The sequence below is a fragment of the Lycium barbarum genome, chromosome 9, assembly GCF_019175385.1.
Source record: "Lycium barbarum isolate Lr01 chromosome 9, ASM1917538v2, whole genome shotgun sequence".
NCBI lineage: Eukaryota > Viridiplantae > Streptophyta > Magnoliopsida > Solanales > Solanaceae > Lycium > Lycium barbarum.
Genome location: NC_083345.1, coordinates 62,213,445 through 62,285,533, shown reverse-complemented (window position 1 = coordinate 62,285,533; position 72,089 = coordinate 62,213,445). Strand labels below are relative to the sequence as shown.

Below are 72,089 nucleotides of genomic sequence, written 5' to 3'. Positions count from 1 at the left end.
AAACTATCCATAATATTCACAAAATAATAGTTCAGAAGTTTTTGGAGAAGTTCGGACCAAAACAGAAGTATTTTAAAAATCGTACCGGAAGTATCGGGCCTTGTGGGCCCACCTCGGACCAACCCGAGGCTACATACGTAAATTACTGATGATTGACCTTATGAGGTCACCCATACTCATTCGGAAGTGTTCCGACTCCGTTTGGGGAAGTTTTGTGCAAAATCTCACTTTAAGGACAATTTGTAAGAAAATAGGTTCAATTGAACTGAAGGAATTAGAGCGGTTTTCCGTCTCGAATTCCGGGGAACGGAGTCGGACCTAAGGCTCGCGGCCGAGCCTACCACATCCAGAACATGCCTAGGAACGTAGAGAAGTGCTTCACATACCTCGATGGCGCCTTATGCTCGCTCGGCGTCAATCCAAATTTCGTCCAAAATCTGGAAATGGTCAAGTTTACCATTTGGTTAGTTTCATTCTTTCAATACCCCAAGCTTACACATACTTGCCTACCGAAATTTCGGCAGCATTTCCTCTGTATATACGACATCCCCAAAAGTTAAAACACAGCCAACAACCAACACAACAACCCAGAGAATGATATCAAAACAACAACAAACATCAAGACATACATTAAGGCATCATTAGCCAGCTTCCAACATAACGAAACATTTTTCGTTTCAAACTTACATTTCCAAACCAAACTTATTATTTTCGCATCTATTATCCATCAAGATCATTATAGCATACGTCGGAGGCATATCATACCATTTCCACACACTATACACACGATATACAAACATACAAACTTTCCATTAAAGCCACTACTTATCCAATTTTTCCAACCTTCCACATACAAGTTCATCAACACATTTTTACATTCCAAATTCATTATCCTTAATCATATTTTCAAGAAATCACGATAACGCGACATACTTTCCGACGACAACTTAATCAACAATTTCTTCGTTTTAGCTTAACCATTATCCTTCCGTCTACTTCATAAGGCCATAACAACACAATTAACATGCTAACAAAATTTAACTCACCTTCCAACATCAACACACACACACGGCCACACCCCAAAATTCTCAATTTTCCTTAATTCATTCAACTTTCATTTCTAATACAATCCCCACCATCCTACAACTAACTTACACAAGAATTCAAGCCATTAAAAGCATGCAATACATATATATGCATTCGGCCATCACCCAAGTTGTTCAACACACAAAATTTCCATGTTTTTCCTTCATTCACACATACTACAACATACATACATCATTTTTAACACAACAAAAGCATGAAATCCTTACCTTTCTTCAAGTTCTTCACTTGGGGTTGAAGTTGTTTTCTTGCCACAATCTTTATATCAACTTGAAGAGCACCTTGTGCTTAGTACAAATCTCACAAGAGATGAATTTTTGAACCAAGGAATGGGCTCCAATTTTTTTCTTTCTTTTCTTCCTTTCTTTCTCTCCCACCCGAAACCTCTCTCTCTTTTTTTTTCTTGTTCTTTCTTTATGTTTCTTGAATGTTCTTGATAATTATCCCACTATAATATACCACATAATTAAATTGTGGGCTTGGGCTATTTTTAACCCACTATGGCCGGTTGGGCCTTCCCAAATGGGCCTTGTCTTATTATTATTTTTGAGCCCAAAATTGTTGGTTACATATTGATCCATAAGGCAAATTTCCAAAATTCCGATTTTGCCCTTGGCCACCTTTCGTAATTCTATACCATTGACTTCATAACTCACACATTCACACCAAGTAGTGTCCAATTGTGGCCTTATTCATCACAAGTCCATTTATCTTGAATTTTTCGAATAAACAAAAATGTCGGATGTAACAACCACGTCGGAGCTCAGATGTTATATCCCGCATTTTGTACATTCGGATAATTCAAGACAATTGCAAGAAGTTAAGGACAAGGCTATATTTTGATCTTGTTTAATACACAAGTTGTTTATGAAAATTTTTGAAGTGGAAATATTAAGAAAGGCTAGGGGCAAAAAGGGAAATTCGCAAGATGGCTCATAGAAAATATGGAGGAAGGCTAAGGGCAAATTTGGATTTAGGAAAATAAATTTTCATGAATTACAAAATAAAAAAAAGTGGGCTTGAATTAATGGGCCATTTGGCCGTCCAAAATGAAGTGGGCCAAGGCCCACATGGAAGTAAAATAAATAAGTCAAAAGATGACTTATGGATCACATTTATCATCTTTTATACTTGGAAATTTCAAGAAACTTGGAGAGAAAAGAGAAGGAGGCCATTCGGCCAAAGGAAAGAAAAATTGAAGCCCTCAAATATTGATCAAAAAAATTATTTTCTTCTAGCATTCCTACTAATTTGAAGGCCCTCTTTAACGTGAGATAATTGTTGGAGCAAGTAGACCACTCTTTGTTGCAAGTTCATAACCCTAGCCAAGTGAGAAGTTAAGGGGAAAAGGTAAGAATTAATCTTCTTTTTATATGTTATGGATGGTTGTGTATGTTGTGGTATGTAGAAATGGATAAAATTCATGAAAATATGGTTGTATGTTGTGGTCGTGTGTATGTGTTGCTTGGCCGTGTGTGTTGTGTAGAAATAGGGGACCAATTTTACTTAGTATTTTGGTTGTTGTTGTTATGAATTCTATGATAGAAACGAGAGTCAAATGATTCAAGTTGAAGTTGAAATTGTTGTGGGCTGTTTTAGAAGCCAATGTGATTTGAATGTAGCTTCTTGTATTTATGGAAAAAAATGTTGTTAGTGTGTGAATTGTTGGTGTAGTTCATGAATTTGAAAGAAGGAAATGTGTTGTTATTGTTCTTGTTGCAATTGGAAGGTTTCGGGTGGAGTGAAGTATTGGTTGGATTGTTTTGAATATTATGCGGATTGTTTGAAGTGTTCTTGAATATTGTTTGAATGGTTTCGGATTAGTACTTGAATATGTGAGCAATTATGAAGTGAACATAAATGAAACGCCGTCGAAGTTTGTAGAAAGAAGTTGCTAACGTTGGAATGCGTTTTGAATTAATTGTTAACATTGTTAGAATGACTGTTGGTATTGTTGTTGATAATTTGGCCGAGTTGAATTCTCGGATTTGTTGTTGATGATTTGGCCGAGTTGGATTCTCGGGGTTAGTTGTATTTACAGGGGAAATGCTGCCGAAATTTCTGTAAATAAAGTGTTGGTTAAAGATTGAACTTCTAAGTATCTATAGCTAATGTTTGGTATACATTAATATTGTTGTAGATCTTGCGAAGCCCTTACTTAAGTTCGGGTTAGCGTAGGAAGCGGGAAAGGTATGTAAGGCTTACCCATTCTTTCTTTTGGCATGAACCTTACGAAACGAGCAGATGACGTATATGTATGATTTCAAAGAAACTCCTATTCTTAGAGCCACTAGGATGGCTAATATTCTTGACTTCCATAAGCTATTTCATATGGTTTTGATGCGTATCTATGATGTCCAAAGATCTATTTGATATGTTTCCAAATGGCATTCGAGAGATAATTGATATGACTAATGTCTTGATTTTCAAATGCTAGCACGTTTGATTATTCCATTGAGTCTTTGATATATTTTGATACGTACATATGGTTCCAAAAGCTCTATTTGATTTGATCCATAACGATATTCGAAAGGTACCTAACATGATTGTTGCTTTGATTTTCCAAAAATGGCTTCTGAAATGTTCGTAGAAGGTTCTGTACTAAAACGTCCATAACTTTTTCATACTAACTCGGATTGATTCGAAACGTGTTTATGATCCTCAAGTGTCGATTTGCGTACCTATCTATCGAGTCTTGATTTATATGCATATAGTTTTTTACTACTCTGCTCGTGCACGCCTCATAGTCTTTCACCGAGTCCCGGGTCGGGTTTGTTATCGTGCGCATTTCACTGCATTGTTCACCGAGTCCCTCATTAGAGGGTCGGGTACGGTATATGTATATGATGACATGATGAGATGATGCTATGTCACGGCGGCCAGGAGGGCATATGATGATTTGATTCACCGAGTCCCTCACTAGAGGGCCGGGTACGGTACGTATATATGTATATGCATGATGATATGATAGCATATTGATATGATGACATGACTTTATTCACCGAGTCCCTCACTAGAGGGTCGGGTACGGTATATATGTGATATATGATGTTGGCATGCATGACTCTATTCACCGAGTCCCTCACTAGAGGGTCGGGTAGGGTATACGTATACATATGTTCATGATGACGTGATGACAAGATTTTATTCACTGAGTCCCATAATGGGCCGGGTACGCTATGTGGTATTGGTAAGTTTGATTTTGTCTCATACTGTTCAGGTACAGCGGTTTCTTTATTATCATACCTGACTCCTGGAATCTCTACTTCAGTTATGATCTTTTCAGTTGCATTTCATGCCTTACATACTCAGTACATATTCCATACTGACCCCCTTTCTTCGGGGGCTGCGTTTCATGCCCGCAGGTACAGACGTTCACGTGAGTGACTCGACAGCTTAGGCTATCCATTCTGCTGCTTTGGAGTGCTCCCCTGTCCTAGAGCCTACATTTTGGTACAGACTCTTCCGTTGTATATATGTATGTATATATTCAGGGGTACGGCGGGGCCCTGTCCCGTCATATGATTCTGTTGTCTTGTTAGAGGCCTGTAGACATGTATGTGGGTCATGGGTTGTTATGGTTCAGTTATTTCTGTGTGGCTTGCGTCTAAGCGGTTCTATTTGCTATGACAGCCTTAACGGCTTGTATGTATGTGTAAGTATGTATATGTTTTGGGCGATATGTTTTACGACAGCCTTGGTGGCTTCTGTATGATATGTTTGTTATATGTGACCGCTTAAGACGACATCTGATCTTTGTATCAGTATAAGTCAGTGTACGCCGAATCTAGGTTTGCCATTTGTATACCGATTCTGGTAAGTGAGTACGTCTGGGTGTCCAGCTCGGGCACTAGTTGCGGCCCACGGGGTTGGGTCATGACATCGGAGCTCCGACGACGCACCAAACAACCCCACTGCCCACGCACCACCAGTCACCCTCGTTTTTCTCTCCCTTCGTTCTCCATCCCCCCACTGCCCATCGCAACCACCATAACCACACCACTACCACAGCGCCACCACCGGTGAACCAAGAACAACCAAACAGCCACAACCAACGCACAAACCCATCCCCTTTCCTCTCTTCCCCACTGCACCCTGTCGTCTCCTTCTGCTTCACCGCAGCTGCGCCGTCGCGTCACCACCGGCGCCGACGAGCTGGCCCACTTCCGGCGAACAACCATTTGGCTCTTTTTTTTGTGCTTGGTTTGAGGTCGTTGCTGCTCTAATATTCCTCTGTATGTGTTTTATCATCGTTATTGTAACATTGGTGTTTGTATATGTTGATTGGCTGTGTTTGTTATCTGTTTTCGGGCAATCATTTTTTTTACTTTCTAACTTCTTGATGTTCATTGTTTTTGCTTCATTCTCACTGCACTACTGCTCCTCTGCTTCACGATTTTAGATGGTATTTTTGTTTACATTATTTTAATAGTCTCATGTTGGTTTTGTGCCCGGAAAATACTACTCCGGTGGCCATTGGTATTGTGTTTAATCTTTCTCGGCCGACTAGCTACGAGCTCAGTGCCCGGGAATGTTTTTGACATTGTTATTCCTTTTATCGCTTTCTGTTAAAATCATTTGGGCGAATACTAAACCCAAATGGCCGATGAAGAAATTTCCGCCGATTTCCAAGGCCTCCCATGTACAAAAGACGGGGTTTTTTTTGTTTTTAAGTTTATTCATTAATTCATTCGATAGTTATTTATTCTCTTACTAACACCTTTACTAAGTGTTTATACAGGTATCCGGAGATACATCCCGAAGACGATACTCGGAAGGAACCCGAAGACTTCATCGAATCACTGTTTGTATTTACTTTCCGCATTTTTTTTATAACTGTACAAAACATAAACTCATAGTATAGTGGAAACTTTATTTTTGAAATGACGGGTATATATATTTATTTACTTGTCGCCTTATTTGTTAAACTTAAAATTGTCATTCGCTTTAGGCAAGACTTAGGTCGTCAATACTTTCATAACTAGATTAAATTGACCTGGTATAAATGCTTTGTTAAATAGATTCACACTTTTGACGATTAGGCAAAAATACTAGTCCATCCTTTATTTTATATTCTTTATACACTCTTAATACAACTTACATTTTATATTGTTTCGTTTGTTCCTTATTCTTTTGATAGGATATTCATTAAACAAACACTCTTTTTAACTAAACGGTAGAAACAAGTCAAATAAACTTTACTTTTCTGAATAATTTCGTTATATAAAATCTTTACACCAATGAATATTCGTAAATTATTTTTACATTCTTTATGCACTAATATACCTAGTTATACAATTCTTTATACATTTTAGGTTTGACGTACAGTCTTTTACACTTGAAATATGTTCTTTATATGTTTAATATACATACATTCTTTTAATATACATAGACGCACATTCTTTATATCCTTGATATATTTATTTTTACATAGTCTTACATTTTTTTTTCTTAATATAGTTATACATTATTTACACTAACATATATACACTCTTTGTACTAAAAAATATACTTTTATACTTACGAGGTACATTCTCTTTATACTCTTTTATATATTCTTTTTTACTATACATTCTTCATGAATACTTGATATAAAATACATTGTGTATATACTTAGTATATTATCACCTAGTGTAGTTTTTAATGAAATCACAATATTTTTAAAACAGGTAATAATAATGATAAACAGATAGATGATCCCCCTCCAGTGTTCAGTTAAACTGAATTTAAGGACTGTCTTCGGACAGGCTCTGAGAGATGCTTAATATCTTCCTCTGGGGGTAAATAAAACCCTTATCTAGAATCTCAGAGATTTCGTGGACTAAAATGGAGTAGACACACAAATACATATAGGTTTCCTGATTTTCCTAAAAAATAAGGTGGCGACTCTAACCCTTTTAAAACTAGTTAGAAGAACCGTAAAGGTGCAAACTATATTGGACCCGTTCAAAATAGGGCGTAACAATAGGTTTGGCATATTAATTGTGGAAAGTTCATGGTTGAGTTGAGTTTCTTGGACGACGTGAGGTATGTTAAGGCTATCCCTTCTTTCTTTTTGGCATGAATTACATAAACGAGCGAACGATGAACATACATGGCTCCAATGAATTCTAGTTCTCAGCGGTACTTGGCATGACAGTTGTCTTTGATTCTCAAGTGTTGGTTCATTCTAATTATTCTATTGAGTCTCAGGTGATGATTTAGTTTGTATATGGTTGCTCCTGATATTCTAATCGTGCATAACGTTATTACATCATTTCACCGAGTGGTATGAAAAATTGATAAAAGAGTATTAAATGAGCGAGACCAGCAGTAGAGTAAGCGGTGCTTGGTAATTGCTTCGGGTACCCGTCGCGGCCCCTAGCTGGGTCGTGACAGAAGCGACGGGTACCCGGAGCAATTACTGAGCACCGCTTACTCTACTGCTGGTCTCGCTCATTTAATACTCTTTTATCAATTTTACATACCAATTGTAGGAAAATCATAGTTAATCAAAATATAAATACTTTATATACATTTGCCCCTTGGTCACCAAAATAATACACATACATATGAAAACACCTTGTGAGACCATCTAACCCACACTGCGTATCTACGAGCCTCTACTAACATAATGAATACATGGACGGAACAAGACTCCGTCATGCCCAAAATATGCATATATGAATGTACATCAAAAGAATAGTCATAAGCACCTCCGAACAATGGAGTGCTATCTATCAGCTGACAGCTACTGAGGACCTGGGCCAAGCTCTCCTCCCTGTCTACCTGTGGGCATGAACACAGCGTCCGAAGAAAGGACGTCAGTACGAATATTGTACCGAGTATGAGAGGCGTACATAATGAAAGGAAACATCAGTAATATGGGAATAACATCAACATGAGACATATGGATCTGACTGATAATCATAAATGAAGTACTGCATGCTATCTTACTCATACTCATCATCATAACATGTATGCATCATATGCAAGCTGCTCGTCCATGTCGGAACGGTGTGATAATCAATAATATTAGCCCGCGTCCAGGCCTCCCGCGTCCGGGGTACCATCTCATGCCACCCACTAGTGGTGTCTGCCCACGCCCGTAGGTCGTGGCGTATCCGTATCGCCGCCCGCCGAAGCGGTGTCTGCCCGGCCAACTAGGCCCGGTGTGAAATGCTCATGACATGCTCAATGTAAATGCTCATAGTAATATGCTTATCATAAAATACTTATCTTATCATAATGCATATATAAGACTCATGATCAACTTTACTCTATCGGGGTGACGTAAGGTCGTGATCCCCCGATTACATTATGGAACCATCATGGACATTCCGCCTCACCTTGAAAGGACTAGTACATAAGGTGAGTATAGGCAAGGAATAACATCATCATCATTCGAGTGTCATCATATCGCATAACTTATCTCATATAGACATTCATAGGCATAAGCTTTTAACGTCTTAGAATGCAAGAACTCATGAAAGGAATAGGGATTCAAGTTAAAGGATTCATGCCATTAGAAAGAAGGACTAGCCTCACATACCTTGGTCGTTTAGCTAAGATATCGCTCACTTGTTCTCCGTCGATATCACGTCGTTACCTTCATAAGAGAGTTCATATCAACATTAGTAACTGACTATAAGAACGCGTCGCTAATTCTAGGAGAAGTCGGACAACGCTTCCTTCGCTCATACTACTTTTATCACGTTCTATATCAACTCCCAATATTCATAATATTATTCGCAATATCATAATCGACAATCATCATTTACGTGCGTTTGGCAAAATCCACCATTTTCCTCCAATTTTCCCATATTTCTCCTTATAACTCATCTTTGTGTTTTCACGCGTTTAATACTTGTTCCATGATATAAACATCATTATAACGTATTCATAATCACAACTCTTCAACTTTCATGATCCAATTCCACTATCATTCAATTATGTTACTATTCACTCAGTAATGACCCATTTCTATGTTCTTCTACATTTCAAGTGTCTAAGCTTCCCAATACTTCAAACTACATGGAATAGTCATAAGACTTACCTTGGAGGATGGTTGAACAATCCTTAAGTTGAAATACTTCACTTCGCCAAAACCCCAGTCCCACCTTCTTGGGAATTTCTCCACTTAGATGACCCTTTATTGAGTTCTTACCCTTGATTCCATGAAATTAGTGTTGTTGGTATTGATATTCCCTTTAATTCTCTTGAATTCTTGTGGAGGAATTATTTGGAGAGTTCTAGAATGTCTCTTGAGGTGTATGGATGAAAATGAAGTGAAATGAGGTTTAAGTCCCTTTTAAAAATCACAAAATCTGATTTTTAATGAATTCTTGTCGAGGTGAACAGTGGTCGTAAACCACCATATACGGACCGTATTTTGATTTACGGTCCGTCCACTGTGGTCGTTTTTAAGCATTCCAAAAACAGAAAGTTTGGCTGGTGGACATGGCAGTTTACGACCTGGTTTACGGTCCGTAAACCAGTTTACGGGCCATAAACTGGGTCGTATTTAACCATATTCAACATTTACAGAAAGTTGAGATTTTGACCAGCTGGAGGACGACTGCACTATACGGTCCGTAAATCACTTTACGGGTCGTATAGTGCCATATACGACCACTGTGCTGAAAACTTTTCCGCGACTTTCTTATTTCCAAAAATTCTTAATTAGCCATTCCCGACTTAATAAAACATCATTCACTCAATTTTTCATCATTCCACTCATCATACAAGTACGGCGAAATTTCCGAGGTGTAACAACCGAGTCCCGGGCCGGGTACGTATTCGTGCACAGTTTCATTGCATTGTTCACCGAGACCCTCACTAGAGGGCCGGGTACGGTATATTTATGATTATTTTACCGAGTCCCTCACTAGAGGGTCGGGTACGGTATATATATGATTACTTCACCGAGTCCCTCACTAGAGGGCCGGGTACGGTATATATTTATATTTCACCGAGTCCCTTACTAAAGGGCCGGGTATGGTATATATTTACATTTCTAGTCATTGACTTTAGGGCTACTTACATGGTTATTCTCTGCCTTCGAGGCTATTCATATTACAGGTGGTTTCTCATACTTTCATTATGGCTTATATCTCATACTTTATGATTACTGCTGCCTTACATGCTCGGTACATTGTTCGTACTAACGTCCCTTTGCCTGGGGGCGCTGTGTTCATGCCACACAGTCCCAGATTGTTTTGCAAGTAAAAGTATTCAGCTAGGATGGTTGGCTATCAGCTGGGATTGGCAAACTCCATTTTCTTCCTAGAGCAGTGCCGAGTCATTATGGTTATCATATGTGTGTACGATTATGTCGGGGCCCTGGCCCGACTAATATGATTCAGGTGTTTACTCTTAGAGACTTTGCAGACAGTGTCATGTGGTTAGTATGTTGAGATGTCATGTGTTGAGTAAAGCGACCATGTAGGCCGATATGTCAGTTTGACTTACTCGGTTTTTGATTAATTGAGTATCGTTCGCAAATTTCTATAGTTTGACGGAAAGTGCTTTATTATATTTCCAAATTTTTTTTATATGTCCAGTTTCATTATGTGAATGCCAGAGGGTTCACTCAGCTCTAAGTAAGAGTTGGGTGCCCATCATGCCCTATCGGAATTAGGGTGTGACAATCACAGGGCCCCGTCATACCCGTATATATACATCAAAAATGGCATACCAAAATGGACAGCAGCTCCGAACCAAGTGGAGCGCACCAACTATTACTAGATAGAGATCCTACTAAGCTGGACCGTCCGTTTGTCTACCTGAACCTACGGGCATGAACGCAGCCCCCCAAGCAATAGGGGAGTCAATACGAATAATGTACCGAGTATGTAAGGCAATAAAGTAATGTAAAAATGACAGTAAGCATGACATAAGCCTGTGAAGAACCAACTTGAGCATCTGAATGTTTCTCTATAACGCTATATAACTGAGGGTGCCTCTAAGGGTGTATCATATGCATGTATCTTTGAAAATCATATACATATATGAGTAATACTGTACCCGACCTTATAATATAGGCTCGGTGTTTTCCGTACCCGGCCATAACAGGCTCGGTGTTATCCATACCCAACTGCAATGGTGTGTAAATAAGTGTCGTACCCAGCCGACTATAGCGCGACTCGGTGTGATAAAATAGCTATACATATATAGAAATGCATGAGAGACTCGTAAAATATCATTCTGAGCTCCTCAGAGTAACATAAGGTCTCTCGGAGTAACATAAGGTTTCCAAGAGACATTAGCTAGTACATCAATATCAGGAATCTCTAGAAGTTATAGACACGAACTATGTAAAAATAAACATATGAGGTCAAGGACACAAATATCTCTAGAGTGTCTAAGAATGGAGTCTTTTGGACTTGTTCGTTTACTTCTTTCGTTCGTATCATAAAGATCATGCCAAAATGAAAGAAAGGAATAGCCTTAACATACCTTGGAGTCTACCTAAATGTCGAACGTTTACTTCCCGAGCTCGCAACACTACAACCAAGACAATATAGGCTGCAATTAGACCATACATATCGCTTGCCATTCATCTTAAGTAAGTAGGTAACCTAACGAAATTCGGGCAGCTTTTCCTCTATAATTTTTACTTCAAAACAGCCCACAACATACACAACATCATCAACAACAACAAAAGTAATATATAACACCATAAACAAGTGGAAATTCCTCTAAAACTTCAATCATAACCAGCCCTCAAGGCAGCCACATCAACAAACTAGTTTATGTCTTTCATAACATGTTTTCCTTTGCTTTAAACTAAGAAATTTCTCTACAAACAACTTAGGCCCCGTTTGTCCATAGATACCAAAAAAAAAATCACTTGTTTTTAGAATTTTGAAGTTGGAGTTGTGTTTGGCCATAGTTTTTGAAATTGTAGTTTTTGGTGAAATGTAGTTGTATAAAAGTGAAATTTTTTGAAAAACAAGTTTTTTGAGTTTTTAGTATTCCGGAATACAACTTCAAGTTATATTAAAAATTCTCATGGCCAAACGCTGATTCCGGAAAAAAGTGAAAAAAAAATCCGAAATAAAGTGAATAATTCTTATGGCCAAACGGGGGCTTGTTGAGACAGTACATACCTTAACGTCCAAAAACTCCAACTTAATCCTTAGCTTCAAGCTTAAACAAAAAGCCACGCACCTAAACACGAATACTATTACGTCCTGCTTGCTAGTCTCGAGCTTCTAAGGTGAAAACTTTAGTTGATTTGGTGAAAAATAACTTAGAGAGCTTGGAAAGCATCTGGAGAGGTTATGGGTGATATTGGAGTGAAAATAAGGGTTTAATTCGTGACTTAAATATATAGCAATGTGCAGGGTTTTCCACTGCCTCAAGGTTGACGGTGGCGTCAACACTGTTGACAGACCATCAACTTGCGAGTGTCAACATTGAGCAGCCCCTGATTCTCAGGCTGCTGGGCGTCAACTTACACTGAGTGGCGTCAACATTGTTGATGGCTCGTCAACTTGCAACGTCAAGTTGCACAGTGAACACTTCCGTCCGCCGTTGATTTGTTTAACCTCTAATCCTTTCAATACTTGCAATACTTAAACTTAGTCATTCGTATACAAGGGTTAAACACCTCCAACATCCCGTAACCTTAAAGATAAATCCCAATACTCGAGGCCAAAACGATTAGCGTGCCATAAACCAATGACGTATCGAAATCGGAGATGATATTGTTTCCATACAAGCTCAAGATTTGCAAACTCACATAGTTCAGTTGCATCCACATGAAGCAACAACACCCCCTCTTAGCTCAAAGCTTCAGTGGCACCTTTATTTCCTTGCAAAAGCAGTTTCCAAGAAAATCACTCAAAGTCGAGAGCATGAGTTGGGGATGAGTTAAACGGGTGATTTTCTAAAGGAATCGAGTATTTAAAATTGAGGGTGCGTCATTTGATTCTGAGCTTGCCACGTGTCCCTCTATCAAAATTAAGGGCAAATTTGTGCTAGAGTATAATAGAAGGGATACATTTGGACTGCAAATAGATCGGGGGGAGTATATTTGGACCAAAACTCCAAGGTAGGGGGTTGTCAATGGTTTATAAAAACCCGCTTAAGCGACCGACCCGAACCGTACTAAATCGATTATTAGGATTTTTTTGATAAAACCGACGGTTTTTATATAAATTTTTAACCGTACTGAAAAATTGGGTAGGTTTTTTATTTTATATAAACCGAAAAAATATCGAACCGTACTGAATACATTTATATGTGTAAAATATATTTTATATATTAAGTATAAAATTAATAAAACATCAAAAAAAATTGCCTTGTACCTGAGGTGATGGAAATGACTACAAGTCGGCAACAAGTAATTAACAATAAAGTCCCAACTCCGTTATGTTACCTCTATTGAAACTAAGGTTGTTTTCCCACTGCCAGAAGGCCGCATTAAGGCAAGAATTTCACCCTTCCTCTTATATCCTTGAGTATCTGCTTGTAATTGTCATGCTCAAACTGGGAAGCTACCTTTGATACAACTGCCTTGACAGGATTGTCCTAGGTTGGGGGGCGGGGGCAAGCCTTCAAGATATGACTGAAACCTATTAGTACGACTAGCAGGCTTCCTAGCTCGAGTGAATGCCGCAACGCAATAAGGCGAGAGTTTAGTTGCACAATAAGGGTTGGGCTGGTCGCTTGAAAGAAATAAGATGCGTACTCAAATTAGTTCTAGCACCTCAAGTGGCAACCACTTAGTTACAAGGCAATTCCAACGATTTTGTGTAGCAAACTACAAGGTATTAGATATATTTCCTTTCATATGATTTAAATTCTTTTATTGGATACCGAATCTTATTATTCTTGTGTCTCATCTTGATTGATTACTCCCAACTCGTGTGATCTAATTTCTTTTTGTATTTATTTAATAATTCTTTACACTACTATAAATTAAAATAGTGAGATGAATTTTTATTGTTGTCGTGGTTCATCGTTTCTTGATTCTTCACCTTTTAACAATATAAAATGTTTAGAGATTTTTTGCCAAAATCTTGTACAAGTATGCATAGTATCGTGTACAACTTTTACTTGTGAATAAAACGTTCTTTTTATAAAATACAAAAAATTAACCGAACCGTACCGATATCGTAGAAAAACCGAGATGATGAGATGATTTTGAAAAGTCTAATTTTGATTATATAAAATAAAATAACCGAAAAATTGGTATGGTATAAATTTTATAAAATAACCGTCCAAACCGTACTATTGACACCCCTCCAAGGAGGTGAGTTTCCAAGTTTTAGGGGGATTTTAAAACCAAAAAATAACATTTCAGGAATTTTTGCTTCAATAAGTGGAAGAAGGGTAATTTTAAGCCAAACTCAATAGGTCAGAGGCCTTTCGAATCTTTTCCGATTTCAATAATCCAGACAGTAGAAACTTCTAAAATAAGCACCGTCACTTATATACAAGCAAGCAAATTGAAGAAGGCAAATACGAACGCAACTAGTGATCGACATCCATTGTTGCCTAATACCTACTCTCTCATCCTCAAAAGTTCTTACATATATTACCACAATTAATAATCCTTTACAACTTTGATCAAGCATTCACTACGAATATGTTTCTAACAAATTCATTTAGCGTAGGATTTTCACAAGAGAAGCACAGAAAAGGGAAAACATTGTACCCTGAATGTGAATACGCTAAAGAAGCCAAGTAGGGTATATATTTTTTAGCATTGAGGGGATTTTTGGTCCAATGGGTGGAAGAAGGATATTTTCGAACCAAATTCAATAGGTTAGGGGCATTTTTAAGTCAAAATAATGTGGAGGGAAATTTTAGTCCAATAAGTGGAAGAAGGATGTTTTTTAGCCAAAATGCAATAAGCTAAGGGCATTTTTGTCCCTTTTCTGTACTAGAAATAATCCAAAAGATACTTTCACCGGAGAACATACTTTCCTTGAACCTTTGTATCCAGACTAAACAGTTGAATATACAATATTCGTGGACCAAAAAAGGATCTAAAATCACTTGGCACTCAGAAGAACAAAAGCTACATACACCTCCTTGCCTGGCCTTGTTCTTTTCAAACTCGGTTCGTTACAATTCTCAATAAAGCTCATGAGCTTTCCAAAATATAAGAGTGGCATTTTGAGAACTTAATTGCAGAGGAAACCTTGAATGCAGTTATCATTTTGCACTAGATAGCAAGATTATCCTTGAGCAAACGAAGAAGTGAAATGCTGCCCTGAGTTCTGTTTTCACCAGAAGCTCCTTTCTTTTCTGCTTTGACTCCCTGCATTAATTATGTCAAATGTTAGACGCTTGCATAAAAAAGGAGCTCGAAGTAGAGATATAGTATCCCAAACCCAGGGAAAGGGATTCTGTCATAGAATTTATGCATCCTACCAAACATTGACCCAATAAGTTGAAGTGTTTAAAAATGGACACGGATAATGGTCAATAAAAGGAAAGCAATGACACCATTGGCTGCAACAGAACTGATAAAAGTAGACACCAGCAATTCACCTTTGATTTCTGATTCTCGTCCTTGAAGTTTATGCTGCCTATATCTTTTAATAAGATGGACGAAGCTGGCAGAAGTCTCCTGGATAATATTATAGAATCGAGAGAAATAAGCAAGCAGGCATATAATATTACTAGGAGCTGGCATAAGAATACAGAATGCGTTACAGACCTTTTTGGTTTATCTGCATTCTGAAATTTAGTGCCGCAACCATGTTTAGTTGCTTCAGGCACAATGTTGTCACAATGTCCTACAACATGTACAACTTCCTCAGGCATTAACATTGTTGATGGACCCAATAGTTTCTGAATTACACAAAATAAGAACCTACATTATTTCAGAAGAATTTTGAAGATATAAACTTCATAACAGTCAGATGAAACACATGATGTTGATCATGGGATCAAACAGTCATCAACTACAGAATTGTGTTATTTTGTTCTACTATATAAGGATCTACAGTTGTATTCCTAGACCATTAAACAGACGATTGTTTTCTTCTAGCAATAAATAGAATTAAATCAAACAGCAATTAGCATTCAGAATATATACATTTTTAATACAAACATTCAGAATACAATTGTAGATTCAAACCAATGGCATGCATAATTGGCATCTTATGCTACGACCGTAGAAAGGGAAGAACCCAGGGTAAAATCTTTGTTTTGTTCAGTAAGCATTATGCATCGAATCTAATTATAAGCTTTTAGTAGGGTTGAAGCTAGTGAATTAGCTGCTTAGGCAGTTAGGTTTGTTGTAGTAGTTACATACAGTTGAACTTGACTAACTAATTTAAGTTAGAGGAAGTTAATTAGATGAGTTTGTTAGTGCTAAATAGCTGATTGGTTGGAGCTTTAGGACTTGTATAAATAGCCTAGCTGTACTCATTCATCTCATCTTCTGCTCTATGATATAATCAGTTCTTCTCTCCCAATCTCATTTTTCTCTAAACTCCTTGTTTGCATGATGAAGATTCTCAACTTTATCATGGTATGATATCAGAGCTTGCATGTACGATCCAAGCTTGTTAGCAGGCGTCTCTAAATCTTCATTCTGCATAATTGATATTATTTATTTTTTTATAAGGTAAAAGTTCATTAGTGAGGTACCAAGATGGTACAGAACGTTACAGGAAACATCCCGGGACAAAGAAGAAGACTTACATCCCTCCTAACAAATCTAGAAAATCCAAGAACTGATGCATAATTGATTCCGATTTTGTAGAGTTGCTTCGATTCAAATTTTTAGATCCTGTGGGTCAAATTGAATCGTCTTTGAGCAACTATGATTTCGTCTGATTTCTCCTGATTGAAATCGATTTGAGCCATCAAATGCGATCGGTGATAACAGTGATGACTCGAGTGCAAGAGCAGGCATAGCAGCACTACGATCATTGATCAGCATCATTCCTTGTTTCTTCAACCATGCGATGGTCCAGATAGCTCTTTGATTTCAGTTAAGCCTACTGGACTTGAAAATATTGCCCCATGGAGTAGCTTTATGCTAATTAGTTTACTTGGCAAAAAGAAATTAGGATTTGTTCATGGTAGATATCCTTAGGAGAAATTTGATGCTTCTCTGCATGATTTGCAGGAGATATGTAATGCAATAGTGCTTTCATGGATTACAAATTCTGTGAGTACTGAGTTACTTAGTGAAATTGTCTATGCCTCGAATAGGGGTGGGCATTCCGTTCGGTTCGGTAAAAGGGAAAACCGAAACCTAACTGAAAGTAATTTGGTTTGTTCGGTTATTTGAAAATTGACTCAGTTTTATTTTGGTTAAGTTTTTCAGTTTGAACTTTTTATGTTGGGTTTTTGAATATGTGATAATTACATTTGATTTCCAGAATTAAAAAGCTTCCCATTAAATCACCATTGATTTCCACCGATAAATGATTCTAACTCCTACTGCAATAACTCCTTTTAACTTGAGAGAGCATGACCTTTAGACTTTTGGACACGAGTAGAAAAAAGGAACTAGGACAAGCGATTCAAACAACAGATGAAAAAATATATAAATGAGATTAGAAATAGCATATTCAGATTCAAAAAACACCCAGCTGAAGAAGTCAAAACCGAAAAGTGGGCATTTGTCTGAAAAGTAATACTATAAAATTTACTATTGAGTCTATTAATTTATTATAGAACAGTAAAATGCAGTAAAACAACATATCTGAAGTCACATAGGCATTGGAAAAGGAATATTTTCAACTATAAAATAAAATTCATATTTTTTTGTGAGACGTCATTGCAAATTAAATGATGATTTGAAAAATATAAAAACATACAGTTAGGCATGCTAATAAACTTACTGCCCATTTTGCAAAAGTAACACAGTTCCAACGATGAGAGGCAAACGGAATCAGAAATAGCATATGTATGTACAAGTTCGGTTGGGTTTAGTCGCTTATTTTTTCAGAAAACCTAAACGGAAGCCCGAACTTTTGAAAACATTAAACCGAAACCAACTGGAAAACCGAAACTAAAAAACCAAAAGTTTCAGTCCAGTCGGTTTTTTTCGGTTTTAACCAAATACTGCACACCCCTAGCCTCGAGTGCTCACAAAGTATGGACAGGTCTAAAAGAGAGATTTGACAAGGTTGATTGATCTCGTACTTTTTATCTGCATAAGGAAATAGCCACTTCAACACAGGGAATTTCCTCTGTGCCTTCTTTTTTTCTTTTTGCTGTCTCTGGCTATTTTTCTAAGATGAGAGAGTCGTGGGCAGAGTTTGATGCTCTTATGCCTTGTCCTAGGATGTGGATGTGACGAATCGAAGTATGTTGAACACTTTGAGTATCAAAGGTTGTTGCAATTTTTTAATGGGGCCTACTCTCGTGATGGAAAGAGGTACTTCCTAGCATTATGAATGATCATTCCAGGTGTATACCTGGATCTTTCTTTTACCCTCAAAAGCCGAAGTGATTGTTACTTGTTAGTACTTAGACAATTCTTTCTTATGATCAAGAATGATTATTCTTTATCAGTGATGTTCTTGAGAACAGATAATGGATGTGAGTTCTTCAATTCCTTAATGACTGAGTTGTTGCAGTCTTTAGGTTTTGATGATCATCAGAGCTTTTGTGTATATATTCCACAGCAAAAGGCAGTGGCAGAAAGGAGACACAAGCATGACTTAAATATTGCCAGAGCCCTTAGATATCAAGCAGGAGTGTCTTTGAAGTTTTGGGGTGATTGTGTAGCTACAACTGTATACATTATCAACAGGCTGCCTACTGTTGTTTGCAAGGGCAAGGCTCACTTTGACGTAATTCATGGACATTCTACAAAGCCTTACCTATTGTATTCCTTGGGTACCTCTATGACTCAGAAGGGGTACAAAATGTATGTCATTCATACCAAGGAATTTTTAGTCACCAAAAATGTGTTGTTTAGAGAGGAGGTGTTTCCTATTAAACATATGAACACTAAGTAGGTGTTTGGCCATAGAAACCAAAAACTTTTTCACTTTTTTTTGGAATTTTGGAGTTGGAGTTGGAGTTGTGTTTGGCCATAGTTTTTGCAAATAGTTTTTTTTTTTTTTTGCTGAAATGTACTTTTTCAACAAGGTTTTGGTTGTGAAAAAAAAAGTTTTTCTTGTTTTTCGTGGCCAAACACTAACTTTTGAAAAAAGTGAAAAAATTCCGGAAAAAAGTGAATAATTCTTATGGCCAAACGGGTCCTAAATTTCTCATCCTTGTTTCCTGTATTGGACTTTTCAGATGTTCTTCAAACTTCAGGAGATTCCACTTCATGATCACAGTCACACCACAGATGATTAATTCATGATGCTTCAGTTGAAGCTCCTGATGTAGTCCCACCTGTTGATGATGTCATGTGAAATCCTTATCTGGTAGAGATAAGATAGGAGATCTGTCACAATACACAGTGAAGCTACTAGGAGTCCTACTCCATCTAGTTCCCCTTAAGTTTTTGAAGCTACTAGGAGATCTGTCAAAGGTCCCAAACCTCTTATCTGGATGAGGGACTACTTTGAACCAAGGGTAATGCCAACTACTGCTATCCTTAGTCTAGTTACATCAACTATGCTAATGTTTCACCATCATTTGGCATTGCATTAAAGTAATTACACATGGGAGTTGGATTTGCGTGCAATTGGGTGTAATCATACAGTTTGACTTGTTTGTTTGGCTAAGTAATTACTTGGTTAGTAGGTAATTGGGTGAAATTACTCTCCAATTCTCAAGGTGGGAGTACAGAGTTGGCTGTATTACAGGGTTACTTTTAAATTTCTTTACTTTTTGTTTTTATTTTAATTTCTATTATTTTTACTTTTTGAAATATTTTTATTTTGAAAATATTTTTCTTTTTATATTATTTTTCTTTCATTTCCTTTCTTCTCATTTCCATACCTTTACTTCTTTTGATTCCATGTAATTGCTCGTATTTTTTTCGGTTTCTTCTTTATTTTTCTTTACTTTTTCATTTAGCGTAATTGCGTTATTATTTTTGTTTTGGAACTACTACAACACCACCAACATACTCAGTGTAATGGGAACAAGACCAGAAAATGCACAGGCCTTGTTCCTCTCCTGCCAAATAGTCCAGAAAATGCACAATGGAATAGTCCTCCATATCTGGTTGATAACTCAAAGGTTCTAAACCTGTTGGTGCTCCTCTGGAGGCAAATGTGAAACTGACATCAGCTGAATAAGCCTTTGATGTGAATCATACATCATCTGAAACTACAGACAGGCTACTTGAGGATGTAGGGAAGTATCAAAAACTGGTAGGGAGACTGTTGTATCTCACCATGACCAGGACTGATATCTCCTTTGTAGTGCAAACAATCAGCCAGTTCATACATAAGCCTAACAACCTCACATGGATGTTGCACTGGGAGTAGTGAGATATATCAAGGCTTCACTGGCCAGTGATTCAGACCAGGTGGCTGTCTACAGAGTAAAAGATTTAGAATAAACAGAGCCAAAAGGAAAATATTGAGAACTCGGAAAGGAGAATAATCCTCTCCAAGGGAAGAAGACCTAGCCAAGATTTCTTTCATAACTGCCGGCTTTCAACGGGTCCGGATATGCTTTCACCTGTCAGTTATGGAATACTCTGCTGGGTAGAAGCCAAAATATCATTAAGAATATCTTAACATTTTTATTTGGGTGTTTTTTTAGTAACGGAAGGTAATATATTTATAAGAACAGATAGCATTCTGCTAGAGAGCTCCGTTTGTAAATCGGGTATTTGGAAGTCAAAGAAACAGGCGACTTTGCCAGGAGTTTTGCTGAGGCAAAATTCAGGAGTATGACTTCAGCAGTTGCAGAATTAACTTGGCTCACAGGATTATACAAAGAATTGGGGAAATATGTTCAGCTTCCTATAGATCTATCTTGTGATAGTAAAGATGCAATTCAGATTGCAGCTAATCTCATATTTCATGAGAGAACATATTGATATTGACTGTCACTTTGTTAGAGAGAAGATTGTGCTAGGAATGATCAAGACACAACATGTTTCTACTAAGGAGCAGCTAGCTGATCTGCTGACAAGTCTTGGATAGTTGTAGCATGATTACTTAATGTCCAAGCTGGATTGAAAGATATATTTCAACCATCAGCTTGAGGAAGGGTGTTGAAGTTAGTGGATGTACTTGACTAACTCATCAAGTTAAAGGAAGTTAGTTAGATGTTTTTGATTGTTAGTGTTAAGTGGCTCATTAGTTGGAGCTTTAGGACTTCCTGCTTGTACTCATTCATATCAACTTCTGCTCAATGATAGAATCAATTCTTCTTCTCTCTCAATCTCACCCAATCTCATTTCTTCTCTAAACACCTTGTTTCCAGCAAAAAAAAAATTAATAAAAATTTCCTTATTAGTTTGGCTGGAAAAAAAATAATTCAGGTCGGGTTGGGTTATTTTGGTGGGTAAAAAATTATTTGAGGGTAAAATAATTTTGAAGGGTTGGATGATGCCACGTGGGCAGCCGTTAGACATAAGGGTATAATTGACCCCATAGTATAACGGTAAGGGTATAATTGGCCCTAAAGTATAACGAAAGGTATGGATGAACTATTTTTCAAAGTTCAAGGGTAATTTTGGCCCTTTTCCATACAGTATTTTAGGCCACATTATAACAGTGGCTCTTGCTTCCTCAAGAAATCATATAATTGATGTATGTATGGGCTATTATAAGGAAACCAAGTTGCAATTAGTAATTACTAATTATCTATATGCTCTATGGTAAGCTGGTTTACTATAAAGTGCACCATCTTATTTTCAGATATAGTCAAAAGGCTTATCATAAAATTAAGCCAACATTTTTATGTTAATATTCAAAAAAATATTTTTAGATTCAGACGAAACTAATGTAGTTAATAATAACCGAAACTATAAACAAACATGGTTTCTGGATTTAAGGACATATCTACTGTAAACAGACATGATTTCTTCGTTTACTACAAGCAATTTATTTAACATAAAAGAGTCAAATATACCCCTGCACTATCAAAACAGGTTTATAATATACCCCTCGTTTATAAACCTTTCCAGCCCAAAAAGAGGAGGATGATGAATATGGGCCAGGTTGGGTTAAACAGGTGGGTTTCTAAAGGAATCGGGTATTTAAATTGGGGTGGGTCATTTTATTTTGAGCTTGACACGTGTCCCTCCATTAAGATTAAGGGAAAATCTGTGTCAAACTATAATGGGAGGGATATATGATATGATCCTAGATGGCACAAAGATGCTTGGAAGGACGTGGAACGTTTGGATGATAGCTTGGGAAGAGATTGTGGAGACTTCTACATCCAGTGGCTAAAAGTGCAAAGGGTTAAAAGTGCAAATTGTGACTAGACGATGAAAATCAAGGCCAAGATTCCAAATTCAAGGGCTAAGGATTCAATTGGGTTACAATTGCAAGACAATTGGCGTTTGGAAGATGAATATTCCACATGAGGGCTATTTTCAAAATTCCCAAAGAAGACTACATACCAAACAAGGCCCTTGCCTCATTAATGGTTTTTGTAATAACTTAGTCTTCTTTAGTCATAGAAGTATAAATACTGGTGGATTCCATTGTCGGTTTTGAACCTCGTTTCCATTAATTTCACGAAGAGTTGTTCATTTGTGAATTTCATTTGAATATCTCTTGCCTTGATTTCAAATAGCTTAGGTTCTATTGATTGAATCCAATTAGAAGGGTCTGGATTTCATATACTTAGGTTTGTCCATAGATTCATTATCATTAGGGTCTAGCTTTTATCCTCTATTTCTCATCCCTTTTTCTTTTTCAATTCTTATCCCAATTTCTTGTTATCCTTTAATTCCGCGTCTTTGTGATTGATTTGGTGTTTCCCCCAAATCGATTCCTTATCATTTGGTATCAGAGCAAGGTTGAGGAGTTGTTCTATTCAATTCTTCAATCCTTGGTTGAACCAAAAAAAAAAACGAAAATTACAAAAAATTCGAAAATCTCTTCTGTGTAGTTTTGTTGTTGGATTTGAGGTTGAATTTGAGTTTGTTGCTATCAAAAAACGCTAGATCCGAAGTTTGAAGTGATTTGGTTGAGTTTGGAGTCATTCACCGTTGTTGAGTTTGAAGCTTTTGAAGAACTTGAAGAACAAGCAAGTGGGTCTTCAATTTGTGGTGTTCAATTGGTCTCAATTTGGAGTGGGCTCTGGTCTCTAGGTTGAGGGGAGGCTAGATCCGAAATTTGGGGTCACTTGGAGTTGAAATTGAAGGGGTTGAAAATTTAAATGTTCTTGGTATTCTTGAAGATATTCAAATCTTGATAAAGAAGATGACCAAAGGGTGAGTTTGATCCAAAATATTTTCCCAAAGTTGTCAAAAGTTGTTTTTTCAAGTCCAAAAAGGAAAGAGCCAAGGTTGAGTGGGCCCAAAACTGCAAACATCAGAAAATCCAGCCCAAAGTTAGAGAAAATCATCACATGAACCTGCACATCGGGCCCGCATCGCAAAAGGAAAGCGCGTGGACGGGCGTGCTTTTCATCCGCAGCGCGGAAGAAAACAAAATCGCAAAATTTTCGGGGCGCGTGTTGCACAACTTCAGAGAGTTAATTTTTGTGCGATCCATCCATGAAGCGCAAGGAAAGCCTGATATTTTGAACATTTTCGAAAAACTTTCTAAGTGTCAAAAACGGTTTGTATCTTTCCTAACTTCTTTTCCTTGATTCTTCTAACTAATTAACAACTAGTAATCGATCTTACTTGTTGTTAACTAGTTCTTGAGTCCAAATTCATTTTGTACCAATTCTTTTCAAGCTTTTCTCGTTTTGATCTCGTTGAAACTTCTTGGCTCAAGTCCTTTCATTTAATCGAGACATCCATCTTTCAATTAACAAGAATCTATTCTTCCACAAAGATTAGCAACCTTGTGAATTGATTTGCGATAAGCGATTCTTGGACAACTTTGGAAGAAGCTTTAGGATTGAAAGGTAAGCTTGAGTGCAATACGAGTGACGTGAGAAACTTTACTACTAATCTTGTTTATGGAGTTGATCCTGTTGATGACCATCTTGATTCTTCTTGTGAGATCAATTTGTGTCCACCTAGTGTTGACACTTGTGATTTGCATATTAGTACATTGTCACGTGATATAATAGCTCACCCGCTAGTTGATCCTAGAGATGACCGAATTGACTCTTCTAGTAAGATTGATTTGTGTCCAACTAGTGTGGGTACAAAGATGCTTGGAAGGACGTGGGACGTTTGGACGATAGCTTGGGACGAGTTTGTGGAGACTTCTACACTAAGTGGCTAAAAGTGCAATTTGTGGCTAGACGATGCAAATCAAGGCCAAGATTCCAAATTCAAGGGCTAAGGATTCAATTGGGCTACAATTGCAAGACAATTGGTGTTTGGAAGATGAAGATTTCCACATGAGGGCTATTTTCAAAATTCCCAAAGAAGACTACCAACCAAACAAGGCCCTTGCCTCATTAATGGCATTTTTGTAATAACTTAGTCTTCTTTAGTCATAGGAGTATAAATAGTAGACTTCGTTCATTTCATGACTTAGTTTATGAATATTTGGATGAATCATGTATTGAATACTTTAAATGAGTGATAGTTTGTTTGGCTTAATAGCCTTTAGGATTTAGGGTAGTTAATGGTGGATTCCATTGTCGGTTTTGAACCTCATTTCCATTGATTTCATGAAGAGTTGTTCATTTGTGAATTTCATTTGAATATCTCTTGCCTTGATTTCAAATAGCTTAAGTTCTATTGATTGAATCCAATTGGAAGGGTCTAGGTTTCATGTATTTGTCCATAGATTTATTATCATTAGGGTCTAGCTTTTATCCTCTATTTCTCATTCCTTTTTCTTCTTCAATTCTCATCCCAATTTCTTGTTATCGTTTAATTCCGCGTTTAGTGATTGATTTGGTGTTTCCCCCAAATTGATTCCTTTATCAGTATATTTGGACCGAAAGTCTTAACGGCAGCGTATATTTGGACCGAAAGTATAACGAGGGATATATTTAAACCTTTTTTGATAGTACAGGGGTATATTTGACCCTTTTCTGTTTATTTAATAAATAAGTGTACAGATAGACTAATAACAATTGTCCTTTTTTTAGCTAACGCAACAATCGTCTTCCTCTGCAGTTCTGAAAGATTTTTTACTGCACCCAATGATACAGTAAGACTTTCTTTTGTAGGGTCTAGGTAGACACTTTTCTTCTCATTGGATGCTCAAAATTTCAACTCACTTTGTACCTAATGTACTTAGGCTTGGGGTTTCTTTTTATTTAGATGCATTTTACAAAATTATACATGACACCAAAAGCAATTTAGGACCAAATTTAGCCTTAAGGAAAGGCATAATGCAACTTGCCTTGAAAAAAAAAATCTTTAAGTAATTATCAGTGTACACACATCTCTCTGTACTAACCGATTGCAAGTTTTGGTGAGACAGGACTCTCGACGTGTTTGTAATTAGAAAAAGGATGCCAAAATCAATTATTGCTACAAATAATAGAGGCTCATGAGAGTTCTAACAACTAAAGAATAGTCACTTTCTTTCCATATCCCGAATTCATATTGAGAAGACTTTTAAGATGTCAAATTTGAGAGAAAATACGTTACAGAACATGGGAAAGATGAGCTACATTTTAATGGAAGTTCACAAGGAGGCCATGCTTAAACTACTAATAGCAAAATCATTGGTTTCACATGAAAATTGGTAGGATGTCTGTAATCTATTCCGGTGATTTTGTTTAAAATTTGAGTAATGCTAGTAAGAAAGAACATGATTGCAAAATAGAAAGAAAGGGTGCCAAATACCAATAAGATGCAAATTCAATTTAAATAACTAAAGGAAAACATGTGCCTTACAGTGGAGTCAAAAAGCTCTTCATTTCTTGCATGCGCAGGCCCTTCTAAATGACCAGAATAAACTTCCGACTTCACCTGAAACATTGATATAACCACAAAATAAGCAGCCCCTTCCGACAAAAAGAAAGGGAAACCAGTTTTCAAATGGAAAGAGATCTGAAAGTTGTAAAAGGAAAAAAGAAACATAAACGAGAGTAATGCATTTTGACAGTGTACGTGGAAAACATGCTTTCAGTGTCAAGCAGCTTTTCTGCCTTACCTTTTCCACAAAGATTTGAACACTAATTACGCAGCTTTATTAACACATTAGAAAGAAATAATTCAAATTTCAAACAGCTAAACGATTCAATCTTCCATTATAGTACTCCCTAGAAGCCGACAACCCCCAGTGACCCACTCCAATTCCAACCCCACCACCAAAAAAACACAAGCGACCTAGTTTCTTATTAACTACCAATTATCAAATGAATGAAATAAAATCACACTCAATCTACTTCTGGTGATACGGATTCTCAATTTGTATGAAAATTTACTAAATATTTGACTGTGAACTCAATTATTATTGTAACTTGAGAGATCGCTTGATGAATCCACAAAATTTTAACTTGATAGGTTCCATTTTAACTTTTACTAGAGTTAATATATTTTTTAAATAATGAAATCAAAATATAATATTTGTTGATATATTATTATTTTTCGTATACATATTTATATTTTATCAACCTGTAAATAAACTCTAAAAGGAAAAGGGATGCTAGAATCAATACTCACTACAAAGATTAGAGGCTCATGAGTGCTAAAAACTAAAGAATAGTAAACATTCTTTCCATATTCCGAGTTCATAGTGAAAAGACTTCACATATGTAATTTGTGGAAAGATTACTGCTTGCAAAACACGGAAAAGATAAGCTACATTTTATGAAATTTCACAAACAAATACTACAACCAACAAGGCCTCGCGTAAAGTGCTAATAGCAACAACATTGGTTTCACATAAACATTGATAGGTTGTTCGTAATCTATTCCAGTGCCTAATATAGTTAAAAAAATTGAGTAGAAACAAATAACATGATTGCAAAATAGAAACATATGGTGTCAAATATCAGTAAGTTGCATAATTCCATTTAAATAACAAATCCTTTAAGTAATGTACTTGATGAGGACAAGAATATCAGCAAAACCAAAACACCTTTTCGCTGATACATGTAGCTGAAGAAAATTATCAAAAATATCTTCCATGCACATAATGGTGAGGGGAAGCAAATTACGAGCAAAGACATCAAAATTATCAAAAGTAGTTTCAATGTGTTGTTATTCTTGAAGAACATAAATAATAGCTTGAGAACATTACGTTGTTACAATTAATGCACTTTAGATTAAACATAAGCAGGAGTGATAATTAGCACAAGTATCCTTGTGAAATAGACATTAAACGTGTGAATGACTTGTGAAATAGAAATTTATAATTAGGTGTGAGTCATGTGACTAATAGCATAACTGAACTGAACTGACCTTGTCCTCTTCGTTTTGTGTTTGGTCCTCACCAAAGGAGCTGTTATTTTCAAAGGAGAGAAATGACTTAGCAGAGCTGACTGTACATTCTGGAGGTACTGAATCAAAAAGTGTGTGGTCCTCTTCCAACAGGCCATTCTCGTCTCTGTCTATGAAGGTCGCTTGAGAATTGCTGACTACAGGATCTCCACACATAAAACGAAGATTAGTAATTAGTGCACTTGAGTCAAATGTCAAAGACGATGTGACAAAAAGAAGAGTTAAGTGATATGATATCAAGTGGCACAACTCAACAACGACCCTTAACTCGGAGCCAAGCTAAGGAACTCCAAGTCTTGTATTGCAAGGCCTGTTCGCAACAAGCCAAGATATACAACCTTTGGATGATTGCTTGGATGAGTGAAGAAGAAGGAAGGAACGGTACAGAACTACGGCCTGTCAAACAGATTGACGGACTGTAAATCCTCTGACCGTAAAAGATGGCCGTATTTCAAGCCGAGGAATTTCAGTTTCTGTTACCGATTTACGGAACATTATACGGACCGTAAAATATTTACGGGCCGTATATGTCACCGTAAAACTGCTATGGAAATTGACAGTTTTACGACAAGAAGTATGTGTATAATTATTTACGGCCCATAAAAGGCATCACAGGGCAGATTTTTTCCATGAAGGCTATCTTTGCAAGATCACTTTTGGGCCTAGTTTGTAATAATTCCTCAACATTATATATAGTGTTTTGAGGGTTAGCAAGTTTTTGATGAATTGAGAATTGACATTGTTCTAGCCCTAGATTGAGTAGATTGTAGAGTGTGATTCTAAAGTTGTTAATCAACATTGCCCTGAAGAGTTATTCACTTGTGGATTTTCAATTGAATTTCTCTTGCCTTGAATTTCAAATAGTTTAGGTTCAAATAGATAGAATATAGGTTAGGAGGATTTGGGACTTATTCCCAAGTTTGCCTAATAATTCTCTTCTAATTTGGGTCTAGCTTTATCTCTTTCCCCATCCTCAATTTTCCCCTATCTTAATTTCCTCATTGTTATCATTTGGTATCAGAGCCTAGGCTAAGGTTTGTTCTTACAATTCCTAATCCTAGGTCATCTAATTTGAAAAATCTGAAAAATTCAAAAATTCCAACCAAAAAAAAAATAAAAAAATCGTGTGTTGTGTTTTGAGCAAATTGAGTGAAGATTTGAGTTCGGAAGCATCAAATTTATCTAGGTACAAAGTTTCAAGCAATTTGGTTGAGGTTGGGTTGAACCACCATTGAAGGATTTCAAGTTTTTGAAGAAAACCATTTGCGCTATTGAGAATTAGTGATTAGTTGGGTTCAATTTCTATTGGGGTTTGTTCTCCTAGCAAAGGGGAACCTAGATCTCAAATTTGTGGGAATTGGAGTTGGTTTGACCCTAGTTCTAAATTTGGGTGTTCATCAATTGTTCAACAATGTTCTTCATGGTTTGTTGAAGAAGAAAGCAAACAGAGAAGGTTTAATCCAAAATTTCAAGTGAAAAGTTGAGAATATGTGTTTTTGGGTCCAAAAGAAGCAAAAACTAGGTTTAAGTGGGTCCCCCAGGTCAGATTTTGGAAACCCAAGTACCAAGGACGGATCCAAACACCAATTAAACGAAAGGGTTTTACGGCACAAAAGGACGGACCGTAAATTGCCAGCGTAGATTGAAGCCAAAATTCAGAGACATTGTTCCGGATTTACGGTAACTTTCTACGGACCGTAAAATCTGGGCATCAAATCCACGGTTTGAATTTCGATTTCTTCTTTCTTATACCTCAAATGTTTGCTACTCCCAACTAATTAACAATGAGTAATCGATTTTGCTTATTTGTTGGCTAGTTCTTGAGTCTGATTTCCTTTCGCGCTAATTTCTTCAAGCTTTGTTTGCTTAATTTCGTTGAAAGTTCTTCGGCTCGTTCCGTTAGCTTTTGAGTCGTCCGTCTTTCATTTAACAAAGATAATATATTCCTCCACTAAGGCTTAATAACCTCTGATTTGATTGGGCAAAGGTTTGTTAACAACTTTGGAAAGAACACTAGTGTGAGGTAGGGATTGAGCGTAAACACGAGTGACGAGAAGAACTTTGCTACTAACATTGTCTGTTGAGTTTTGCGGGTAAGATTTCTAATTCCGGCAAACAATTCCACGAAGGGGATGATCCAATGACCATAGTGAATTCCATGGCTCTAACAGGGCTGCAGGGAGTCTAGAGTGGGGTAAGTTGAGCATGCTAGTAGAGTAGGCTCTCTCCCCAATCTAATGTTGGTAATGAAGCAGGTAAGAATGTGGAAACATCTCCTACCCTCACTCCGCGACATTTATGGGCGATGTATCTTCTGGCCCTCCTACCTTCACCTAACCAAAAGGCACCGTCCCACCAACAACCTACTCCCCGAGATGCTAACACCCAAGCCTATGTGAGGCTAACCAATCCCCAAACACACCCCCAAATGTACCGCCAAACCCAAGAGAAGATAGCACCTCAAAGAACCCCACAAAATGTACCACATGTACCCCCAATAACACCCACAAGACCCGTCCGTACCAAAACCAATTCCAAAACCCCCTTTATAATGAAGAAGTGGAAGAGGTTATCCAAGAGAGATGGTGGGACGAACCATGGCAAGAAGGGAGGCATGGCTTTAATGCTAATGGCTTTAAGAATGCCGGCAATGAGGCTATGGGAGAGCCCAAGGTTATGAAGAGGAGGGGTAGATGGCAAGGTCGAGAAGATCGGGGTAGATGGCAAGCATATGAGGTCTGAGGTGACCATGAGAGGAATTTGAGTACCATCAAAGCGAGTCTTCCGACATTCAAAGAAAGTAGTGATCCGAAAGAGTTCCTTGAATGAAAGCTCCAAAGTGAGAATCTTTCTCACCAACAAGATTTTTGATGCTTTAAAGGCAAAGTATGCACTCACCCAATTTGAGGGGTACGCCTCCACTTAGTGGGAGTCCAAGAAACGGGAAAAAGCTCAACAACACATCTATGATATTCCTACTTGGCAAGAGTTGCTTGAGCTCATGAAAGCAAGGTATGTGACATCCGACTACTACCAAGGGGTTCTAAAGAAGGTGTATATGCTAAGGCAAGGTAGTCAGAGCATAGAAGAGTACCTTGATGAGTTTGAAAATTTGAGGATGAAGTCCAAGATTCAAAAGCACTTGAACTACATCGTGATAAGATTTGTAGCCAACTTGAACTATGAAATCTCCAAGCCAATGAGGTTACAAACTTATAGAAGTCTAGACGAAGCTTTTCATGATGCTTCCAAGGTCGAAGCGGATTTGAAAGAAGACAAGTTGTACAAGGCAAAGACTTCATTTTCTACATGGAGTAAAAGTAAGGACAAGTGGAAATCTTCATCTACATGGGAAAAGCCCAAGACCACAACTCAACCACCTCAACACAAAGTCGACTACAAGGCCAAGGTAGACGACAACGCAAAAGGAGGTAACATTACTAAAATTATTTTTCCTCGTCCTTCTACCATCCAATGCTTCAAATGCCAAGGTAAAGGACATATTGCAAGTGAGTGCCCCAATAGGAGATCAATTGTGGCTTTATATGATGGGTACCGTACCGATGAGGAAAAAGAGGGTAGAGTTGCTAGTGATGAAGAGGGAGAAAAGAGTGAGCATGAGGGAGATTCCGAGGGAGATGATGAGGAAAGGATAGATGAAAGCGTAGACTTTGCTTGTGTAGTACAACTAGCCATGGGTGCAATTGTGAGGGAAGAGCTTTATCAAAGAGAGAATTTGTTTCATGGTAGGTGCAAAATCGGAGATAAGGTATGCTCCTTGATTATTAACGGTGGAAGTTGCACCAATGCGATGAGTCGAACCTTGGTGGAACACATGAAGTTTCCTACAAAGAAATACCCTAGCCCTTACAAGCTTCAATGGTTTAATGAGTGTGGTAAAGTGAGGGTAACCAAGCCAAACCAATATTAAGTTTACCATTGGCAAATATAATGATGAATTAGTGTGTGACGTCGTGCCAATGAACGCTTGTCACCTGTTGCTTCGGATGTTAAACATAGTGGGAGGTCTAACAAATACTCATTTGTGTTGGAGGGTCGAAAATATATCATTGCTCCATTGACCCTCTACCAAATTAGTGAGGACTATCGAATCATGAAGGAACTCCGCGAGAGAGTTCAAAGGGAGGAAACGGAGAGGCATGAAAAGGAGGCTTTGCTTGCCCAACGAGAGAAGGTGTTGGCACTTGAGAAGTCCAACATGTGCATAGTTGCCAAGCCAAGCAATTGTTTAAAAGGGGTTGATGAGAGGCACTTCATGGTGTGTCATGTCAACAAGGATCTTTTATTGCATTCTGACCAAGATACTAGCACTTTGCCTAGTATCATGACTTCTCTTTTGCGTGAACTATTCCCGTAAGAAATGCCTAAAGGGTTACCTCCATTAAGGGGAATCGAGCACCAAATTGATTTTGTGCTCGGTTCTCAAATTCCAAACAAGCCGACCTATAGGAGCAATCCGCAGGAAACTAAAGAGTTGCAAAGGCAAGTTGAGGAGCTCCTTGAGAAGGGACTAGTCAAGGAGAGTCTTAGTCCATGTGGCATTCCGGTGATTCTCGTCCCAAAGAAAGATGGTACTTGGAGGATGTGCATTGATTGTAGAGTCGTCCACAAAATAACAGTAAAGTATCGACATTCCATTCCTAGACTTGATGACATGTTCGATGCACTTTGTGGGCAAAGTGTGTTCTCTAAAATTGACCTTAGGAGTGGTTATCACCAAATTCGAATGAATCCCAGTGATGAGTGGAAAACGGCTTTCAAGACCAAGTTTGGTCTATATGAGTGGCTTGTTATACCCTTCGATCTAACCAATGCACCTAGCACCTTCATGCGGTTGATGAACCATGTCTTAAACCCCTTTATCAATAAATTTGTGATTGTCTACTTTGATGACATTCTTATATGTAGCAAATCTATTGAGGAACACATGGGCCACTTGAGGCAAGTATTTGATGTCTTGTTGCGTGAGCAGTTGTTTGTTAATCTTAAGAAATGTTCCCTTTGCGTTGATAAGGTGGAATTTTTGGGTTTCGTTGTGAGTGTGAATGGTGTGGAGGTTGATGAAGAAAAGGTGGATTCGATTAGAATTTGGCCTACCCCAAAAAAATGCAACCAATATGAGGAGTTTCCATGGGTTGGCAAGTTTCTACCGGCAATTTGTGAAAGGTTTTAGCACCATTGCGTCCCCTTTAACCAAGCTAATTAAAAAGGATGTTCCTTTTGTTTAGGGTGATGCACAAGAGAAAGCGTTTCAAGAGTTGAAATCTATATTGAGTTATTCTCCTTTGCTACAGTTGCCTAACTTTGAGAAGACCTTTGAAATTGAATGTGACGCTTCGGGAGTTGGTCTAAGGTGGAGTATTGATGCAAGAGGGTAAACCACTGGCGTTCTTTAGTGAAAAGCTAAAAGGGGCATCGTTGAACTATAGAGACCTACGACAAGGAGTTGTATGCACTTGTGAGAGTATTGGCAACACTACCTATGGCACAAAGAGTTCGTGATTAGATCGGATCATGAATCCTTGAAGCACTTGAAGCGTCAATCAAAACTAAACAAGAGGCATGCAAAGTGGGTGGAGTTCATAAAAACATTCCCTTATGTGATCAATTACAAGTGAGGCAAGGAGAATGTGGTCGCGGATGCTCTTTCTAGGAGGTTTGGTTTGCTCAACACCATCATCTCTACGATGATGGGATTTGAGAGTCTCAAAGGGTTTTATGCTCAAGATCCCGATTTCAAAGACATTTGTGAGGAGTTGACTCAAGGGAAGCGAGTAGGTTGACCTGTTCCAATTAGTTGATGGCTTCTTGTTCAAGGATGGTCGAGCATGTGTTCCTATGAGCTCATGAAGGGAGCTATTTGTCAAAGAAGCCCATAGTGGTGGAATGATGGAACACTTTGGTGAATCCAAGACGCTTGACATCTTTGGTGAATCCAAGACACTTGACATTCTCATGAAGCAATTCTATTGGCCCAAGATGAAACATGATGTGGAGAAGCTTTGCGAACAATGCTTGGAATGCAAGCAATCAAAATCGAAGACTCGTCCTCAAGGTTTGTATACACCCATTGCCACCCCTAATGGTCCTTGGATAGACATTTCTATGGACTTTGTTTTGGGTCTTCCAAAAACCAAAAGAGGGCACGATAGCATTTTTGTTGTGGTAGATCGACTTTCAAAAATGTCTCATTTTATACCATGCCATAAATGTGATGATGCATCGTATGTAGCTTCGTTGTTTGTCATGCATGTGCTTAAATTGCATGGAATGCCTCGCACTATTGTTAGTGATAGGGACTCCAAATTTCTTAGTCATTTTTGGAAGAGTCTATGGGGTACACTTAGTACCAAGCTTTTATTCTCTACTTCTTGTCACCCTCAAACGAATGGGCAAACCGAGGTAGTGAATAGGAAGGACTCTTGGGAGCATGCTTTGGTGTGTGATTAGAAGAAGGCCTACTTCTTGGGAGGACCATTTACTCTTGATTGAATTTGTTTATAATCGGTCTTTCCATTCTTCTATTGGCATGACCCCATTTGAAGTTTGTTATGGTTTTAACCCCTTGGTTCCCTTAACCTTAACCCCCTTGTCTAGTGATGTTGTTGTTAGCATAGATGGAAAGTAAAAGGCGGCCGAGATGACGAAGATTCATGCTAAGGTGAAGGAAAACTCGGAGAAAATCAACACCAAGGTGGCTAAAAGACAAAACCACGGAGGAAAGTGGATTTCCAACCAGATGATTGGGTGTCCGTCCACTTCCGAAAAGAAAGATTTCCTCAAATGAGAAGAGGGAAGTTGTGTCCAAGAGGAGATGGACCCTTCAAAGTCCTTGAGAAAATGAACGACAATGCCTACAAGATCGACTTACCGAGTGAGTATAATGTTCACAATGTTTTCAATGTAAGTGACCTATCTTCTTGTGTTGTAGCCTTGTAGGTAATTCTTTAGATTCGAGGACGAATCTTTTCCAAGAAGGCGAGGACGATATGATATCAAGTGGCACAACTCAATAACGACCCTTCACTCCGAGCCAAGCTAAGGAACTCCAAGTATTGCAAGGCCTGTTTGTGAAAAGAGAAGCTTTGGAGACCCTTGAAGTGCAACAAGCCAAGATATACAACCTTTGTGTTAGAATAGAAATAGGAATAGGAATAGGATTTGTATATAGCATCCTACATGGAAAAAGATTATCTATAAATAGGGCTCAATGTAATAATGTAGATACACAATTGAATAATATAATTTTTCTCACATAATTTCTCACATGGTATCAAAGCATTGGTGAGAAACATTCGGAGAAAAAGAATATCATCACAGTGTTGTACCTCAATTCTGGCGATAATTTTGCATCACTTTCTCTCCAGTGGGTTTTGTGCGAAATCCAGAAGCACCACAGGCAGAGAACACCGACAACCAAACCCCTAAAACTTTCGACCGCTGGAACCCTAATCCGGCTTTGTCAGTTTTTTTCTTTTCGGCAGATATGCATTTTCCGGCCACATAATCTTCGTCGATATGTTATGTCTGCCGATGTCACAATTTTTTAGTCTCAACCTTACTTTAGGTCTCCTTCTGATCATCTTGATATCTCTGAGGTCTTACCTCTACCTCAGGTTTTACCTACACTGACCTTTGAGGAATCTACAGTTACTTCTACATCTCCAGACACAGTGCCACCAATTTGACTTATCATCGTCGACCGCGTCCAACGTCAGACCCAACATTAGGTCCAGATGATTCATGTCATGCGTCGGACCCTACACCTACTGCGGACTTGTCTCCTCCTGATCAGCCGATTGCACTTCGTAAAGCTATCCGCTCGTAATACTAACCCACATTATACCTTTTTAAGTTATCATCGCCTATCATCATCCCATTATGCCTTTGTCTCATCATTATCCTCTATCCCCATTCCTAAGTCTACAGGTAAAGCCCTTTCTCATCCCGGATGGCGATAGGCTATGATTGACGAGATGTCTGCTTTACACACGGTTGGTATCTGGGAGCTTGTTCCTCTTCCTTCAGGTAAATCTACTGTTGGTTGTCGTTGGGTTTATGTAGTCAAAGTTGGTCCGGACGGCCAAGTTGATCGGCTTAAGGCTCGCCTTGATGCGAAGAGTTATACACAGATATTTCTCCCCCGTGGCTAAAATAGCATTTGTCCGTCTTTTTCTATCAATGGTTGTCCGCCATTGGCCTCTTTATCAGTTGGACATTAAGAATGCTTTTCTCCATGGTGATCTTGAAGAGGAAGTTTACATGGAGCAACACCTAGTTTTGTTGCTCAGGGGGAATCTAATCTGGTGTGTCAATTGCATCTGGTCACTTTATGGTTTGAAACAGTCTCCTCAAGCCTGGTTTGGTAAATTCAGAACAATAATTCAGGAGTTTGGCATGACTCGCAGTGAATCAGATCATTATATGTTTTATCGACATTCTACTCCAGATTTGAGTATTTATTTGGTGGTTTATGTTGACGATATCATTATAACTGGCAATGATCAAGATGGTATCCCTAATTTAAAGCAACATCTCTTTCAGCATTTCCAGACTAAAGATCTTGGCAGACTGAAGTATTTTCTAGATATTGAGGCTGCCCAATCCATGTCAGGTATTGTTATTTCGCAATGCAAGTGTGTCTTAGACATTCTTGAAGAAACAGGAATGATGGGTGCAGACGCATTGACACTCCTATAGATCCGAATGTTAAACTCCTGCCAAGTTAGGGGGAGCCACTCAGTGATCCTGGCAGATATAGGCGGCTGGTTGGTAAGTTGAATAATCCCTCAGTGACTAGACCTGATATTTCGTTTCCTATGAGTGTTGTAAGTCAGTTTATGGATTCTCCCTGTGATAGTCATTGGGATGCAGTTGTCCGCATTCTGCGATATATTAAGTCAGCTCTAATTAAAGGACTGTTTTTCGAAGATCGAGGCCACGAGCAGATCGTTGGATATACAGATGCTGATTATGCAGGATCACCTTCTGATAGACGTTCTACATCCGGATATTGTGTGTTAATAGGAGGTAATTTGGTGTCCTGGAAGAGTAAGAAACAAAGTGTCGTTGCTTGATCTAGTGTTGAATCAGAATATCGAGCAATGGTTGTAGCAACTTGTGAGCTAGTTTGGATTAAGCAGCTGCTCAGAGAACTAAAATTTGGAGAAATCAATTAAATGGAACTTGTGTGAGAATAACAAAGCGGCCCTTTATATCGCATCAAATCCGGTATTTCATGAGAGGACTAAGCAAATTGAGATTGATTGTCACTTTGTCAGGGAAAAGATACTCTCCGGAGATATTGTTACTAAATTTGTGAAGTCGAGTGATCAGCTTGTGGATATTTTCACTAAGTCACTCAGTCGTCATCATATTAGATACATCTGTAACAAGCTCGGTACATATGACTTGTATGCACCAGCTTGAAAGGGAGTGTTAGAATAGGAAAAGGATTTGTATATAATATCCTACAAGAAAAAGGATTAGGATGTAGTATCTATAAATAGGGCTCAATGTAATAATGTAGATACCCAATTCAATAATATAATTGTTCCCCCATAATTTCTCACACTTTGCATGATTGCTTGGATGAGTGAAGAAGAAGGAAGGAAGGAACAGTACAGAAGTACGGCCTGTCAAACAGAATGATGGACTATAAATCCTCTGACGGACCGTCAAAGATGGTTGTATTTCAAGCTGAGGAATTTCAGTTTCTGTTACCGATTTACGGAACATTATGCGGACCGTAAAATATTTACGGGCCGTAAATGTCACCGTAAAACTGCTATGGAAATAGTTTTACGACAAAAAGTACGGACCGTATAATTATTTATGGACCGTATAATTATTTACCGTCCGTAAAGGGGGCAGATTTCTTCCATGAAGGCTATCTTTGCAAGATCACTTTTGGGCCTAGTTTGTAATAATTCCCCAACACTATATATAGTGTTTTGAGGGTTAGCATGCCTAGTTTATGATGAATTGAGAATTGACATTGTTCAATATAATTTGTTTGGCTTACTAGCCCTAGATTGAGAGTAGATTGTAGAGTGTGATTCTAAAGTTGTTAATCAACATTGCCTTGAAGAGTTATTCACTTGTGGATTTTCAATTGAATTTCTCTTGCCTTGATTTCAAATAGTTTAGGTTCAAATAGATAGAATAGGTTAGGAGGATTTGGGACTTACTCCCAAGTTTGCCTAATAATTCTCTTCTAATTTGGGTCTAGCTTTATCTCTTTCCCCATCCTCAATTTTCCCCTATCTTAATTTCCGCATTGTTATCTTTTGATTGTGAATTCTTAGAGTTTCCAATCTAGGTTGTTATCTCCATACCAAGAAAGCGAATCACAATGGATCGAAGCCCTCCTTTTCCTTCCAATTAGTTAAGAGATATGGTACAGATCATAGGGAGGAGAAGTAGCATCAGAAAGATTTTTATACAACTTCTACTGAATATGAATAAGAGATTCAGAATTTTACTATTACCAGAACTTTCCTCTTTTCGCCCATACTCCTGATCAGTGAAAGAGCATAACCCACTTAATACAGCAGTTTCTTTGCCATTCCAATGTGTACTCTCTGCTTTCATTTGATTTGTATTCTTCAGATCTTCAAGACTAGTAGCATCTCCAATAAAACTTTCGTGCTGTTGAGGGTCTATAACAAATTATACTCAAATAAAACATGTAAAGAATGTCATTCCGGAGTTTAAATACCCAGAAGGACAGCCCAGTGCACAAAGCATACCGCATTAGCAGGGTCCGAGGAAAAGCCGCACACCAAGGGATGTGAGGTAGACAGCCAAACCTAATGCAAGCATTAGTGGCTACTTCCATGGCTCGAACCCGTGACCTATAGGTCACACGGAGAAAACTTTGCCATTGCTCCAAGGCTCCCATTCAAGTTTTAAACACCCAGAATTTTCATTAATCACCCGGTGGAAATGTTTTTAGAAGTTTTCAACAAATAACCTAATTATTTAGTGGAACAAAAATCTCTTGGCAGTCAAAAGTGTTCACAAAAGGGAAAGACCAGAAGAAAGGAAAACATAAGCCTTACAGTGGAGTCAAGCTGCTCCTCATTTCTTGTATGCACATACCCTTCCAAGTGACACGAATAAACTTCCAACTTCACCTGAAACGTTATTATAACCACAAAATAAGCAGCCTCCTTCTGACAAAAAGAAAGAGAATTTTTTTTGATAAGGTAAATAATTTTATTAACAACGGGAGAAACTCCATATACAAGCCATATACCAAAAGAAGAGGACCTACATCAAAATATGGTTCTCAACAACAAAAAAGAAGAAAATACCAGTTTTCAAGTGGAAAGAGATCTAAAAGTTGTAAAAGGAAAAAATTTATTTATATATAAAAGAGAGTAACGCATTTTGACAGTATATGGGAAACATGCTTTCAGTGTCAGGTAGCTTTTCGACCTAACCTTTTCCACAAATATTTGAAGACTAATTATGCAACTTTATTAGCGCAGTAGAAAGAAGTAATTTGTATGGCAAACAACCCAAAAGAAGTAATTCAAATGGCAAACAACCCAAAAGAAGTAATTCAAATGGCAAACAACTCAATCTTCCATACTAGTACCCCCCGCCCCAAAAAAAAGGCAAGCCACCTAGTTTCTAATTTAATTATCACATGGATGAAAGAAAACGGATTTCAACCGACTACAAGTGACAGGACCCTAAAGGTATTTGTAATTGCCAACAAGTAAATGAATTGTAAGTGGAAAAAGGACGCTAGAACCAATAATGACTTCAAAGATTAGAGGCTCATGAGAGTTCTAACAACTAAAGAATAGTAAACTTTCTTTCCATATTTCGAGTTCATAGTGAAAAGACTTTTAAAATTTCAAATTAAGGAAAGAAAACTTCACCATCAGGCAAAATTAGGCCATGAAAATATGACCCGACCAACCCATTCAAGTTTGGGAGGATCAATACTTGACCCGCCCATTTATTAGCTCAGCGTATTTTGACCCGCCAATTCAGCCCATTTAAAATCTAGGCTGATATGTAACCTATGTTGATCGGACTCTTCAAAAATGTTGCCGCACCCACGTGAGATCCTCCATAAATACACTAATGTTGGAGGATCCGATTTGCACCCCATTCCGTTTTAAGAGTCCAAGCAACTTAATATGTATCCCAAATTGACTCATGAGAATGTATCCCAAATTGACTCATGAGAAACCATGTCAAAATATTTCAAAAAGAAAACTTCTGTTTTGTTTGATATGTTTTATTGTTACACCTCGGAAAATTTTCCGTTGGTACGCAAGTAAACGAACTAGTGATGTGTGCGAGGAGTGCGAGTGTATAATGTTTCATGAGCAATGTGCGTATATGGACGAGAATGATTAGAATGAAAAGTCGAGAAATGTGAAAAGTTGAAAGTTGGCAAAACTGCCCAGTGATCGTAAAGTGCAAAATACGGACCGTATAATGGAATACGGTCCGTAAACTGGCAGTCGTAAAGTGTCATGCAAAAACTTCAACTTTCTGCCAGTCGAGTAAATGGTTAAAAACGACCTGGTGAACCCGTAAAGTGATTTACGGCCCGTAAACCATGGTCGTAAATCACCATGCATGCAGCCAAAGTTTCTGGTTCTGCTTAGGGTTAAAGACGACCACGAGGGACGGTCCGTAAACTGGAATACGGACCGTAAACCTCCATGGACGACCACTGTTCACCTCAGCACAGATTTTCAATTCATTAAATATGAGGACCAAGACTTGTTTTAATTCATTACAACATTACACCACTTCTCTCTAAAACCTCTCTCTACATTTATTATACAAGTTTTCAAGGATATTTATGGATCAACAACATAAAACAAGGTGAATCGAGAGTAAGAACATCATCAAAGATCATCTAGGTCAAGAAATCCAAATAGAGAAAAACTAGGGTTCTGCTCAAAGTGGAGTATTATTAACCAAAGCTTGTTCCTACAACTTCTAAGGTAAGATTCATGATTTTTACATGATGTTTAAGGTATTGAAGAGTTGAAATACATGGATTGTAGAAAATATGGTCAAGTAGGTCATGAATGATGAATAGTGACATTTTGAGGAATAGTTTGAATTGAATCATGAATGTTGTTGTGTTGTGATATGAATGCATTATAAATGGTACTAAGATCATGAACTAGACACTTTAGACGAATGGACGAAGTTGGATGTTATGACCATGAATATGGGTGAATTAGAGGCAAATTAAGGAATCTAAATAATGTGGATAAAGTGAATGACTAATGGCCATTGTTATGATATTAATAAAGGTATAGACGCTAGCATTGGAAGGAAGTGTGCAAGTGTAGAATAGTCCGACGAAAAGGTATGTAAGGCTAACCCTTCTTTCCTAAGGCATGGTTCTTTGGCCAATTCTCTAAATCCTCTATACGCGTATGTTGCCTTCAATTGATAAATTTTCCGAGCTTGTAAGCTCACGATCCTTGATACATACTACGATTGCACTACGCTCCTCGTATGACGAGTAGGCCCATGATCTAGATGTAACGAAAATGAAGAGGATAGTAATGATGACGATAATAATAATGATGCTAAAGGTGCCTATGGGCTATTATACGTATGTGTGCCTATACAGGGCTATAATGAACCCCGAGCTTATAATGCCGGGTAGAATATATGTATATGGATGTCTATATATATGTATGTATATGATTACGTAACGCGCGCACACATCTGCAGATGGTACGGATAACCCTGAAGCCTTGGTAGGGCCAGGTAGAAATAACATTGAGCCTTGGTTGGCCAAGTATGTATGAAACACCGAACCTTATGGTCGGGTACGCTATGTATGTATATAAGTGTATGGCTATGTGTATAATATGAATATGAATGTGAAAAGACTATGTATATGAATGCGAATAGGGGCATGTATACGAATACGAGCACTATTATGAAATACGCATGAGAAATGGAAAGTTCCTATGAAAGGCAGGTAAGTGCCATGATGATGATATTATTGTCTTCCCTCCTATGCCACTTCATATATTGTCTATGATGCTTCTATATTGATGTTGATCATGCTTTACATACTCAGTACATTCTTCGTACTGACGTCCTTTTGTTTGTGGACGCTGCGTCATGCCCGCAGGTGCACAGGGAGACAGACCTGATCCATAGCTGCTTATTCAGAGATTACATAGCGGAGCTCCATTTCCTTCGGAGCCATAGCTTTTGGGTACTTATTCTTTTGTGTATATAAGTATGGGCATAGCGGGGTCCTGTGCCGCTCATGTGATATGTTTTACTCTTCTTAGAGGCTCGTAGTCACGTGTATATGGTTAGATATGTCTGGCCTTGCCGGCCTATATTTTGTATATCATTTTGTTGGCCTCGTCGGCCCATGCACATTGTTGTGGCATATATGCCTATGATGATTGAAGATGTTGTCGTCCAATGGGACTAGCATGGTCGATGCTTAGAAATGTATGATTAATGATGTGGCTCACCTAGATGCAAGTCTAAGTGTAAGCTAAGGGGTGCCCGAGTGGGCTAGCACCGGGTGCTCGTCGCGGCTCCCTAGTCGGGTCGTGACATTTATATAGCTATAATAAAGAAAAAAGTTTTATTAGGTACTTAAATTATAAAAGTGTCAAAAAAAAAAATTGAAACTCAGTAAGAATTAGGCGGTTTAATATATGACCCGTTTCTTAGGCCATTTCAGTCCAACCAATTTCAATCCAAGCAACTTTTGGGCAGGTCACATTTATTAACATAGCCCATTTTAACCCACCCAAATTTAGCCCAACCCGCCCATTTGACACCTATTATCCTGATGAATATTGCAACCAACAGGTACATGCTTAGCCTATGGTTATAAAAAAGGACATTTTTTATAAGGAAAAAAAAAGGTGAAGCAAATTAGTCGCTGTTACACAGTAAAGAAATTAAACCAAGAGCATTACTTTTGAAGTACTGTTACTTGAAAAGCATAAAAAGATCTTGAGAATTGCACTGTTAGAATTAATGCATTTTAGATTAAATAAGCAGGAGTGATAATTAGCATAAAGGATACAATATGTGAATTACTTGTGGAGAAAAAATTTAGGATAAAAGTGTAACTAATAATATAACTGAACTGACCTTGTCCTCTTTGTTTTGTGTTTGGTCCTCCCCCACTGGAAAAGAGCTGTTATTTTCGAAAACGAGAGATGACCCAGATGAGCTGACTGTACATTCTGGAAGTACTGCATCAAAACGTGTGTGCTCCTCTTCCAACAGGTCGTTATCGTCTCTGTTTATGAAAGTTGCTTTGGAAATGCTGAATACAAAGTCTCCAAACATAAAAAGGACTTTGGAAATTAGTGCACGTGAGTCAAACATCAAAGAGGACGTGACAAACAGAAGAATGTTAAGACTTAAAAGACTTTTTAAAAGTACTATTGAGAATGCCCAGGATTAAGAATTTTACTATTACCAGAACTTTCCTCTTCTCGCTCGTAGTCCTGGTCAGTGCAAGAGCCTGACCCACTTAGTACAGCAGTTGCTTTATCATTCGAATGTGTACTCTCTGCTTTCATTTCATTTGTATTCTTCAGATCTTCAGCATCAGTAGAATCTTCAATAGAGCTTTTGAGCTTCTGAGCAGTCTATAACAGATTATCCTCGAAGTTAACAACATGTAAAGAATATCATTCCAGGTTTACATACCCAGAATTTTCATTGAACACCCGATCGAAATATTTCTTGAAGTTTTCAATTTCATTCCAGAATAACAATTAATTAACCAATTGTTTAGAAGAACAAAAATCTTTAGGCAGTCAAAACTGTTCTCAGAAGGAAAAGACCATGATTGTGCAGAAGAAGAAATCATGGTCTAGAAAGAAGTTTCCAAATTTCAAACAGCTAACGGATCCCATCTTCAACTGCAGTACTTACCTACAAGCTGACAACCACCATTGCATCCTCCACAACCCCCCACCCCCCACCCAAAAAAAAGGGGGACAATGGATGAAAGAAGACCATTCTCAATCTACTCTTTTTTTTTTTTTTGGATGACATGGGAACCCGCAGCTGCTACCCTTCGTGTGCGCACAAGGTAAACTCAGCTCCTGTGCAATAGCTCGCAAACCACACAGGAGAGATAACCCGCACTAGGCAAGCCCGGTGCGACGAGCTCGACCCAGAAGGCCATTCTCAATCTACTTTTAATCTCATCATGAGATGGAAGAGAAGAACCAGGACTAGATGTATGGTGGAAAACAAGAAAGATAAATATTAAAGAATCCAAAACTTATTCTCCAAGATGAATTTTACTTATTTACCTCATTGCAATCAGTGGATTGATGATCCTCGAAATCTACAGAACTTTTTCTTCTGAAATCATCCACTTCTCTGGAGGAAACCTCAGTTGAAATCCCTTTCCTACAGCAGCAGTTACTTTGCCAATCCCTCAGTTCATTCTCTATTTCAGAGCATCTTGTTTTCTCGTTGGTTATGCAATCTCTACGAGTGCAAGTTTCATTTTCAGCAACCTGTTACGTGAAAATTACTATAGTTAGGTAAAGCGCAAGAATGAACACATAAAGATATTAGTTAGAAAATCGTTGAACAAAGAGTATATAGTTAAGAAAACACTCCCTATCTACTTCAAAATATCATCTCATCATGAAATGGAAGAGAAGAACCAAACTAAAAGATATATGGTGGACAAGAAAAAGGAAAGTATTAGACAAATATAAAAAAATGATTCTTATGCATGTACCTCATTGCAATCAGTGGACTGATGCTCCTCACAATCTAACGAACCTTTTCCTCTGAATTCATCCACTTCTATGGAGACATCACTTGAAATTCCTTTCCTACAGCAGCAGTTACTTTGCCAATCCCTCAGTAGATTCTCTAGTTCAGCAGATCTAGTTTCCTCACTAGTTAAGCAATCTCTGAGGGTGCAAACTTCATTTTCCGCCACCTGTTATATGAACACAACTACTTAGTATAACTATAATCAAACGTAGTTCCTAATTGGTAAAGCACAATAATGGAACCTTAAGTATATTAAAATCCAACAGTAGCAAGTTATACAAAGAGTACATTGTCAGCACACTATACCTCAAGTTTTCTCTTGCATTCTTTCAAGACTTTCCACAAAGCTTTACCAAAATTTTGCAGAATCTGATTATTTCTCTCTTTCCTTTCCAATTCAAAGTGATCAATTCTGAGATTTTTCTTCTCATTTGCTTCTCTAGTGATGATCTCCTCAGATTGAACACGAACATCAGTCAAGCTGACATCCTTCATTCCTTCCGCAGCAGCTTCTATCCACCAGAAGCAATCAATTTTAAACACAATCCTTTGCTGGAGATATTTTCCGGTCCATTCTACAAAAAAAAAATGGAAGAAGAAAGAAAGAGACGGAAGAATAGAACTTTTGAAACCTTCATTCAGAAGTTGAGGACATTCACCGCTTCCTTGATTGATCTGCATGAAAATAACAGTTGACATCAATAAATAATAGCTATGAATCTTTTTAAGGCCAAAGTTATTGGGACAGGAAAACCTACACCTAAAATGAGCAGAAGAGTTAGTTACCCCAAAGCAGTAGCTTGAATTATTATGAACAGTTCATGATATTTTTTGGAACATCTTCTGTAGGATTCCCAACTATAATTACTAAGTATACAGAACACAAACATAGCCCAATACATCATAAATTGATATATAAAACATTATTTGAGTCACCGTGTAGTTGATGATGTGGACAAGTTTGTCTTCTTCTATAAAGATAATATCTTATTTATTTTTGTTTCCTAGTGTGTAATTAAGTAATTAACATTTAACAATATTGATTTTGTCTCCTCGTTTTAGTTGGCAGTATCCATGTAGATACAAAATAATTATTTTCTTCTCATTTGTACAACAAGATCAATATGATTTACAGATCTCCATGTAATTTTAGTCTTCTGTTAAAATTCTTCAGTTTTCAGCACATTCATAGATAATATTGATTTTTAGTTCACTACACCTCCCATGTTGTGATTGCATTTTTTCTAGTTTTAAAAACATTTTCTGTTTAACTATAATAGGTGAATGAACAAATAAATAGACAAGTTTTAAAGAGCATTGACGAAGGAAACATATGCACGTCATCCTAATGAAAGAGCGCTGGAACAAAATGTTGTTTCTTTTTTTTTTTTGAACCAAGAAATTCTGGAGGCCAGTAGCACAAAGTTCAAAACTCGGTGTATAATAGACCAATCCAACTAACCCTTCTCCACTTAAGTACTGAACTTTTGTCTCTAGAAGGGTTTGAACCTGCGACGGCCTAACCTACACATCACGTGTTGCACTCCTCCCACTAGACCAAAACTGTGGAGGCAATGGCATACGCAGAATCCTCTGTAAGCGGTGTCGATATTTAAAGAAGTAATTAACAGATCATTATAACAAGCAGCGGATGTAGCCTTAGTACCACGGGCTCAACCGAACCTGGTATTTTTTACATAGATATGTATATCTATAAAAAAATAACAAAATTTCAATAAATATTAGATTTTGAACGCACTAAACTCATCAAGTTAATAGCGAGCAACACCAGCAAGAAAGAGGAGTAATTTTCCTTTTTTGTGAAAAAGGAGTAACGTTTTCCAAATTCTTTATAAGTTATTTATGTTAGCATTGACCAGCACAAAATAGCTATTGCTGTACTGGTTTAACCTTTTTAAGGTCCAAAGGAGAACCAAGATCAATTTTTACAGGCTACGGGCCATGTCCTTTTTACAAAAGCTTAAAGGGTACAGCCCGGGTCCTTTTTACAAAACTTAAAACAATTGTGCAAAAGGCAAATACAGGTAGAATCAAACCGGAAGGTCACACTAGCAAAAGGCGCTCCGGACCAACAGACAGCACAACGAGTTCTGTCAAGTGGTGTCATTTGATGTTATACATCTGTCTACACAATATTTTACATAGATATATTTATTAAAAAAAAATCGATGAAGCAGTGTCATGTGACACCACTTCGATGCACGCGCATCCGCCCCTGCCTGGAGGTAGAGTAAGATATTATTTCTCAACCAGTATGAATGTTTTGTTAGCTTGGTTATTTAAAGTTGAGACCCAATACATTGTCAAAAGATGTCGTCTTACAAGAGTCACTTTAAAGCACAAAAAGACCAGAATGGTAAATCTTACTGCGTTGGAAGTAATAATCTTAAGAGACTAACTAAAACTGGTAATTCAGTAAGCAACAGGGAACTATCCATATGGAGGATCAGATGGTATTATATTGTAAATGTAGACACTACGTTTCTTGATGTCAAATAGGGAAAAGGATATAATTTCATTTAACAGGATGAGATGCATCTGCATGACAAAACTCTATCTGTTAAAACATAAAAAGTTTGTTGCGGAGGAACCACATTTTATTGTAAATATAGGCACTACGTTTCTTCATATCAAAAAGGGAAAGGATATAACTTCATTTAACAGAATGAGATGCATCTGCATGACAAAGCTAAGACTATTAAACATGCAAGTTTTGTTGCGGAGGAGCCAACAAGCTTTCACCACCAACTTAAATGGAGAAAATATTGGATTAAAATCACCTCAAGCAGAACCTCTGGTGAAACATGCACTAAATCATAACGCCTGAGGTGCAGGATGTAAATAGAAAAATGGGACAAATAAGACATACCTCACAAACTTCAGTTCGACTCAACTTCATTCTTTTAAGCTGCACTAAGCTAGGTATTCTTTGCACAGGCCTCTTATTGTGGTTTAAAATTCCATGTTCTTCAATGATGTCAAACCTGCATCAACAAGTTCCTTGTTCAAGAATTACTTCTAAATAACAGAAAAGGTCAATGCTAAACCACTTTTTACAACGGCCGTCATACTTGATTTTCGTATATGGTGAAGCCTGCCTTAGCAGAAAAGATGTATCAAGGTAGTCTTCTTCCCCAGGTCTTACAGTTAGAAGCTGCAGCATGGACATAGAAAGCCACAAAGGTTACAATGTTAAGAAACATACAATTTTTGTGGAGCAGAAAAAAATGATGGACTTCCAATATTTTAAGCAGTTCGTGACTGTTTTAAAACATATAAACTGATTTCAGAAAAAGTAAATGCATACCAATGCCATCCGCTTCTTGCCTTCCAAATAATCTCGTAAGTATCTGGTCAACTATGCAAAAGAAGAACCCATAAAATTACTAAGGAAAGTCGCATGAAGGATATTCTATCTGAGAGAAAAATAGCTATCCAGAGCTGCGTATCAATATCACCTTACAACGAACAAAACCATTTTATAAACAGCCTTAACATTGACTTGTGCTAGACCCCACATGTGGGATTACACTGGGTATGTTGTTGCCTCAGCATTGACTTGGGAGTTGGGGCTCAAAGACTTGAAGGAAGAAACGAAACCAGTACAGAACATATCTACCTGGAATATTAATCTCTAATTAACTGTGCAGTGATCTCGACAACCAAATCTACGAGTACAATCACATTTTTGTTCAAGCAGTTTAATGACATAAATTTGTCTGAACATGACTTATTACTCTAATAGCTCGACTGGGTGAAACATTTATTACACCTTCATCTGTGTTTCATTGGAACTCTGTTAGATAACATTTGATAGAAGGATCACGCATATCTACTTGGAATATTAATCTCTAATTAACTGTACAGTGATCTCAATAACTAAATCTAGCAGCACAATCACATTTTTTGTTCAAGCTATTTATTCATATAAAATAAAAATTTGTCTGAACATGACTTAGACACAAGATATTACTCTAATAGCTCGACTGTGCGAAATATTTATTACACCTTCATCTGAGTTTTATTAGGAACTCTGTTAGATAACATTGGATAGAAGCAAAATGATTAATTTCGAGCAAATATAAAAGTAGCACGCAGAGACTATAGACCAATAAAATTTCCTGGAAAGTGACAGAGAAGGATAAGAAACAGAAAGTAAGTCATTACCAAAGAGTTCTGAAAGTGCTTCTGCATAGGTTTCCTGGGGTTCTTCTGATGCTCCAGTAATGACTGCACGGAACTATCAGTAGATGAGGAATAAAAAGAAGAGTTCCATACCTCGATATTCATGAAAGGGAAGTCATAAAAACCGATTGATGCTACATACCCTTAAGCACAGGCCAAACACCATTGATGTGTTGTTGATAAAATTACTTTCAAGCAGTCTAATCCCCTAGACATGAGTAATATTATCAGTGAGATGTTGCAAGCCAGAGATATACATTAACTACTAAACTTGCAACATAACATATAAGGTTTAAGAAAGATTGAAGAGTCACAATCTTCTTCCAGTGGTCTGAAGATCGAGGTCTAACCTAGACAGTCTTGACAGTAAAATCAAAGATACAAATGGAAATGGATCTTTGAAATTCCATAAAATGCCTTTTAGGTAATGATATGATTCCAGTGGCCAAAGATAATCTGTTACCTGATTTCCAGTCTTTTTTTCCCTCTCCGCTCCAGCAAGGTCAACTATAGTCAGGACAGCACTGTTTGAGTTATCACCAACTTTTCCATCTACCTTCTTATACTCACCGCGGATGTTTATGATGCACTGTGAACGACTGCAAGGATGTTCAAACTTTCATCATGATAAACACAATTGCAACATGACTATGTAAACCTAACCTATCCTTCATGTCCGTAAACTAGAGAATGATTCGAAACAAGAGTTCAGTGATTCCATCTTCTATTAATTCTTTATTCAAATTCAATTCCAACTAATAAAATAGAAAATTCTTGAGTAGTCTACTTCCCTTTGAATGATAAATCCCATAACTAGGGATATCAAAAGAAAGGGAGTCTCACTAACTCTTTTGTTGTGGATATGAATATGTAATTCGCCTCCAAAGATTAGTGACGAAAGGTTGGTTTGTTTATACGCAATAGAAAAAATCAATATCGTAATGGTTCCATCAATCATTTCAAGTTTGAGAAGTACAACAAACATTATTACAGTTTTGTATCAAAGAAAAGTCACTTAAGCAAGAAATCAAACCTTTGAAGAAAATAAAACAAATGTTTCTGGATATAATTTAGGGAGTGACACTAGCAATGGTTTCTCAAATATTGTAAACCAGAGCATAAAGCAAAAGAACAGGCACAGACCAACATAAGTATTTATATCCAACTCACCTAGATTGACTATTTGAATTTGTCATAGCTGTCGCGCGTTTCAAAAGTCCACATGCTATTAGGGATTCAGCTTGCTGAGGATCATAAAGTACGGCCTGTCCAGAAGCACCAGAGTGCACACTAATTAATTGATCTCTTTACACCGCAGGATTTATAGACTTAAGAAAAAACACAACAAAGAGAAACTATACAGCAATTCAAAGGACAACCTCTCGCATGGCTTTAATAGATGATTGTTGGATAGATAAATCAGCCCCCTCTTGAATCAAATCAAATATCTTTTCAGATTTTCCTTTCTCAGAACAGATCTCAAACATGGACAGATGAAATATCCTGCACGTGATAAATCATGGGGGAAAGAACAGTTATTGAATGCAAAACATCAGTTATTGGGGACATACATAGAATCGCAACTGTTTATTCCATAATTAAGAATGCAATGACAGTTAAGACAGTTTGAAATCTCACATGACTAGGAAACTGCTAAAACCAACAAATTGAACATAAAGAAACTAATCCTTGTAGATATGAAAACATGAGTCATATATATAGATTAGAAATGAAAGCACCTGTGTGAGTGGCCTTGTAAAATTGTGTGAAGAGCGAGAGGCACCATACCAGGGTCCCTTGGACAGCCAAAGATGGTATGAGTCTTGCCAGAACCACTTGGTCCCAATGCAGCCAACATTCCACTCTTACCCTTGAGAAAATCCTCAACTAAAGGATGAACCATTTTTTCGTACACTTGCCTCTGCAAACACAATTTTTTGCAATATCATCAATAGATAATCCTTCCTGGATCCATGTATATCAATTTAATACTAACCTGAGATGCTTCTGAGGAGAAGACTTGTTGAAAACCTTGATAAACTTCTGATTTAATACGTTTGGCTTCTTGTAAGCCCTGGGGAGGGGATACGGTAACAGAATGTGCATCGTTCACTGTCACACAGACTTGATTGCTCTTTTTTAGCTTCTTCGGCAACGCATTAGGGTTTTTAGGCCAAGTATTTTTTGTCTTCTTCATTTCTTTTTTCAGTGGAGAAATTAATGTTCGGATTCTCATGAATACCTTGAGTGGTTGTTTTTGAGGGACTTCCATGGAGAGAATGTCTTCAATAGGGAATAAAGAGATGTTGCGTGGCGGTGATGATGATGAAGAAGCAGGAGCGACGGCGGAGCACGGTGTCGGCCTTGCTTTCCGGGGAGGGTTCCGTCGAACGGTCAGCGACGGTGAACACCCTTTCGTCTCCATTTCTTCTTCAAAAAGGGCGGAGATATTTGAATTTTAGAGTGAGTCGGGGCTTTAAAGTGGAGCTTTTGACTAATATCATCCCCCATTATTTCACCCAAGCTTCCACTACATCCTTATACTATACCACTTAACTGAAAATATCCCTTAAGTTTGGAAAATTTGACCAAAAACATCCCTCAGTGAACTTTTCCATCACTTTTAACTGATCTTTCTCTATCACATTAACTTCATGTGTCCTTTGTTTTTCACCCTTCAAATAACAAAATCAATTGTTGAAACTGAACAGCACAAAATCACACACTTCTCCAAAAATTTCTAGCTCTTTAGCGCTTGCACTTCAACATATTTCCAGTCTTCCAGATGACTGTTCTACCAAATGTGTAAGATTGGTTCAACCATTGGGCGGAAGAAGGATTTCTCCAATGATAGAAAAAGATGTTATAGAAGGTTGCAGAAGAATACTTTGAGCTCATTTTTAGAGAGTCGGTTCTAGTTCACTGCTCAATTTCAACGGCAAAGCAAAACTCTTGTCCAAGGAGTCAAGATTCCCTCAAATATTGTCAGAAAAAGATTCAGCTTTAATGGACAAATTCTTCATGTGTCGATCCACAATAGTCTGAGCATTATTCTACAATTATTGGTGATTTACGTGTTTGCTTACTTCTCTTCTTTGGTATTAACCATCAATCTCCGGAATCTCGATTGCATAAAGCAGTGAAGTATTCTTAGACTCTTGAAGGTGTTAGAAAATGAGGTGCTCCAGTTAATCATCTTCCTGAAACCTCAAGTGAAGGTAGTACCAGATTTTACTACTAAGTTGTCCATATATTGCAGACTCTTTACTTCAAAGATGCACCCATTTTTCAATATCCCTCTGAGAAAGTTGTTGTCCATAGCCTGCAATATTTTGGAATATTTCATTGTAATCACCATACGAGAATAGAATTGGATTAAGGATTCTAAAAAGAAATTGAGCATTTTATGAGACTGCAAAAGTTTATTTAGTAAGAGTAGCAAATGATGCTGACAATGCCACAGTAGAAATCTAATGAACTTGAAGTAACTCAGGACATTAGCTAGTATTTAAATATCCACAAATAGACAATGGAGAGCACTTGGGCCTTGGTGAAGTCATGCTGTTATTTTTGTTCATTGAAAAGCTCATGGGAAATTGTTGATAAAAATAAAGAAGCATTTCAGGTGACCAAGAAAGATCCGTTAAAAGAGATGGAAAAGTTAACAGAGGGACGTTTTTGGTCAAGTTTTCCAAACTTAAGGGATGTTTCCAGTTAAGTCAGATAGTATAAGGATGTAGTGGAAGTTTGGGTGAAACAATAGGGATGATATTAGTTAACAACTCCTTTAAAGTGAGAGTGACCTTCGAGTTCAAATGACCGAAGAACATAATAATTTAGAGCCCGTTTGGATTGGCTTATAAGTTAGCTTATAAGCTGTTTTCAGCTTTTTTGAGTGTTTGGCTGGCCAGCTTAAAGTCATTTTATGCTTAAAATAAGCTCAAAAAAATAATTTGACCCATTTGACTTAGTTTATCTAAAGCAGCTTATAAGCTGAAAACAGCTTATAAGCCAAAAAAAATAAGTTGGACTACCCCAACTTATTTTTTTCAGCTTATAAGCTGCAAACAGCTTTAAGCTGTAAGCCAATCCAAACGGGCTCTTAGTCCCCTTATTGTTGTATTCCAATTTTGGTCTCTGTGCTATTGGCCTAACCACATTTAATAAAATAAACTGTACTGCAGTCAAACCTCTTTATAGTTGTCATTCGTTATAATCGCATTTTATTATAACGGCCTTGTCATGACCCAAATCATAGGGCCACGACGGGCACCCGGACCTTATTTATCAAGCACCAACATGACATTATCCACAAATATACCAATAGATATATGTGGGTCGAAAGGGCTATCATACAACAACCTGTTACTTACGAAAGATAAGCTAAAAAAGAGGATCAAGCCAAAAAGGGCATATATACATACATGTACATCTAGACATAAGAGTACGGGCCCACAAGGCCATTATGATCATACGTACAACAAAACATAGGCTGACAAGGCCATACAACATGATATGAATCGATTTAGGGAAAACACCAAATCAATCACAAAAAACGCGAAATTAAAGGATAACAAGAAATTGGGATGAGAATTGAAGAAAAGGGGATGAGAAATAGAGGATAAAGCAAGACCCAATTAGGGTGAATTTATGGGCAAACTTGAATATATGAAATTCAAATCCTCCCAATTGAATTCAATCCTAATAGAACCTATACTATTTGAATTCAAGGCAAGAATAATTCAATTGAATCCACAAATGAATAATTTGTTCATGAAATCAATGGAAATGAGGTTCAAACCCAACAATGGAATCCACCATTAACTATCCTAAATCCTAAAGGCTATTAAGCCAAACAAACTATCACTCATTTAGAGTAGTCAATACATAATTTATCCAAATCTCCCTAATCAAATGAAAGACAAGTTATATATACAAGCTAAGCAAAGAAGTATAATAGGCAATTACAATGCTACCCTTAATGAAGTAAGGGCCTTGTTTGGCTAGTCTTCTTAGTGTAGTCTTTCAATTCAAGGATTAGCCTTCAATGCCCAAACATGTCCCTGCTTGCATAGATGGCCCTCTAATCGACCTTGCATGTATGGCCTTCTTGCAAGCATAACCCTCCTTGCGCAAAGTAGCCACTTGCACAAATAGCCCTTTGCGCAAATAACCCTCTAAGCTATCTCCCAAGTCTTGCGGCAAGGACCTCGAGCTCTAAATCTCCCAACCAAGCAATCTCCCAAACCTTGTAGGATTCTACCTCTATGAAGCTTGTAGAGACTTGGCTCTTATCATTTGTCACAACCCGACAAGGGCCGCGACGAGCACCCGGCGCTACCCCACCTGGGCACCCCTTTAACCTACTTTCACATAACGTCTAGGTGAGCCATAAATCAAATCATGCATTCTAGTCATCAATCATACTAGTCCCATTTGGGCTACAACATTTCCTATATAACATCATAGGCATCTATGCCACATCAAATGTACATGGGCCGACGTGGCCGACAAAATAATATACAAAACACGGGCCAACAAGACCAGACATATCTAACCATATACACGTGACTACGAGCCTCTAAGAGAGTATAACATATCACATGTGTCACGACCCAGCCCTGTGGGCCGCGACTAGTGCCCTATTTGGACACCCAAACAGACTTACATACCAGATCGACATATCAAAGATTTATTCAAACCTAACATACGTTATTTTAAACAGATACTGAAAACAAATATCATCTTAAGCGGTCGCCCGTACAGAAACATCATATCAAATCCTGTAGGCTGGCGGAATACACATCGCCCAAATATACACACATATACAAACATATGGGCCGTTTTGGCCATAGTAGCAAACGGGACCGCATTAAGACGCAGATCATAATCACAAACGAACAAACATGACCCATGACCCACATAGATGACTACAGGCCTCTACAAACCATGACAGAAACATATGACGGGACAGGGCCCCGCCGTACCCAAATAGTCATATATACAAAATATGTATAATAGAAGATATGTACCAAAATATGAGCTCCGGATCGAAAGGAGTAATCCAAGTGGCAGAATATGGATCCTGTACTGAAGGATCACCAAAACGAACGTCCGTACCTGCGGGCATGAAACGCAGCCCCCAAAAAAAGGGGGTCAGTACGAAATATGTACTGAGTATGCAAAGCATGAAATACAGAAATCCGAATCATAACTGAAGTGAGGAGTACAGAAAATGGATACAGGATTAGTATGTCAAAACCTGTGCTGAAAATATATATATTTATAATGTAAAAAAAAATCATGCATAGGGCTCGGGAACGTGGTCTCCACTCCGACGCTGGCGCCACAACACATCATACTCCAGAAGGTTTATTTCATAAAGGTCATGCCAAAAAGGAAGAAAGGTAAGCTTTACATACCTCGATCACTCGCCAAACAAATCCCGACTCAAGTCTCGGGCTCTCCAATATCTACAATAATATTATCAATTACCAAATATTAGCTACAAGTACTTAGAAATTCAGTTCTAATTAGTACTTGTCTACAGAAATTTCGGCAGCATCTCCCCTGTAAATTCAACATCCCCGAGAATTTAACTCGGCCAAATTCATCAACAACCATACCAACAATACCAACAACCATACCAATAACATCAATAATCAATTCAAAACACATTCTAACATTAGTAACCTTCCTTTCAACATAATTCATCAACATTCAATTCAACTACGAATTTTCAAGCCGATATCGACACTTACATATTCACTACCAATTCAAGATCATTCAAGTGTAATTCAAAAGCATTTCATACCATTCTACAAAATATACAACAATTCCACCAAAACTATAATTCACCCGAAACCTCCAACCTTCGACACAACATTCACAACACATTTTTCATCTTCCAATTTTATCAACAACAACCACAATTTGCACCTTAACAATTCCATTTCCATAATTACATAAATCTATAATAAAATCACAAAATTCCCTACAACAACTTACAACAAATTTTCATGTCAATCTTGAACTATTATTCTTCCATTTACATCACAAGGTCACAACAACACAATTAACGAGCTAAATAAAATTAATCCATCTTCTCCTCACCATAACCACATCACACGGCCACATATATCTACCCACACCCACACGGCTCACTCAACACACAACAATTCCATGATTATCATTCAATTCTACTCACTAAATCATATATAAATCTTCCATAACAAGAAAAGGGTAGAATTCTTACCTTTTTCCAATTTTTCCACTTGCTAAAAAAAGTACTTTCTTGCCTCTAAAATTATATCACGTTGAAGAGGGTCTTGAGCTTAGTAGGAATTCAAGAAGAAATAGATTTTTGAAACAAAGATTTGAGCTCCAAGAATTTTTTTTTCTCTTTTTCTTGCTCTAGCCGAACCCCTCTCTTGTTCTTGCTCTCTTTCTTTTGTTCTTGAAGCTTCTAAAATGAATGGTTTGTGGCCCCTTCTTGTTTATTTAATACATGGACTTTAAAATTTTTTATGGGCTTGGGCCCTTTTAGTGGCCATGGCCGGCCACCTAGCACCATTTGGGCCTTTTGTTTTCCTTTTTTTTTCTTTGAGCCCAATTCACTTATGGGTCTTATTTTGCACTTCCCGAACTAATTTCCAAAATTTCCCATTTTGCCCTTGACCTTCCTCCATATTTCCACATCAACATTTTTCATAAACAACACATATATTAAAAAAAAAAAAATCAAATAATGGCCTTATTTCTTACAAGTCAAAATTATTTTGACTTTTCCGAATATGCAAAAATACGGGATATAACAACATGAGCGGGACAGGACCCCGCTATCCCCATAATTATATACACAAAAGAATAAGTACCCAAAAGCTATGGCTCCGAAGGAAATGGAGTTCTGCTATGTAATCTCTGAATAAGCGGCTATGGATCAAGTCTGTCTCCCTGTGCACCTGCGGGCATGACGCAGCGTCCCCAAACAAAGGGACGTCAGTACGAAGAATGTACTGAGTATGTAAAGCGTGATCAACATCGATATAGAAGCATAATGAACAACATGTGAAGTAGCATAGGAGGGGAGACAATAATATCATCATCATGGCACTTACTTGCTTTCCATAGAGACATTCCGTTTCTATTGCGTATCCGCATACATACATCCATATCCGTACTTAATTACCCTCATAATCATTTACATCTCATATACATAACATATTCGTACTCTTAATGATGTCATATACATAGCATATACACATATATACTGATATACATAGCATGCCCGACCATGAAGGTTCGGTGTTTCATACATACTTGGCCAACCAAGGCTCAAGGTTATATCTACCTGGCCCTACCAAGGCTTCAGGGTTATCCGTACCATCTGCAGATGTGCGCGCGCGTTACATAATCATATACATACATATACATATATTCTACCGGCGTTATAAGCTCGGGGTTTCGTTATAGCCCTTCATAGACACACATAAGTATAATAGCCCATAGGCACCTTTAGCATCATTATTATTATCATCATCATTTCTATCATCATTATTATCGTTACGTCTGCATTATAGGCTTACTCGTCGTGTGAGGTACGTAGTACACATCAAGGATCGCAGGCTTAGTAGCTTTTGAGAATAGAATCATATGGAGCACATCATGAGCTCATAGAAGGATAAATGATTGGCCAAAGAACCATGCCTTATGAAAGAAGGGTTAGCCTTACATACCTTTTCGTTGAACTATTCTACACTTGCACGTACTCCTCTGATGCTCACGTTTCTACCTTCATTAAGGGTCATGCTACCATTAGAATCGATAACTAGCACACATGGCTAAAGCTAGAGAAAATCGGACAGCATCTCCTTTATTCATACAACGTTTGTCCATATCGTGATTCAACTCCCAAACGTCAGCAATACATTCACAATATCATAACAATGGCCATTAGTCGTTCACATTATCCACATTTCTCAATTTACTTTCATTTGCCCAAATTTATGGCTATGACACATGATTTCGTCCATTCACATACAATATCTATTTCATGGTCTTTCAACGTCATTTATAACCCATTCATGTCACAACACAACAACAATCATGATTCAATTCAAACTATTTCTCAAAACGTCACTATTCATCATTCATGACCCATTTTGCTATATTTTTCTACGATCCATGTATTTTAACTCTCCAATATCTTAAAAAACGTATAAATATCATGAATCTTACCTTAGATGTTGTAGGAACGATCCTTAGTTGATAATACTCCACTTGAGCAAAAACCCTAGTTTTCCTCCATTTGGATTTCTTGACTTGGATGATCTTTAATGGGTTTTTCTTACACTTGATTCACTTGATTAATGCTGTTGATGGCTAATAATCCTTTAAAACTTGTATAATAACTGTAGAGAGATGTTTTAGAGAGAAGGGGTGTGATGTAGAAGTGAAATGAAATAAGTCTTGGTCCCCTTATTTAATGACTTAAAAATCTGAATTGAAGTGCACAGTGGTCGTAACCTTGGTTTACGGCCCGTATTCCAGTTTACGGACCGTCCTTCGTGGTCGTGTTTAACCATAACAGAATCAGAAACTCAGGCTGCAACATGGTGATTTACGACCGTGGTTTACGGGCCGTGAATCACTTTACGGTCCGTATTCCAGGTCTTATTTAACCATTGATCATCTGGTAGAAAGTTGAAGTCTCGAATGACAAAATACGACAGGCCAGTTTACACCGTATACCATTTTACGGTCCGTATTTCACTTTACGACCGACTGGCCAGATTGCAAACCTGCAACTTTTTCACATTTCTTGACTCTTCATTCTAATCATCCACATCCATTTTCCTACCTTGCTCATCTCATACCTTGCCTTATCTTAGCCAACTTTCTCGTCTTGCATCGGATGCCTTTGAAATCTCGCCTAAGGTCCTCGAACGTCATTTCTTACTCATGGAACTTCATACACTCGTACTCATCACTAGGTCATTCACTTGCGTACCAACGGAAGATTTTTCGAGGTGTAACATCATTGATCATCATCAAGTGTGTAGTGTGGAAATACACACTTGAGGCCCTTTGAAACGCTCCAAATGTGCTCAATAAGCTCCAATGAAGATCATAGACTCTAAGTTGAGCTCCATCACGAATCATAGGCTCTATATATGCATTCGAGCTGATGAGAATCATATCACAACATACACGACAACTGTCTACAAGCCTCTAAAGAAGTGCATAAACATCATAAGGACAAGACAGGGCCCGCCATACCCATATGAACGCAAAATCATAGCAACAAAATTACAACTCCGGGACAAGTGGAGTGCTCCAATACCAACGTTGAGTGGGCATCTTACTGATGCAGACCGTCACCATGTCTATCAGAACATGCAGGCATAAAACACAGTGTCCTCAAGCAAAAGGACGTCAATACGAATAAAGTACTGAGTATGCAAGGCAAAAAGTTAATAAGAGAGATATGAAGATAGCATAGGGATAAGAGGATCAAACTGAACGTCTAAAATGCCTTTGAGGGCCATGATATGCATAAGTACAGTATATATGCGTATATAACGCCATCATACGCGTATATAATATCATCAAGCCACTGTGGGCATCATCATCATGTCCAACTGACCAGTGGTTCGTATATAACGTCGTCGTACATATATATATTGATACCAAAGAGAGATGGGGAGGTTATTGTTTTTCTAAAATTTAAAAGAAAGTTTGAGAGAGGGGGTTATTGTTTTTCTAAAATTTAAAAGAAAGTTCAAAGAACTCAGTAGAAAATTTAATGTGGTTTTTATCAAATGTTTAAATAATTCTACTCGTACTTCCTCACTCCTAGATGTTCTATTATCATGTAGGTATATTTCTAAGTTTTCTGTTTATTATTATTATTATTATTATTATTTTGTATTCTGGACTCTGTCCAGTTATGAATCTTGTTATACTGTTCATCTCTCTCTCTTAACCTTTGTTATTAATAACTTTCTTCTTTAACCACACCCCAGTCATGGCTAGCATCATCCTTTATCATTTTTTGGACATTAAAAAGGCCGCTTTATCACCTAGGAATTTACAGGTTAATCCATCGAGTTTATTAAGAAGTTAAGAGAATAATCATACACTAAGTGTTACAAATTCATAAAAACATAGATTTACATAAAAATTGACATAATTTACATAGTAGGGAGAATATTACAGAAAAACATAGTAATAAAACTTACATGATTTAACGACGGAGGGAGGTTTCCTTTTCGGGGAACCCCAAAAACTACTTCACACTAGGAGAATTATCGAAAACTAATACTATTTTACAATAGAAGATTATATTACAAGAATTTTGGTGAGGGAAAAGATTTCAGGCATTTGAAAGAGAAGGGGAATATGGAGTTTGTGGTTTATGCTCGTGAGTGTTGTTGATGATGTCTTTGCTTCTCCACAAATGGTCTTATTTATAGGCGTCTGGCGGAGTCCAACTTCGAACTTTAAAATATTAAAGAATCTTTCTGAGTTCAGCCGGGTGCTCTTCGGGCCCCATCGTCACGTGAAACTTTCAGAAGAAACTTTATATTATTGTCTTTTTATTGATTTGTCCTTTGTTGTAGCTTACTTTATGAAAACTTGCTTTAGTTACTTTATCTATATTTTCTTCTAGCCATTGCTTCCTTTTTCAACAAATCTTTTCTTTGCTTCTTTTGTCTTTGTCTATCATAATTCAACAACTTTTCTTTTCTTCTTTTGTCTTTGGCTATCATAATTATTTCTTCATGTGTCTAAATTATGTAGTGCCACGGAATCAAAACTCATTTCAGAATCTACATCATTTGGATCTTGCGAGTTTTGAAATGCACTGTTCTGGAAATTTACCATGTCTCCTTCAAGATCTGAACTATGGACTGGCGACATCCCTGGTCTTCGAGATAATTCTGGACTAGGATTTTGGACTATATGTTTATCTTGTTCTTCTTTTGTCTGAAAATATCTTTCTAATGTCTGTTTAACTATGTTCTCTATTTTCTCATTCTTTTTCTTCTTGGCAAGTATACTTTTCTTTGTAGATGTATCTCCTTGTGTTAGTGTCTTTGGTAGTCTTCGCCTTGTCTGGAGAGATGAACACACCTTATCTTCATTTTTTGGCAAAGTGACAACCATCAACGGATTTGATAAGTCTTTACCGGTTACCGTTTGAACTAGACTAGTTGTATCCTTATCCGATACAGTGAATCTAACTGCATTCATTGGGGAATGCACACCCGTCTCATCCATTTTAGTCTGAGATTGTGCTAACTCGAACTTGACTGCTTGTAGTCTGTGTTCTAACATCTTTACTTTCTCCAATAACTTCATTTTTTCTTGGATCAATGTCTCATTTTTCTGGTTTAGTTTTTTAAAGGCTTCGGTCATAGAAGAACAGTGATCACAAAAAAATACTTTGTTTGTGTCTTTTTGAATGGTATACTGGGGAATTTTGTCTGGATTTTGTCTGAGTACTGGAGAAATATAGTAATTTGGACCCAATATTCCTCTAGCATAGTCTAATGCCTCAGTAAAATCTTTAAATCCTTTGAAAAGAGGTTTTTGTATATCTTTAATAGAGTCTATAACTTCTATCCAAGTTTGAAAAATACCATTAGTCTTGCCATGAATTACCACATAATATTTAAATTTTTTGTCTATGAAATATTGGCAAAGTGCATTTAGAGTTGCTACAAAATGTTTATTATCTCTCTTATTGTGTGATATCCATAAATTGTCTACCAAGCATGTCTGTTGTCGATCTATTATACATTCTGGTAGTGGTCTAAAGGTCATATTTGATGGTGGAAAAAATATTAAATTATGTTTTGTTCCGAATTGCATTATACTTAAAGCATTATTTTCTAATAAAGCTTGAGGTCTAAAATGAAGATTACCTAATCCTGTCTGTCTGTAAGTGTCTGGGGTTGAGGCTTGTATGCCTTTTCCCTTGTCTGCTGTCTGTGAGCCTATTGGTCTCATGCTGTCAAATTAGAAATCATATGATTAGTTAACATTGATTTTTAATCTACTTAATTGGTCTGCTAAGTTATTATCTTTTCTCTTAATATGTTCGAAAATTAAATTGTATATTGAGATGGTATCTATAAAATTTAACCATCTTCTCCGACTTCTATTTTTGTCATTTATCTTTTGATAGAATTTAACTATGTTTTCACAGTCTGTTCTAACTAATATTTCTGGTTTATTTAAGATATATGGTCTAAAACTATTTAATCCATATATTATAGCTAGAATTTCCGCATCTATACTACCCATGTTACCTTTTTCTTTGTGCTTACCACTTTGATAAGCACATATTTTTTCTTCACTTTTATTACTATATTTATTTGGTTTTGCTTTTAATACTGCTCCTATCCTTCGAAACTACCATCTGTTTCTATGATTAAATAGTCCGTTTCTAGTGGCTTATTTACTATTTAGGTTAGGAATATTTTTTATTTTTTCTTTAATGTTTGTACTAGTTTAATGTCTTCAGTATTAAAATGTTTTTGACCATTAGATCCTATTTTTGAATACAATGGTCCTGCTATTTTTCCTAAGTCTTTTATAAAGTTTCTAGCATCATTTACTATTCCTAGGAATTTTTATATTTCTTTAACATTATCTAACTCGTCTGACATTTCTAAGGCTTTTTTTTTTTTTTTTAGCTATATGAGGTTGTAATTTTATCTTACCATCTCCTAGTACTACTCCTAAAAAATTTATATAATTTTTACATAATTCCATCTTTTTCTTACTAATTATTATTCCATTTTCTACAAATAGTCTGAATACCGTTTGTAAATATCCTAGATGTTCTTTAATATTTTCACTAAATACTAATATGTCATCTACATATACTAATACAAACCTTTTGTATTCTCCAAATATACTATCAATTTTTCGTTGAAAAATTGGTGGAGCTGTCTTCAATCCAAATGACATTACTAACCATTCGAAATGTCCTTTAGGACAGGTGAATGCAGTCCATTCTATACTTTCTTCATGCATCCTTACCTGCCAGTATCCTGATTTACAATCAAATTTACTAAATATTTTCTTGCCTTGTATCGTATTTATTAATTCTGTTTTGTCTGGTAATATATACGCATCAGTTCTAGTATTATCATTAAGTCTTTTATAATTTATTACCATTCTAGCTTTTCCTCTTATTGTTTCACTATGATTTCTGTCACGACCCGACTAGAGGCCATGACGGGTACCCGGGGCTAACCACCGAGCACCGTTCGTACCGCTACCCAACGTACACATCAAGCGTTCATTCATTAATCTAATGCTCAAATCATAGAAAAACCATTTTTCATTTGGAAACATAAATACTTTTATACACATAAGCCCTTCGGCTATCAAAATAATATACATACAATAATAACATCGTGAGACCATGCTACCCACACATACGTATCTACGAGCCTCTACTAGAATACTAGACATATGGACGGGACAGGACCCCGTCGTGCCCAAAACATATATGTACACTAAACAGTAAATCAATGGCATCTCCGGAATAATGGAGTGCTCTCAAAAGTCTGCTTATCGGCTTCTATAAATCGGGGTCGCCTCCCTGTCTACCTGTGGGCATGAACACAACGTCCAAAGAAAACGGACGTCAGTACGAATATTGTACTGAATATGTAAGGCATGAATGAAATGAATATAATAGAGAAGTCATACGACATAAGATGTAGATATAACCTGCGTAACTATAAGGGTGGATGCCTTTCATGCCTATATCATATATATAATCATAGCACAAGTATCATCATAGCGCATACGTCATCGTATCATACTTATATATCATAGCACCGTATCTACTCATACACATTAAACATTATCCGTATTCGGCCACGTAGTGGCTCGACAGTATCACATACATATCCTCCGGGCTTTTCATACATTTGAATACATAGTAGTATCATACCCGACTATATAGGTTCGGTATCTTACGTACCCAGCTATAATAAAGCTTGGTGTTATGCTTACCTGGCCCTACCAAGGCTCAGTATTGTCTGTACCTGGCCCTACCAAGGCTCAGTGATATCCGTACCCGGCCCTACTAAGGTTCAGTGGTATCCGTACCCAACTGCAGTGGTGCGCGCGCATTATATATATATATATATATATATATTCTACCCAGTCATTTAAGCTCGAGGTTTCATAATAGCCACACATAGGCACATGTACATAAAAGCCCATAAACATCTTTAGCGTCATCACTATTACCATCGTCATCATTATCGTTATCACTATCAACATCGTCATCGTTATCATCACATATATCTCATAAGCTTATCATAACCTTTCATAGAGCATGTATTTGAATTTGAAGACAACCTATGAAAATCATATCATATTCGTAGCATGAACTTCGTAAAAATATCGCATGATAGACTTTATAATCTCTAAACTCAGGCTCATCATTACCATCATCGTATCTATGGCATATCTCTTACCTTTATCTCATATGGAACCCCTTATGAACAAAGACTCGTAACTTTTCAGAACATTGGTCATAGGACATGCATTAGAGCTTATAGACAATCTATAACAATGTCGGGGTGACATAAGGTCGAGAACCCCCGATAATATTATGGAGTGATCATATACATCATATCTCACCTTGAAGGAACTAACATTTTAAGGTGAGTATATACCATGAACAACATCAAGGGGTCGTAACTAGGATCTTTAACTTCATAGACATCATATATTGCTTTAGAATCTCTTGGCTTAAACTTACCATCATTATTTTCGTATTCGTGACATATTTCTCATCTTTATCTCATAAGAAGCTCTTCATCAATGTTGACTCATAGTTCCCAAAATGTAAGAAAGTCATGGAGAGGTAGAGAAATAATATCATAGGAATCATATAAGCATCATTAGCTTCGTAGGAATATCGTATCATGAGCTTTAGGACTTCTAGACTTAGACTCATCATCGGTATTGTCATGCTCGTAACGTATTTCTTTTCTTTATCTCGTATGAAGCTCTTTATACTCGTAGATTCATAATTCCCGATATGTAGGAAAATCATGAAAAGATAGGAGGATTCATACCATAAGAGTCATGCCTTAGAAAGAGAGGACTAGCCTTACATACCTCTTTCGTTTAACAATTCCATCGCTTGATTGTTCTCCTTCAATGCTCACGTTTCTACCTTCAAAAGAATTCACATTAACATTAGCTAATCGATTATATGAATGTGCTTACTAAAGCTAGAGAAAATTGGGCAGCATTTCCTTTGTTTCTACTACTTTCTCCATATCATATATCAACTCCCAAACGTCAATAATAACATTCATAATATCGCCATCAATAACTTTCGTCAAATTCATCATTATTAAATCCCCACAATTTCCTCTCAAGGTCATCCATAATCATGACCATAATACAACATTACATTCATTCTTACCTAATATTTCTCTCATGCTCTTAACATCATCCATAACGTAATTACAATCACAATATATCAAGAATCACGATTCATATTAATCTACTACTCACAATTGCCACTAATCTCATATTTCGTAACCCATTTTTCCATATCCTTCCATAATCCAAGTCTTTCAACCCCTCAATACTTTAAACAACATGGAATTATCATAAAATTTACCTTTGATGGTATGAGAATGATATTTAGGTGGAAACACTTCACTTGAGCAAAACCCTAGTTTCACTTCCAAAGAGATTTCTTGTCTTGGATGAACCCTAGTGAGTTTCTTGCACTTGATTATCTTGGATTTATGATATGAACCTTTGATTTGTCTTGAATTTGTGTTGATGACATATTTAGAACCCTCTAGAACTCTTGAGAGAGATGAAGAAGTGGAAATAATGAGAAAATAAAAGTGGGAACATGTATTTATACTTGCAACTAAATCAGTCCGTCGGGCATTATACGGACCACTTATACAGTCCGTATAACATTGTACGGTCCGTATAAGTGTCCGTGGTTCATTGCCATGGAAAAAATTCTTTCTGTTGGGTTATATGGACCCTTATACGGTCCGTATAAAATTCCACGGTCCGTGTAAGGTGGTCGTGTAACTCACAGCTTTTCCGAAGTTGTCCTCGTTGCTTCGTTTGATCTCCAATCCTTATACAACCTTCTTAACACTTGTTTAATACTTCATTAACAATCTAAGGGATGTTATATATCTTCTCCAAAACTTCATTAAGCCCTCATTAATTCAATACTCGTAATTCTTGCCCGACACAACTTTCGCCTCCTACCTCCTACCTAATTCTTGTCTTTGAAATCTCATTTAGAATCATCAAATATTATTTCTTACTTATCAAAACATTGTATATGTCGTGCCCTTCGTCAGTCTATTCACTGTGCCTGAACGGAAAATATTTCCGAGGTGTAACAATTTCTTACCATAAAGGCTGCAGATCTATGTTTAGAGGTGGATCTTCTTATTACTCCTAGGTTCAGTAAATATTTTATTTGGATTTTAAAGTCTTCTAAGTCTTGGTTAGTAGCTTCTATTGAGGCTGTTTTAATTACATATTCAGGATTTATTATATCTAATCTACATATAATCTTGTTATTTTCCCAATGTTTCAAAGGTTTTTCTCCTATAATTTCTATCTCATCTAGTATTTTTATTATATTTTTTAAATCCTTTTGATTTTTTATTACTCCTATTATTTCTATTCCTGTTTTAATATTATATAATTCTGTTTCTATATCTACTAAAGTATAATCTTTTTCTATTAGATCTTCATCTTCTAGTATTTCTTCCTCTTCTAGAATTAAATTCTTTGTTTCTATCTTTCTTTTACAACATGTATTATTTTTTTGACAGTCTTCACAACAACTATCTTTTTTCTTTTGCTGGTTTATTTGGTCTGTTGTTTGGATTTTCTTATGTCGGATTCTAGTTTTAGTCCTATGAGCAATGTACTAGTGTATGAGTAATATTCTTTAAGAAGATTACTCCATCTCTTGTAATCATACAACTTCCATTATTATGTAACATAAAGTCTAATCCTATGACAAAATCTACATTTATATTCAAGTCTCTTACCCATATTTTATCCATTTTATAGCTAGGTTTATAAAATTCTGAACATGTATTTATAAAGCTAATGTGTGCTTCATTAACATAGTGTCTATATATGTTACGAGTTCCATCCATTTGCATTGCTGCAACTGTTTTTTCTAGGATTTTTGTTAGATTTGGTGGAACTACCCTTTTATTTATTATACACTTTGTGCATCCTAAATCCACTAAAGCTAAAGTCTCTATTTCATAATCATCTATTTTAATTCTTGCAAGTATCTTTATTGTTCCTAATTTTTTATCCTCATTACATACCAATGCCTCATGGTCTTCTACGCTCATTAGTTCTTCTTGAAAATCTTCTGGTATTGTTTTTAATGGTCTAATTATTGGTTGTATATTATATAGACTTATTTGTTCATCTTCACTATCCTCCTTTCTTTGTTTTCCTTTTTCTAATTTATATAGTCTAGTCTATAAAACATTTATTCTTGTTTCTAACGTGATTATCCTTAGGTTGATAGTAGGATCTTCTATTTTCTTATGTTTTTCTTCTTTGTTTATTTTTGTTTCTAATTCTTTTTCTATACACATTATACAGCCTTTTATATAACAATTCTTACATTTAGCTCTTTTTTCTCTACTAGGGTACCATTTACAAAAGAAACATGCATTACTATCTAATCCTTTATTTCTTTCGAATTCATGATTGCAGTCTTCTGAAATATTTGCCAAATTACCATCTTGAATTGATTCCAAATCTAATCTCTCTAATCCTATTTCATTAATTAGTTCTTCTGCTTCTGAGTCTGATGAGTCTGTTTTAATTTTTTCTTCAGTGTCTACACTTACTATGGCATATACACTTTCAGTATCAGACATGTACTCGTCTACATTTATCAAAGTTTGTTGAAAATGTTCAATTAACTGTGAATTTCTTGCCTTATTATTTATTCTTTTTGGACATGTATTTGCTAGATGTTCTATACTTCCACAAGTAAAACATTCTAGTTTATTTTTATAATTTCTCTCTGTCACGACCCGCCTGGAGGGCCGCTGTTATAGCCCGTATTTTGTACGTTCGGATAATTCAAGATAATTGTGAGAAGTTAAGGGCAAAGCTATATTTTGATCTTGTTTAATATACAAGTTGTTTATGAATATTATTTATGAATATTATTGGTATGGAAATATTGAGAAAGGCTAAGGGTAAAAAGGGAAATTCGCAAAATGGTTCATGGTAATATTGTGGAAAGGCTAGGGGAAAAATGGGAATTTCACAACAATTCAAGAAAGTTCTTGAATGGGCCATTGTGGCCGTGTGGCTTAAGGGAGTGGGTCCCACCCATGGCCATGTGTTCATATTCCTATTTGTAGGAGCCTTGTATATATATATACCTAAGTGGTCAAATAAGACATATTCCTCCTTCCAAAACAAGAAACTTCAAGAAAGAAAGAAAGGAAGAAGAAGAGAGGGGCATTCGGCCCTAGCCAAGAAAATTGGCTCCGTGGAAATTGATCAAGAAAAATTATTTCTTCTAGTATTCCAACCAATTGGAACATCCTCTTTAACATGGAATGGTTGTTGAAGCAATACAATCATTTAATTGTGCAAGTTCACAACCTTAGACAAGCCAAGAAGTTGAGTGAAAAAGGTATGTGTTCAATCCTCTTTTACATATGTTATGGATGATTTGTATATGTTGGAGAGTGAAGAAATGAATGAAATTTATGAAATGTGTATGTGTATAGTGAAGCCGTGTGGGAGTTGCATGGTATGGAAGTGATGAACTAATTTTATTTAGTATTTTAATTGTTGTTGTAGTGGATTCTATGATGTTAAATGAAGATTTAACGGTTTGAAATGAAGTTGAAATCGTTTGTGGATTATGGAAGAAGTTGGTGTGGTATTAGAATGGTTCCTCATAATTATAAGAATAGAGTTGTTAATGTGTAGGTTGTAAATATAATTCAAGAATTTTAAGGTGAGACATGTGTTTGGAAGATGGTAAGTTGGGTTGTTGTAATTGAATTTGAAAGAAAAAAATGTGTTGTCATTGTTCTTATTGAATTTGGAAGGTTTCGGGTGAAGTAGCATGTTGATTGGGTTGTTGTGAATGTTATGTGAATTGTTTGAAGTATTCTTGAATCATGTTAGAATGATTTCGGAAAAATACTTGAATGTGGGATCATTGGTGTTAGCTTGAATATATTTTGGATTGAATTGAATATTAATGAAATGCGTCTTGAATTAATTATTGATGTTGTTGGCATGATTATTGGGATTGTTGTTGTTGATAAATTGGCCGAGTTGAATTCTCGGATTGTTGATTGATAATTTGGCCGAGTTGGATTCTCGGGGATGTTGTATTTACAGGGGAAATGCTGCCGAAATTTCGGCAGATTATAAATGAATTCATTTGAAGGATTAAGACAAGTATATGACGACAAATCTAATGGTTATGTAAAATCTTCTTGAATGTAGAATAGCAAGCTTGGATAAATAAGCGTAGCTAATAAGGCGTGGCACAGGTATGTAAGACTTACCCTTTCTTTCTTTTTGCATGATCTTTGTGAAACGAGCAAATGACGTATATGTATGATTTCAAAGAAATTTCCTATTCTTAGAGCCACTAGGATGGCTAATATTCTTGACTTCCATAAGTTGTTTCTTATGGTTTTGATGCGTATCTATGATGCCCGAAGTTCTGTTTGATATGTTTCCGAATGGCATTCGAAAGATAATTGATATGATTAAAGTTTTGATTTTCAAATGATAGCACGTTTGATTATTCCCTCGAGTCTTTGATACGTTTTGATACGTACATATAGTTCCAAAAGCTCTATTTGGTTTGATCCATAACGATACCCGAAAGGTACTTGATATGATTGTTGCTTTGATTTTCCAAAAATAGCTTCTGAAACGCTCGTAGAAGGTTTTGTACTTCAAACGCTCGTAACTTTCTTATACGAAGTCGGATTGACCCGAAACTTGTTTTTGAGCCTTCAGATGTCGGTAAGTATACTTATCTATCAAGTCTTGATTTATATGCATATAGTTTCTCACTACTCTGCTCGTGCACGCCTCAATATGTCTATTCACCGAGTCCCGGGCCGGGTATGTTATCGTGCGCATCCCAATGCATTGTTCACCGAGTCCCTCTCACTTGCGGGCCGGGACACGTTATATGTATATGTACATGATGATATGATGATATGGGGATGGCGGCCAGGATGGCATATGATGGCTTTATTCACCGAGACCCGCAATAGAGGGCCGGGACACGTTATGTATATATGATCTACCGAGTCCCTCAATAGAGGGCCGGGACACGTTATATGTATACATGGTATATGATGTTGACATGCATGATTCTATCCACCGAGTCCCTCACGTGAGGGCCGGGACACGTTACGCATATATGATATATGATGTGGACATGTATGATTTATCCACCGAGTCCCTCACTGGAGGGCCGGGACACGTTATCTGTACATATGATATGATGTGAATATGCATGATTTTCACTTAAAAAGGCAAGTGGTTTGATGTTTTAAAAGGTCATACTTGATTCTGGTAAATCTCTGTTTCAGTTATGATCCTCTTTTCTGTATTCCATGCCTTACATACTCAGTACATATTCCGTACTGACCCCCTTTCTTCGGGGGCTACGTTTCATGCCACGCAGGTACACCCAGATGAGTAAAGAACATTACTAGAAGATGCTTCAGCTGGATTGACAAGCTCCATTTGCCCTGGAGTGTTGCCGGGTCAGAGTATTATGCTGTGATGTTTCGTTCGAAGTTAGAGACTTTACAGACAGAGTCGTGGGTATAGAATTTCAGTTTTGTAAGCGGCTCCATCAGCCGATGTGTCATTCTGTATTATGTGATAAATTCCATATGATCACAGATTCTGTTGATTTGAGAACAAAGAAAAAGAATATTTCTGAAAACCTTACTATGTATTTCATGTTTATTTGATTTAAAGGCCCAAAGAGGTTATGTGTGTATTAAGAGTCAGAGGGTTCGCCTGGCTCTAAGTAAGGGTCGGGTGCCCATCACACCCAGTGAGATTAGGGTGTGACAGCCGCGACGAGCACCAGGTGTTAGCCCACCCGAGCACCCCCTTAACTTACACTTATGCTTACGTCTAGGTGAGCCATACAGTTAAACATATAAATCTATTCATTCATCATACTAGTCCCTTTGGACGACAATGCCTTTATATCATAATTGGCGTCTAGGCCACATCAAATGTACATAAGCCGACAAGGCTACCAAAAGACATACAAAATATAGGCCGACAAGGCCAGACATACCTAACCATGTACACGTGACTATGAGCCTCTAAGAAGAGTATGACATAACACATGAGCGGGACAGGACCCCGCTATGCCCATAATTATATACACAAAAGAATAAGTACCCAAAAGCTACGGCTCCGAATGAAATGGAGCTCTGCTCCGAAACCTCTGAGAAAAGCAGCTATGGATCAAGTCTATCTCCCTATCCACCTGCGGGCATGACGCAGCGTCCACAAATAAAAGGACGTCAGTATGAAGAATGTACTGAGTATATAAAGCATGATCAATTTCAATATAAGAGCATAAATAGCAACATAAGAAGTAGCATAGAATGGGAGACAGTAATAGGCACTTACTTGTCTTGCCTAGGATCTTTCCGTTCCGTATTTGTACTCGTATTCGTATACATATCTTTATTCACATTCATATCATATCATATTCGTATTCATACTCGTAACCATATCGTATACATAATCATATCATATACATAGCATTTACATAGCATACCCGACCACGTAAGATCGGTGTTTCATGCATACTTGGTCAACCAAGGCTCAAGGTTACTCATACCTGGCCCTACCAAGGCGTCAGGGTTATCTGTACCATCTGCAAAGGTGTGCGCGCATTTCGTAGTCGTATACATACTTATTTACGTATCATACCCGACCTCATAAGCTCGGGGTTCCATAATAGTCATACGTAGATACATACACATACTAGCTCATAAGCATCATTACTATTAACATCATTATCACAATCGTCGTCAACATCATTATTACTACTATCGTCAATCATCACATTTACCTTAATAGGCCTACTCGTCATACGAGGAACTTAGTACAATCGTAGCATATCGTGAATCATAAGCTTAGTAGCTTTGAAGATAGAAGCATTTGGAGAACCTCATAAGCTCGTAGAAGATTTAGATGCTTGGCCAAAGAACCATGCCTTATGAAAGAAGTGTTAGCCTTACATATTCCGTTCAACTATTTCACACTTGCCTGTCCTCCTCTGAAGCTCACGTGTCTACCTTCATTAAGGGCATACTACCGTCAGAATCGACAACTAGCATATATGACCAAAGCTAAGGAAAATCGGACGACATCTCCTTTATTTATACAACTTTCCCCCATATCGTAAATCAACTCCCAAACGTCAACAATACATTCACAATGTTACAACCATAGTCGTTATCCACCCACATTACCCATATTCCTAGACTTA

At 37.3% G+C, this 72,089-nt stretch overlaps 1 protein-coding gene across 7 annotated transcripts; it reads right to left on the bottom strand.

Annotated features, from left to right (window-relative positions):
• Positions 1-14,924: 14,924 nt before the first annotated feature.
• Positions 14,925-51,954, bottom strand: LOC132608866 (kinesin-like protein KIN-6). Of its 7 annotated transcripts, none has more exons than XM_060322641.1 (23): positions 50,487-51,953; positions 50,230-50,411; positions 49,870-49,993; positions 49,661-49,755; positions 48,954-49,089; positions 48,633-48,698; positions 48,473-48,535; positions 47,613-47,663; positions 47,377-47,459; positions 47,175-47,289; positions 44,917-44,959; positions 44,591-44,796; positions 44,244-44,450; positions 43,804-44,013; positions 42,957-43,128; positions 42,623-42,813; positions 38,557-38,631; positions 37,984-38,143; positions 27,434-27,618; positions 25,922-25,996; positions 15,761-15,839; positions 15,592-15,670; positions 14,925-15,358 (listed from the first exon to the last, which is right to left on the bottom strand). In XM_060322641.1, exons 1-22 carry the CDS (start codon positions 50,913-50,915, stop codon positions 15,639-15,641), a joined length of 2,979 nt encoding a protein of 992 aa, XP_060178624.1. In that variant the 5' UTR covers positions 50,916-51,953; the 3' UTR covers positions 14,925-15,358; positions 15,592-15,638. The 7 variants fall into 7 exon arrangements, 6 of the variants coding, with proteins under 6 accessions (XP_060178624.1, XP_060178622.1, XP_060178621.1 ...); XM_060322639.1 differs by having other exon boundaries at positions 15,761-15,894; positions 44,591-44,793; positions 50,487-51,950; XM_060322638.1 differs by having other exon boundaries at positions 15,761-15,894; positions 50,487-51,948.
• Positions 51,955-72,089: the final 20,135 nt, after the last annotated feature.

Bases quoted from the DNA above. Each gene is read 5' to 3' on its own strand.
- LOC132608866 (XM_060322638.1), bottom strand. From the start codon at position 50,915: ATGGAGACGAAAGGGTGTTCACCGTCGCTGACCGTTCGACGGAACCCT. The intron at 50,412-50,486 runs GTTAGTATTAAA...TTGTGTTTGCAG, and splicing joins TCTCCTCAGAAGCATCTCAG to AGGCAAGTGTACGAAAAAAT. The intron at 44,797-44,916 runs GTTTCAAAAGTT...TCTGGTGGATAG, and splicing joins TCCTCAACTTCTGAATGAAG to AAGCTGCTGCGGAAGGAATG.